This window comes from Schistocerca serialis, chromosome 1, assembly GCF_023864345.2.
Source record: "Schistocerca serialis cubense isolate TAMUIC-IGC-003099 chromosome 1, iqSchSeri2.2, whole genome shotgun sequence".
In the NCBI taxonomy this organism is placed as follows: Eukaryota; Metazoa; Arthropoda; class Insecta; order Orthoptera; family Acrididae; genus Schistocerca; species Schistocerca serialis.
The window spans coordinates 511,430,452-511,491,399 of record NC_064638.1 but is presented as its reverse complement, the minus strand read 5'-3'; the positions used below and the strand labels follow the sequence as shown (position 1 = coordinate 511,491,399).

Genomic DNA, 60,948 nt, shown 5'->3' with positions numbered 1-60,948 from the left:
CGTACCTGCGGTAAATATGGTAACGTGAACCATGGCGACGTTATTACCAAATGCGTCCAAACAGGACCAACGTGCTGTTATTCTTTTCTTGGTTGCCGAAGGTCACACGTCGGTAGACATCCATAGGAGAATGAAGAATTTGTATGGCGAACCAGGACTTTCGAAAATCACCGCCGAGGAATGGTGCACCAAGGGCCCCTACTGCTTCATGATAAAGCACGTCCACCTGCCGCAAAATTAACGTCGTAACGCCCAAATTACGACATCTCAAGTGGGAGACACTCGAGCATCCGCCCTAAAGACCTGGTCTCTCCCTGTGGGATTACACGCCTTTGGTCCCTTAAAAAAGCCTTGAAGGGTCGACGATTTCTGCCGGACGAGGACGTGCAGCAGTCAGATACGGCGTTTTACCAAACGGTTATCTTCAACCTGGTGCGTCGGTTGGATGATTGCCTCAGTGCTCACGACGATTTTGCCTGACTGGCATACCGATTCTGGACTGTTCGACTTTCGAACAGAAACGTTTTGATCGCACCTTACGTCTTTCTAACTTAATTTGAGCTCTGTCATTGTGAATTTTCACAACCTGGAATATAAAGACTTTTAAAACAGCGTGAAACAAGGTTTTTAACGTTTTTTCATACTTAAAAAAATGGTTCAAATGGCTCTAAGCACTATGGGACTTAACTTCTAAGGTCATCAGTCCCCTAGACTTAGAACTACTTAAACCTAACTAACCTAAGGACATCACACACACCCATGCCCAAGGCAGGATTCGAACCTGCGACCATAGCATCAGTGCGGTTCCGGACTGAAGCGCCTAGGACCGCTCGGCCACAGCGGCTGGCTTTTCATATTTAAACCATTAATTGGATTTCACTGATATGAAACAAGTTATGTATATCTACATTAGTTATCTACGTACGAAACATCGGTATAATAAACTAGATAGTTTCAAGATATACAAAAATAATTGATATATTTGGAAGGAGAGACAGTATTTGTCGTATATTTTTGTTTATTATCGCAAAATCGATTTTCTGTCACCTAGTGACCATCTTCAGTGCTGTAATATATAACTTAAATTAGTAAGCACTGGTGTCAATACTAATTTAAGTTATATATTACAGCACTGAAGATGGTCACTAAGTGACCGAAAATCGATTTTGCGATAATAAACAAAAATATACGACCAATGCTGTCTCTCCTTCCAAATATACCCATTATCTGGTCGTAGTGCACAGGACACTATGGAGTCGCCAATCAATAAAAATAATTGATTTTCTTAGAAGTAAGATTGGTGGACTTATGCTGTTCTGGGAGTCACGGCTTCTGATTGACGTTACATCTGACGAGTTGTGACCGGATTAGTTTATATACCGGTATGTCTAATAATGATGTTCAGTGAAAAGAAGAAAAATTTTTAATCTTTAATAAAGGTAAGACGCTTTTTCTTGATTTGCACAGAAATATCTTTATTTACGTACTACACATGTTGATCAGACAGTAGTCCAAATTATTATATTGTATTATATTGCCCGGAATACCTGTTATCATAAAATGCAAAGAATTATATCCATCGACGCCATTGCATTTGTTTCGCTCTGACTTAAGTTGTGTAATTCCAGTGGCGTCAGCCATCTCGTGGAGTCACTTTTTCGTCTGCACCTGGTACAGCATGTTGAACAGCGTATACGATCCATTCAGTATCTGTGGGATAGAATACACTTTGTAATATCCAAGTGAGGCTGTCATAATTAATAATCTAACCTTACACTTACAATTTGTTCTGGAAACTAAAGCCAGAAGCAAAACAGTGTTCCTTAGGCGCACGGAACTGCTTTCCTTCACTTGAGATTTCACGTTCCTCCATGCATCCTTTTAACGGCGGGAAGATGACTTTTACACGTCACCGCGGCCACCTTTATGCGCAACGCGTACACTGACATCATGGTTACTGCTATTCGCAAGCGCCCTTTACATCGCATAACCGCAGTCGTTATGTCTGTAGAGTCATTCTTTAACGGAAATAACAAAGGATCCCGCCTTCTTCTCAAGAGTTCTTGGAAGAGTCCTTGAAAGTGAGCACAAATGTGCCCCGTCGCCTTGAGACAGTCAACAGACTTCCAGAAATGTATTTTAGTGCTAAAGCGCGACTTATCAGTATCTTGCATGGGATTGTTTGTGTGTAGGGCTGCTGTAGTGCCCCCACCGATGGTCCAACAAGACGTTCCTGAATGTGGTTTGGACACGAAGTTGAAGCTTAACATCCCGTCGACAACGAAGTCATTAGCGACGGTTCGCTAGCTTTGTTGGACAGCGTGTGGAAGCCAACACATTGTTGCTTTCATGAAGTATAAAGATCACACTATTCACTGGTTGTTTAAGGAAACAATGAAAAATTAAATTTTGATTGCCGGAAATTGCGCCTCCAGATGCTGTAACCGACTAACAGCCTCGTCATAATATATGACTCGTCTCTAAGAAGAGCCTTGTGTTTTCAGCGCACCGAAACACGAATCATAGAGGTGTGGGCTCTTCACACTCGTAGGTTATGGGAGTGATTATGTGGACTATCGTTTAGAGACCTGCGCGGATACGGACATGCGCGGGTGTATCTGGGGGACATCTGCAATAATAAATAGTTTGTAGTTAAAGGTGCCAGTAATACGGTTTTCGTCTATTTATGCATTGTACGCGATAGATAATAATAATTATTGACATATGAAGTCACTCGGGATGGAAAGCCGCTATATTGGCTATTAATATGCCCTGTCATGAAGAGCCTAGATGCGTTGCTGACATCAGATGGCGATATGCTTATCTCACTGGTTTTCTGCAACGTTTGCTCGTTCATCTTGCTACCATCGCTGCTGCCTTACATCTGAGTCATTCCTGTTTCGTTTACATTAACAGAGCTCGCCTCTCGTATTTACCGCAAGCTAGTACAAAGCGAACTGAAGGCTATTTTAGGACACCCAATCCATTGGAATCTTCGCTTCATGGCCTGATACCTGTTTATTTAATAATTACAAGTTCAGTACACATAGTGTTTCACGATTCTTATTTCACGCTTCTGGGCATTGTAGAGGGGACAGTAGAAGATAAAGTTTTTATAAGGAACGTATGTCCAGGAAGGTACCGTAAAACATATTTGGAGATCGATCACTTTCGAATCTCCCGCTTAGCGGCACGTACACAAACTGAGAAGCGGGCGCCGTCGTAAGTTCCTATAGTAATTGCGATGTCACATAACATTCTCATTCTTGTACGATAACGGCTGCGGGAGGCTGTTACGTTGGCAAGTAGGAGGGGTTGACAGAGTTGCTCCACGCCTGCATCGCACTCTCGACTTTGAACAGGAATTTCTTCGTCACGTAGAAGAGAACCCAACGACGAGTACTCGAAACGTTGCCCAAGCTATGGAGTCCTGTAGAGCACACAGGACTCTGCTGTGTGCGTGTCATAAAGCGGCAGATTTGAAAGTGATCCAAACATATTTTACACCCAAGTGGTAGATTTCCGGGCATGGATGCCTTATCAAAATTTTATCTACCAAGTTCCCTCTACAACCCATAGAAACCTATAACAGGTATTGTGAAACGCCCACCATAATCAGCGGTGCTACCAAAGTTTCTCTTGGAAATACACTCGAAGAAAAAAAAAAAGACCCATCATGAAGGAAGTATCCGAATGGAACGGAAATCGGTAAAAGTGATGCACTTGTACAGACAAGCAAATGATTACAATTTCAGAAAGTGGATGAGTTATTCATGGGAAAGAGCTTCACAAATTGAGCAAGTCAGAAACGCGTCGGTCCACCTCTGATCCTTCTTGAGTTATTCGGGTTGGCATTGATTGATAGAGTTTTTAGATGTCTCCTGGATGATATCGTGCCAAATTATGTCCAAATGGCCTGTTAGATCGTCAAAACACGAGGTCGTTCGAGAGCTCTGCTCATAACGCTCCAAAAGTACTCACTCGGGGAGAGATCTGGCGACCTCGCTGGTAAAGATAGGGCTTGGCAAGTACTAAGATAAGCAGTAGGAACTCTCGCCGAAAGCGAATGGGCATTATCTTGCTGATATGTAAGCCCAGGATGCCTTGCCATGAAGAGCAACATAAATAGTCGTAGAAATTGTCGACGTACATTTGTGCAGCAAGGATGCAACAGATGACAATCAAAGAGTCCTGCTATGAAAGGAAATGGCAAGCCAGACTATCATTCATGGTTGTCGGGCCATATGGCGGGCGACAGTCAGGTTGGTATTCCACAGTTGTCCAGGGCGTCTCCAGACATGTCTTCGCTGGTCATCGAGGCTGAATTCGAAGTGTGGCTCATCACTGAAGACACTTCTACTCCACTCAATGAGATTCCAGGCCGAAGACCTGTGCTGGAGACGCCCTGGACAACGGTGGGATACCAAGAGCGATTGTCTGGGATGCTGCTTCTTTTCATATCAGTGCCACTTTGCTTGTCATCTGTGTCACCCTTACAGTACATTGTGTAAGTAGGCTGTTTATGTTTTCTTATTGGCAACGTTACGTAGCACTCTGTATGAAAATCACTGACTGTGCTGTGTGCAGTCTGTGGCTGGTTTGCATTGTTGGCTGCCATTGTAGTGTTGGGCAGCTGGATGTGAACAGCGCGTAGTGTTGTGCAGTTGGAGGTGAGCCGCCAGCAGTGGTGGATGCGGGGAGAGAAATGGCGGAGTTTTGAAATTTGTAAGACTGGATGTCATGAACTGCTATGTATATTATGATTTTTCAACACTATTAAGGTAAATACATTGTTTGTTCTCTATCAAAACCTTTCATTTGCTAACTATGCCTATCAGTAGTTAGTGCCTTCAGTAGTTTGAATCTTTTATTTAGCTGGTAGTAGTGGCACTCGCTGTATTGCAGTAGTTCGAGTAACGAAGATTTTTGGTGAGGTAAGTGATTTGTGAAAGGTATAGGTTAATGTTAGTCGGGGCCATTCTTTTGTAGGGATTTTTGAAAGTCAGATTGCATTGCGCTAAAAATATTGTGTGTCAGTTTAAGCACAGTTATGTATAATTGTTCAAAGGGGACATTCCATATGGCGACCCTGCCAGGATACCTCACTGGAATCTTCTGATTTTTTCTTGTAGTTTGTGTAATTAGTGTAGTGATAATTAAATAGACACCCTAGCTGCAAGCAGGTGTTGATACACTTCATTGGGGAGATGTTGAAAATGTGTGCCCCGTCCGGGACTCGAACCCGGGATCTCCTGCTTACATGGCAGACGCTCTATCCATCTGAGCCACCGCAGGCACAGAGGATAGTGCGTCTGCAGGGACTTATCCCTTGCACGCTCTCCGTGAGATCCACATTCCCAACATGTCCACAACACTACACTACATTCGTAGTGCGCCTAATAGATGTTTGCCCATCATACTCATTACTCGTGGCAGATTAATCTACCAAGTCCCGTACAAGTTCGGGCATAGCGTGTGCGTTCGCACAAGAAGGTCAAAGGCTGGGAACCCATATTTTTAACTATATATGACGGTAGTATCTGTTCCCGAAAGAACAGTTACTGTGGATGACCATGCAGCTTTGCTAGACATGAAATGATAATTAAACAGACACCCTAGCTGCAAGCAGGCGTTGATACACTTCATTGGGGACATGTTGAAAATGTGTGCCCTGACCGGGACTCGAACCCGGGATCTCCTGCTTACATGGCAGACGCTCTATCCATCTGAGCCACCGCAGCCAGTGCAGTGGCTCAGATGAATAACACCTGAGGGCATAATTACATTAATCCTCAGGGGGGTACACGCCTACTTTGTGTACCATGTGTTTGGCAAGCACTAGGAGCCCTAGCTAATACGGCATTTGCTTATACAAATTTACACATTGGTACCATATTTCTCTAACACATAAATTACACAGCTATCTGATCATTTAACTGAGAGATAAACTTTTTTTTACTACATCAGTGACACATGTTTACTCAATTACACAGTTGGATAACTTCACACTTATGAAACTGTATTTTGTCTGTACTGTGTGAACTGTTCATATTTTTTCGGAACCATTGTGATACTATGAGAGCTTTGAATGATGTATTTGGTATGAGATCATGATTTTTAAGGTACGTTTGAGGTAGATGACACTATTGAAATGAGCAGAGAATTTTGTTTAGGTTTAGAAATTATTGCAGAAAGCTACGACGCTTTTGAGATTTGACCGAGGTGTTATGATGTTATTATTACGACGACGATGTGTATTATGCTGCTGAGGTATGTTTATGATCAATAAACTGATGCTACATGAGGAATTTGATTATGCTACATATTTTTAATGATGAAATATTGAAGAATGTCTGCGAATATGCATATGCGTAAGAAGGTAAACAATAATGAGTAGTGGTTAGGGACGCTGATTTGTGAAAAAGCATGTTGGAAACCAAGAATCATACTTTAAGAGTTATGAAATGTGTGTAAATGCGTGAATGTATTACAATGCCGACGAAAATTTTTTGGACGCTGTTGTATTTATATTATTTTATTTCTACACATTTGTAACGCAAATTCTCGACCTGTGAAACTTTTTATATGAGACTGTCACTGCAGCGCAAACTGATGTCATAAATATTTCGGTAAGAAAGCTAAGTGACCTTGACGTAATGCGTTATGGGCGAGCAGCTGTGTGAGTTGCCTGGAGAAAAAGCCATTAGGTAAAAAAAAAGGGACCATTAACCTCGCTATTGACATTCCATTGAAGAAAGCGTCGCAAATACGACACGCTCATTACTTGGAAACATATCGTACTTTGTGATACTTACTGAAATGCTTATGAATTCATGGGAAATATTCTTACATCTGCAAACCTGATAATGACAAGTATCTTTCTACAGAGTTGAGAGCTACTGACTTACGAAATGCCACATAGCTATTGAATGATGTTTTTATGCTTTGGTTTGCGTAATTGCTTATTTCATTTGATAGCTGTTTTCCAGCTGTGTTGCAGCATTGGTTTTATAAAATAAACTTAAATGCATTTGCTAATGTGAAAACTTTCTGTCAACAGATCTATTAAATAATTATTTTATGATCCACATTCACCAAAAAAAGGAGCTCTTGGAATGGAAAGAACAATAAGAAGGGACTAATAACAGTAACTGTATATATAATTTTCTTTTCAAGTACTTGGTAATTTTTTGTAGAATTAGCTTTTGTGGTGCACCACTTTAATGACATAGATATTAAGATGTGAACAGAGATTTCCCTTATCTGCATTGTTGTCTTTAGTGTACTATTTTTTCTGCTTGAGCTTTGTCATGTTTAGGTATAAGTTATTGCATTTGCTGCTGCTGTTTGCCAGGGATAGTATTACTGAATTTGACTTTGTATTATTTTGTTAAGCCAGTTTTACTAATGATTTATTTTTATTGTTTGCTGCACATTGCCTTATATTAGTTGTAATATTGCAATTGCTCTGCTAATTTATTTTAGTGCTGCTTGCTTTACCAATCTGAATATTTTTGTCATTGCTGTTTGTGTTAATTTGTTATGTGCTGCTGCATTGCCTCGTTCCTTGGTGTATATATCTGAGCTCAGTAGATTTAAGTTAGCTTAAGAGGGGGTAGACCATATAAGAAACTAACTATAATGAATTGGAAGAAATGCATTGAGAAGCTATAAGAAAATGGTTTGGCAAAAAAGAAGTACTGTACAGTGGAGAAAAACTATTTTTGAAGGAGGATGTGAACAAAATACAGAAAGCATTTTTGGGTAGGACTTTTTGGAAATAATTAAGAACGAAGGGAGATCTCCAAGAAGTAAAGAAAGTTTTGTCTGCAAAATACTGCAGGAAAACAAACCCTGTCCTTTCCTTGTGTAAACCCACTATGTGTTTGTGTACTCTTGTATATTTGTCTTTTTCCTGTCTTTATGTGTTTAGCTAATAAGATTTATGTTGTAGAATTTTTCAAATACTAAGTTATTTTCTTTGTAAAGATGTTTGGACGTTATTTATTCTGTTCTGTTTTAATGCTCATGTGTGAAGTTGATGTTTCAAAAGCTATTCTGATCTTTTATGTATTTACTTATATCATAATTCCTGTACCACTGCTGTATATGTTATTTCGATTCTTTTGTAAAGCCTGTACTACAAATGTTATCTGTATTGTTATGTTTTAATGATGTATTTTGTACCTTTGTAATTGTATTCTTATGTTATAAAATTGTAATTGACACCAGTTCATTATATTATTAACTTGTAAGTTCCATTTCACTGCACACGTTTCTGTTGGTCATAGTATATGGACAATATGTGAGAAGTAGGGACTGTTAGTGTTTGCACATGTGTTAATAATTTAGCAAGGGGCTGGTTAACAGCATTGCTGGTTCTAAGGACAATTAGATAAAAACTTTGTGAGTGCACAAGTGGTGGTTTATGGACTTGCTGTATTCTCCGCAAGACTCTTTGATGATGATTGTGCGCCTGCACAGTCGCAACGGATGGCTTCTAGCCATCTCTACAAGGACTAGAGTGGGGCTGCACCTCTGGTGGCCCACCAATACCGTAATCTCTACCAGGACTACAGTGGGTCTGCTCTGTGACGACCTACCTACCAATATTCTTCAAAACTTCGACTGACTCTGTGGTGGGTTTGCTCTGTTGTGGACCATTACCTGTCTGCATGTCGAGAGTCAGCACTGTCTTTCCGTTGGAAGGACAACACTACTTCTTCAAGACTGCATGGAAATCCACTACTTCCGTGTGCATTTTCTTTTACTGCTCAGCCTTTGAGAAAAACACTGCAATTTTACTGTGATGAATGATCAGGACTGTCTTTATGGACTGTGAGAAAATTTTAGCTTTTGACCAACATTGTATCAATAAGTGTGTGCATTGGATATCTTTGTTATTGTAATTATGAAAAATTTTATCAAATCATTATTGGCCACTGCCCAAAACAGTTTGTAAAATTTTTTGTGGGGAGCATGGGGCTATGTAAGTAGACTGTTTATGTTTTCTTATTGGCAACGTTACGTAGCGCTCTGTATGAAAATCACTGGCTGTGCTGTGTGCAGTCTGTGGCTGCCATTGTAGTGTTGGGCAGCTGGATGTGAACAGCGCGTAGCGTTGTGCAGTTGGAGGTGAGCCGCCAGCAGTGGTGGATGTGGGGAGAGAAATGGCGGAGTTTTGAAATTTGTAAGACTGGATGTCATGAACTGCTATGTATATTATGATTTTTCAACACTATTAAGGTAAATACATTGTTTGTTCTCTATCAAAACCTTTCATTTCCTAATTATGCCTATCAGTAGTTAGTGCCTTCAGTAGTTTGAATCTTTTATTTAGCTGGCAGTAGTCGCGCTCGCTGTATTGCAGTAGTTCGAGTAACGAAGATTTTTGTGAGGTAAGTGATTTGTGAAAGGTATAGGTTAATGTTAGTCAGGGCCATTCTTTTGTAGGGATTTTTGAAAGTCAGATTGCGTTGCGCTAAAAATATTGTGTGTCAGTTTAAGCACAGTCATGTATAATTGTTCAAAGGGGACATTCCAATTGGTATGTCGACAATATTTGACGCCCCTATTTGTTGCCTTTCATGGCAAGGCATCCTGAATTTACATTTCGGGTAGATAACGCGCGCCCGCACACGGTGAGTATTCCTACTACTTGTCTTCGTGTTTGCCAAACACTACCTCGGCCAGCAGAATCGCCGGATTTCTCTCTGACCGTGAATGTTTGGAGTATTATGAGCACGCGTCTCTAACCAGCCAGGGATTTTGACGATCTAACGCACCACTTGAATAGAATTCCGCACTATATCCGTCAGGGAAACCTCCAAAATATCATACACTGCCAAGTCAAATATATGATTGAGTAAGGGCGAGAGGTGAACCTAAGCATTATTGAGTTACTCAATTTGTGAAGCTCTTTCTCTTGAATAAACATCTAATTTACCTGAAATTGTAATGCGGTTCTAGGCGCTACAGTCTGGAACCGCGCGACCGCTATGGTCGCAGGTTCGAATCCTGCCTCGAGCATGGATGTGTGTGTTGTCCTTAGGTTAGTTAGGTTTAAGTATTTCTAAGTTCTAGGGTACTGATGATCTCAGCAGTGAAGTCCCATAGTGCTCAGAGCCATTTTGAAATTGTAGTCATTTGTTTTTCTGTGCATGTGCATCACATCTATTGATTTCCGTCTCATTTGGATAATTCTTACGTGATGCCTGTTTTTTTTTTTTTTTTTTTTTGTCTTAGAGTTTATGCACAGTTCATAAGCTAATGCATTTTATTATTATAATTTGAGAAATTCTTCTCTTGAGCAGATGGAGTTGTCGAACAGACACGATTTCAGTTTTTGTTTGAATTCAAGGTTATCATGTCGTAGCTCTTGACATCACTGGGAAAACGACCAAAGATTTTTATGGATGAATACCTCATTCCTTCCTGTGCAGCTTTAAGACTAATTGAAGGATATTGTTAAGATATTCCTACTACTACTGTTTTTTTTTTTCGACCTGACCTGCTCGTACAGCTTGCTGGCAGCGCGATAACTTTCCAGGCAAGGGGCTGAGACAGACCCAAACAGGTGTGGGTACATTGGCCATTCCTATAGTAGTTTTTAGACGGTTTTCCACGATCATTTAGGCAAATCGGTGCCTCCTAAAATACACTGCTCTACAAAACTGAAGGAAGAGAAAGATAAATGAAGCTGTGGGGTGATGTCAGATGTCTCCCAGTCGTGCATAGAATGTTGGAGATCACGCGGTGTGAGGTCAACATCACTATAGTGGCAAATGGGGCTGGTGCTGCAACACGAGGTGGTTGAAGAAACGACAAAAGACTGGTGTGCCAGTCAGTAAGCTGTGATGGTGGTGTTCTTCATTACAACATGGCCTGGAGACAATACTTGGATGGCTTCACACGCGGAAGAATCATTTGGAAATTGGTATGAGGACGAAGTGTGGCGAGTGTTGTCAGGAGTATGGTATTGTTCACAGCATTGTTTCACGTGCATGGGGAGTGTTCCAAACCATAAGCATTGCTGCACCAGGGAGAAGAGGTGGTCGACCACAGTCAACTCTAGAAGCAGATGACCGCTACATTGTGCAGCAGGATGAAAGTACCACATCAAAAAGCAGGTACAATTGGAATCACATTTAACACAACTTCAAAGCACGCAATATCACACAGTAGCATGACAGCTACATGGGGTTGGTCTCTTTGTCAAGTCACCACTGTGTTGCGTGCCGTTGACACTTCGGCAGCACCGTTTGTGATGATGCCAAAAGCAAGGGTCTGGGCCAACGAGAAGTGGATTGCGTGTTCTTCTCGGATGAGTGCAGATCAGTCTGGGTTGTGATTCTGGACGTATTCTCACGGGCGAGAGGTGAGAACACGTAATACACCCAGGAACATTGTCAAACACCATCGTTTTGGTGGTCTAGATGTTATGGTGTGGAGAGGTATAATATTGCATGGGCATACTCATGTGCATTTCTTTGAACACCGCACATTCGCTGATCAGAGGTTTGTGATACTGTAGTCTTTCCCACGTGCGTCTTTCCAGAGATGCATTCGGCCCTGATTTCTCTTTTATGGGGGAGGGGGGAGGAGGGGGAGGGGGCAATACGCGACCGTATCGGAAAGAGCAGGTGCAGTGGCGGCAGATGAACTGGCCTGCCGGTTTTCCCAACTCGGATCAGATCCTATGGAGCACGTGTGGGATGCATTGAGGAGACGCAGCGCGTCCACATGCACCAGCGACCATCCACTAGTTCTGCACCACACTGGTGGAAGAGTGGAGCTCCCTACCATTTGAGGGAGCTGCACTCCGTAGCAAATTTTCGGCCAGCAGGGGAGCACGTTGCAGAGCATGCATTTCTCTCCGTATTGACCAAACACTGTATTAAAGCCATATTCCTTATTTTGTGATATCCAGGGGACCATTGTAAATCGCGGTGATTTCAATATCATTGGTGTATTTGAATAAGTGTCATTTCAGTTCATCTCATTGCGTACTTCTTTGTTACCTTCTGTACTAAACTGTGATATTCCTTTCTATGTGTGGTCCAAGTTTCATGAGCTATATTAGTTGGCAGTGACACATATTCCGAACATTACTTTCGTCCTTAAATCTGCACGTGACTGTACGATACACAAGCATTTAAAAAACGATATCATACACAGTACAAACCTGACATGATCCACAGAGAGATGGCGCACAGGAGTTCCCTCAGCTAGGATAACTGACAATTTTGGCGACGACATGGCCATGCGAGCAAAAGTTAAAGTAAATTATATTTGCCAAACCATGAAAACAGGGGACGCTGTACGACAGAGTAAATGCTGTGAAAGAGACAGGCTGCTGTTTTAGAACTGTGATTGCCTGTTGACAGCATACTAAGCACACCGAACAAAGCATGAACCTCCCCTCCCCGCCCCTCATCTTCCCCTCAGGAGACTTCATGCTAATGCCCAGTAACACCGCCTCCAGCGTTCATACTGGCCATAGTTCATGAGGAAGATAGTCCACAGGTTTCTTCAGGCAGGCCGTAAACAGCCGACGCTACTCACTGATGACTGGACCCTCTGTAGCTACCAAACTGCAGGAGTTTTGAATGCAACGTTTCAGCCGTTGTTCGAATCAAGCCCAGATATGTTCTGGTGTACTTGTTATGGTGTGACTTAGCGGGCTTGCGGGTTCTTCCAACCAGGAACGTATGTATGCAGCCCTGCGCAAACGACTCTTGTCACCTTGGATGACGGGAAGATAGGTAATGGACAGCATCTTTACAGTGAACCTAATACGAGAAAAAAGCACAAAGGTTGGACTGGAGGACGCATGACCTAGAGAAAGCATACGATAATGTACTCACCTTCGAACTATGGGAAACGTTGAATGAGGCAGAGTGAGATCAAAGATTGCTGAAGTATGTTGTGAAATTATATCAAAATAACACAGCGAGTGTAAGGATTGGGAATAGTTACGCACAAGAATTCGAGGTGAATAAGGGTCTGCTGCAGGAATGTGGGCTGTCACCGACCTTTTTAAGATGTATCTAGGGGCAGTTCTGCTGACTTGCAATAAAAAGTGCCACCTTGTGGGAATGAAAGTAGAGGAGAGCAAGATATTTAGCCTGCATTTTGTAGATAATGGAAATGTCGTGTGGCTAGGGCCTCCCGTCGGGTAGACCGTTCGCCTGGTGCAGGTCTTTCGATTTGACGCCACTTCGGCGACCTGCGTGTCGATGGGGATGAATTTGTAGATGATCAGATTGTATTAGCATATGATGAAGACGATCTGACCTACCTGATAAGAAAGCTTAAAGAGCGATAAAATAAGGCTGGCCTGAAAATTAACATGAAGACGTGTGAGTACTTAGCTCTTGGAACAAAAAGTAAATAATTTGGAGGTAGATGAAATGACAAAATATCTTGGCGTATTATTTACTAAAGAGGTCACAAGGAATCATGAAATCACTAATAGGATTGATAGAGGACGAGTGGTAACAAGGGCAATGAACTCTGTTCTGTGGAGCAAAAAGATTAGAAGAACAACGAAGGAGATAATGTATAAGACTACACTCCAGACTGTAGTTTTGTACGGAACAGATGTCTGGAACCTCATATATGGATTACTGAATACAAAGCTCAAGCTTACTAGAATGGACGGAATAAGAAATGATGTAATCCGAAAAACGATGAGAATAGCTAATTTGGTTTGGCCATGTGAACAGAATGAATGAAGACACGATACTCAAAAGAATACTATGACGTATGCCGCTCCAGTGGAAAAAAAAGTGTCGCCGATGACGCAACTGGAAAAATTATGTGCAGGAGGCAATGCTAGCCAGAAAAACGAATGTTGAGGGAAGTCAAGAAAGAAGAAGGTGGCGATGGCGACTGGGGGCGGAGAATCGGCGGCAGCAGTAGATAATCCACAAGCAGAAGAAGAAGAAGAAGAAGATGGAAGACGGAAGCGTCCGCAGCGAACTCATCATCAAGATGTATAAGATAGGGCTGCACTTGGTCACGGGAATATTGAAATAAGCCTCCCGATTCATGTTCATGGTAACCTGGAAGAGTGGGCCCAAGTCACGGTACGACAAACACTCCAAAATCACTGTGGGTTAAACGCCTTAGTGGCCATCAGTGCACTCGATGCATTGCATCATTTGAAAAGAGGCAAAACCGCAACTCGTCGGATCACTGAACACGTCCCCAATCAACTACTCTGCAGTTTCTCCGTTATTTGGCCCACTGAAGACTGCAGTGTCGCTGTGAGCAGTGGTACTTCTGGGTCCAAATGTCCATGGCATTCAGCTCTCATCGCAATGTTCACTCGAAAAAGGTTGAAAGGGGCCTGCATTCATCGACACACAATTTTAGTCGGGTCTGAATCCCACTCTCATTGAAAAGGCATACCACTCGTCTCCTTTCATTGTCGGTTAGAATATTTTTATGATCACCCTTCTTACTTCATGTTACATGGCTGGTAGTTGTACACCGTTCCTCGTAGACATGTTGGACGTGTTGATACACCAACAAATACGGTAACTTCATGGAAGGTGCGGTCATGAGCACGTCCGAACACGACAGCTCCTTTCATTCTTTTTATCACTTCTCCATGTCGATCCATTTTCCTGGGCTGACTGCAAAAAATTATAAAATTGTCTGCGACAAATACTCCACTTCACTGCCACAACTCACGTTAGCGGTGGAGAATCACACGATCGTCTGGTACCAGTTGTACAACAGTACAGATCTAGGGCGACTGCGATAGTTTGACACTTTTTTCTTCAGCATAAAATATACATTACTGAGCCACTGTCACTTACAGAACGAGAGATATGATAATATCCATTTCACCCACAGGGCCGGCCGGAGTGGCCGAACGGTTGTAGGCGCTACAGTCTGGAGCCGCGCGATCGCAACGGTCGCAGGTTCGAATTCTGCCTCGGGCATGGATGTGTGTGATGTCCTTAGGTTATTTAGGTTTAAGTAGCTCTAAGTTCTAGGGGACTGATGACTTCAGAAGTTAAGTCCCATAGTGCTCAGAGCCATTTGAACCATTTTGATCACCCACATCTGAAGAAAAGAGTCAATTAAAATTGAATATTTTTACTTGGGATAATGAATACAGAATTATAGTATTAAATGTTTCAGTCCAAAACAATATTATCAGTTTATTATAAATCTTGATTGAACATTGGTTTTTCTAATGAGCTATTGGTTTTTTTCAAGCGTTAGCCATATTTCTCTCACCACAAATAGTTCAAATGGCTCTAAGCACTACGGGATTTAACATCTGAGGTCATCAGTCCCCTAGACTTAGAACTACTTAAACCTAACTAACCTAAGGACATCACACACATCCATGCCTGAGGCAGAATTCGAACCTGCGACCGTAGCAGCAGCGCGGTTCCTGACTGAAGCGCACAGAACCACTTGGCCACAGCGGCCGGCTCTCTCACGACAGCAGTGACGCATTTGAACAACATTCATGTACTCATTGTGATTGACAAACACACTGAAACCTATCGTAATTTTTATTAGTTCCGTAATAGATTTCGAAATATCCAGCACAGTCATCTTCATTCCATTCATCAATGTTATTTTCGTAATCTTAGATAATGTCTGCGTCTGATAAACACGGTAACTTAGTTACAGTATTTTTTTAGCTTCTTCAGTCTCTGATATTTGACTTTCGTGATGTTTCTGTGCCTTGTTTCCGTTTCCGTTTTTTTGTTATTCCCCTTTTTGTTTCAGTTCCAATGTTTTCATCAGAGTTTAGCCATTTGGATACAGCTGCTTCCATCCTCTTAAAATTTATAGTTTAATCGATAGAATAAACAGATGACATTCCTCCAAAACGTTTTGTCTGTATTGGCTTAGGAGTAGTCAGCTCTGAAATGGTGATCTTGGATTTCTTAGATTTAGTAGCAGTGGCAGTAGGAGTAGGAGCTGGCAGAATTTAGCAACGGAATCGTAAGTCACATCAATATTATCGAAGATTAGAGGAGGGCCTAGAAGCATTTACGTATCCAGAGAAAAGCTGCCCTCCCCCTGCCCTCCCCCCTATCAAATGACAAAAAAAGAAATCTTCACGTACAAAACTTGCATTACCGCCCCACTACACAGACAGATGAATCAACTCAGTACCCATTTGAAGAAAACGAGAACATGTAATGGATACCGGTTAGTTGAAATTTTACACGGAGGCATCTGCCATGAAATCTCAGGGTTGTTTCGTTGTTCGTCTCTATTCTCTTTGGAACTGAAAGTGTCAGATAGTTCTGAATTCTTAATGTTCCATGTACAGTGACTTTTTTCCTTGTGACTAGTTAATGTGAAAAACTTCTACAATATGAAGAAAGAAAGTATTCGTACGTATGTAAACAGTACATGCCTGACAAAAAATAATATGTACAAATGTCACACGAACTATACCCTCCCACTTAAGTACATTGTAGGTAGTAGGTACCTACCTACAATGAAGTGGTAGTGTTAGCAAGTTTCATGGTTAAAGTTTCTTAATAGGAAACGTAAAAATAAACAACAGTGACGGGTTAGGGTTTTGACCTGTTCCGACTGGCCGACTTCTGCCTAAAAAGCAGTACGAGCAGCGATTTACGTCCTTGGGACACGTGTTCTGCATGTCACCAATTCCTCCAGACGCTGTTGCCAGTAAATGAATTATAATAATGCCGATGTTTCGTTATTCGAACACCTCCTCATTTGACCTCACGTGGCTGAGTGGCCAACTTACAGTCCTCTCTATGTCATAAAAGACTGAGGGTGTATCGATAATCGAATCCGAGACTTTCTGCATCGAAAGCACGGACGGTGACCATTTGGCTGCCGAGGCTTGTCTTAATAGTTGATGATAGTAGTTCTGAATTTTATTTTGTAAAACATTTTCCTTCGTTTCCTCCACCCCTCACACCCTTCGCAAAACTGGTTGGAGTCTCCCCCACACCATCCCTCCCTCCCTTCCATCTGCAGCTCAGATCATAGCAGTATCCAGATCTGATCGTCTATATCGTTCTCGTTCCAAAGCCATTACGTTGCTACGGGATGCTCTTGTGAGTCAATGCGTACTGTGTTTATGGCGGCTGTAACTCAGCCAGCATACCTGGAGAAACGTGTGCCTGGAGAGCACGTACAGCTTGCCCACGGTGAGCTTCAGTGGCCTGGACGAGCGAAGCATCAGCACGAGGAGTGCTTTGCGCATGCGCGCGTCGCCTGCAGGCCAGTCCCCACTGAAGGCCGACGCAGTCAGCTGCTCACCCTGCAACAATTTACATCCCAGGAAAATTAGTAAAACGAACAGCAAATGGGGAAATAATTTACAAAGTTCTGAAACGCGGGGAAAACACTAAAATGCGGTGTAGTAGTAACAAGCAGAAAAGTTCCGCCTCTTCACGAAAAGTAAGTTTCTTCCAAATTTTAAATTTCTGCACAAAATGCATCAAATTTAAAAGAGATCTGTAATTACATAAACCTTTCCTCGTAAAACTCTATACAAAGACGATCTTTTGCTTCGAGTCAGACGAATAGGTTAACAGATGTAAGAGTTAAATTAGGATCCTTTTAATGCATAATTCTTACAACTTTTGTTGCTTAGTCAGTTATCTATAAGAAAAGAGTAATTAAGTATAAGGAAATATTTCGTATGTTTTCAGGTTGATAAAATCTCATGTGTGTTCAGTATTGTTTAAATCGTGATTAGATGTCCAACAATGAAAACGTCACGTTGGTTAGTTTGCTGATTTGGAGGAAGGGTCATCGGTCCCATCGGATTCAAAATGGTTCAAATGGCTCTGAGCACTATGGGACTCAACATCTTAGGTCATAAGTCCCCTAGAACTTAGAACTACTTAAACCTAACTAACCTAAGGACATCACACACACCCATGCCCGAGGCAGGATTCGAACCTGCGACCGTAGCAGTCCCGCGGTACCGGACTGCAGCGCCAGAACCGCTAGACCACCGCGGCCGGCGGTCCCATCGGATTAGGGAAGGATGGCGTCGGCCGTGCCTTTTCAAAGGAACCGTCCCGGCGTTTGCCTGAAGCGATTTAGGGAAATTACGGAAAACATAAATCAGGATGGCCGGACGCGGGTTTGAACCGTCGTCCTCCCGAATGCGAGTCCAAAACGTCACGTTCCCCTTCCGATTCACTCATCATTCCCCTACCAATGTCGCTGTCGTTTTTCCCTACGCAAGTCCAGTTTAGTTGAGGTTACGTTGGGAGACCGTGCGCACGGTTCACTGATGTTTCTTGTTACTGAGGACTTAGAGAAGAATAATGCTGGGATCTAACACCTGTTATGTTGGCGGTAAATCTATTTCGGAAGGTGAGGTATCAATACTGGCGACATTGTTGACAACTTTAATATGTATCAGCATGGAACTGAGGGATGAGGTTCAAATGGCTTTGATCACTGTGGGACTTTATATCTGAGGTCACCAGTCCCCTAGACTTAGAACTACTTAAACCTAACTAACCTAAGGACATCACACACATCCATGCCAGGGGCAGGATTCGAACCTGCGACCGTAGCAGCAGCGCGGTTTCGAATTACAGCGCCTAGAACCGCTCGGAAACAGCGAGGGATGAGGCTCATGCTGTTCTACAAAACGTTGGAATGATTGAAGTGCGTAAGGTATGTCGACGTAAATATGTTAATCAGCGTAATGTAAAGAAACTAATTAACCAGAAAGCTTTCCAAATGATTTTATGGTAGAAGTTTAGCGTTGTATTCGTTATATCCATTCAGTTTCAAAAAAATCTGTTTCATATGTGCTGAAAAATTGACTTGCAAGCTGAAAGAAAAACCACTCCAAAATCGTGGTGAAACGTTTGAAGTTCGTTCTTTAACTATGTAACAATACTGCTTGAGAAAGCAGAGAAATGCGATGATGATTTTAGTAGAAAGGTTGCCTTAATCAACAGTGTTTTGAGTTCATTGGCTGCGGAAGTCCGTTATCATCAAGATTGCTATGCTCATCCCTCTATCGATTTCACATGAAACGACCACCAGCTCCAGACAAAATGTTAATACTGATTTTATTTGCTGCACTCAAGGTTCCGGAAGAAAATGCAAGTGTGTGAAGACTGGTTTGCCCTGCATACCCATGTATAAAAGCTGTCAACGACGACGCTGCACTAACGTGGCTCGCAGTGATTCGATAGGATTGCGGGGTGGTTTTCTGTATATAATTATACGCAATAGCTTATGTACTCAAAATATTTTGTAGTATTTTAGTTGTCTACGTGCTGTACATACGATGATTGTAAATGTATTATGAATATGATTAATTGAGTCTACAACAAATCTTAATTCTCATGGCAACTGATTTTGATTGCAATATAAATTTTAAGGGGGATAATACTGAACAAAAAGGGTATAGCAGAATTGTTATGACTCAATGTCAGTTTTGAAAGGAATTTCTCTCTCTCTCTTTTTACCTTGAGGCTTCAGTACTAACTTTTATATCCTGAATTTAAGTTTCTATATCTTCAAATGTAAGTACCTGTGGAGAAACAGACGAAAGATTTAATTGAATTAAAATCGATACTGAAAACTATGCCAGACTCATAGGCTAATGGATTTTTAATTTGTCACGTAGAAAGTCTCGAAAACCTGTCTTCTTCAAAACGTTCTTGTGACCTGCCTTGGACAGAATTTTACTAGGAATATTTTTGTCAGTACAGGTGTCTTCGAAAAATGAACGGTTTTCTGTAAAAACTAAAAAAAAGCACAGAAATCTAATTAAGCAGTAATCGAATTAAGAGGTGGCGAAGGGGGATGCTTAGTCGTTAGAACGGGGAACTTCTCCTTTCTTACTACTACTACGTGCCCTATGAATGTTCTCTCAAAGCTTCAAAACTTTATCGTTATTTCCACCATTTTCCCTAATTTGCCTGAGGTATTACGAATGTACAGTAAATTCCTCGACAAGCTTGTTATTACTGTTGTCATGTGCATCACAAATATAAATAATGGTTCACTATGAAAATTTCAGCGCCCTTCATTGGTAGCCTGCAACAAGATGCAGTTGCAACCCTGTATCGAGAAAGTTGTCTACGAATTGCAAGGCAGACTGAACAGGGCCACAATCATACATAGAGGGAACTGCCTCGGTTTTACTTACAAGGGAACCTCCCCATCGCACCCCCCTCAGATTTAGTTATAAGTTGGCACAGTGGATAGGCCTTGAAAAACTGAACACAGATCAATCGAGAAAACAGGAAGAAGTTGTGTGGAACTATGAAAAAATAAGCAAAATATACAAACTGAGTAGTCCATGCGCAAGATAGGCAACATCTAGGATAATGTAAGCTCAGGAGCGCCGTGGTCCCGTGGTTAGCGTAAGCAGCTTCGGAACGAGAAGTCCTTGCTTCAAGTCTTTCCTTGAGTGAAAAGTTTACTTTCTTTGTTTTCGCAAAGTTATGATCTGTCCGTTCGTTCATTGACGTCTCTGCTCACTGTAATAAGTTTAGTGTCTGTGTTTTGCGACCGCACCGAAAAACCGTGCGATTAGTAGACGAAATGACATGCCCCTCCAATGGGAACCGAAAACATTTGATCGCAAGGTCATAGGTCAACCGATTCCTCCACAGAAAACACGTCTGATATATTCTATACGACACTGGTGACGGCATGTGCGTCACATGACAGGAGTATGTTGTCGACCCACCTAACTTGTACACTTGGCGAATGGGTGAAAAGATTCTTCAACCTTGCCCGATTTAGGTTTTCTTGTGGATGTTTCGATGTTTGTTTAGGTGCAGCGTCCCCATACTACGGCGCAGTTACCTCGCATTGGACGGACGGATGGACGGATAATAATTGTCTGAAAATAAAAAAAAATTGAACTTTTCACACTAGGCAGGACTTGAACCAAGGACCTCTCGTTCCGCAGCTGCTCACGCTGACCACGGGATCACGGCGCTCCCGAGTTCAGCTTGTCCTTGATGTTGCCTATCGTGCACATGGACTACTCAGTTTGTGTATTTTGCTTATTTTTTCATAGTTCCACACAACTTCTTCCTGTTTTCTCTATTGATCTGTGTTCAGTTTTTCAAGGCCTATCTACTGTGCCAACTTATAACTAAATCTGAGGGGGGTGCGATGGGGAGGTTCCCTTGTTAGAGTCCGGAGCTAAAAGTCGCATACTTGCGAGTTGAGATGATGTTACGGCTGTGGAAACCAACGAGCTAGTGCAGCAGTTTGGGAGATACTGTCGCCACTGCTTATCAACATTCGTTCTGAACCACTTTTTCGGTCTGAATCAGCTGAGTGCGCTCCTACCATTTCAGGTGGACGTACAAAGTTAGTTTTACAGATTTTGTGTTGCTATATTATTTGACATATTGTCACAGGGCTTTGCAAACACTGAGAAAAGCTCAAAAAGTTTTTTTGACGTATTACAAGTGCTTCGTACAAGGCACCATACTGATTCTGCAGATATGAAGTCGATAATCAAGTTCTTCCCACGTTCAGCGCAGTGTGTCCGTGTCAATCTGTTCAAAAGCACTGTCGATGTGAGCCAGCAGTTGTAGTAGATTTGTTGGTAGAGGAGGTATAACACTTAATCTTACACATAACCACAGTGTGCCATTCACAAAAAATGTTGCTTCATGACTGAATATGACTTTCTCACAAAACCCATGATCCTCCACAAGCTGTTGCGACTGTGCCGAACGTTCGAAGCGTCTGACTTTGTCATTGGGAGTCAGGCTTGCAGCTATTGCAAGGGGTAAGGCTTCAGCTTCGGTCGTTTCCTTAAGATCTTCCAAACAGTCCGTTGTGGTACGCTGAGCTCTCTGCATGCTCTGTTAGTAGATTTCTGTGCGCTACGTCCGAATCTCGTCCTCACGCGGTCAACCGTTTTTCTTCGCCCACTGCAGGCCGACGCGTTGATTTCAACTGTGCGTATCATTGCTGAATGGAGTTGGCAGTTGGTGAACCTTTGCTGAACTTAGTTCTGAAGCGTCCATTCCAAGGAAGAGACAGGAGCGTACTCGATGATCACAGCCTGCCTCCCCGGTATTGGTTCCAGGGCAACACCAGATATAGCACTTGCGTTGTACGTAAAACAACCTGTACATTTCTAAAATGTTCTTACCAGTTGTACTTCTTGATACTGTGGTTACTTCCACGTGACAATTAAGTATTCTGCTGCTTTTCGTATCACACACTCTACGACAAAAATAAAAAAAAACTACAAACTACGAGGGGTTTATCCTAAATAGACGTAAATCGGAAATGAATACAATTTCAGAAAAATTGGACGATTTATTCAAGATAAAGGACTTCATAAACAGAGCAAGTCATTACGCGTGGCTGGCCGCTGTGACCGAGCGGTTCTAGGCGCTTCAGTCTGGAAGCGCGCGACCGCTACAGTCGCAGGTTCGAATCCTGCCTCGGGCATGGATGTGTGTGATGTCCTTAGGTTAGTTAGGTTTAAGTAGTTCTAAGTTCTAGGGGACTGATGACCTCAGAAGTTAAGTCCCATAGTGCTCAGAACCATTTGAACCATTTGAATAACGCGTTGGTGCACCTCTGGACCTTATCCGAGCAGCTATTCGGGGTGGCCTTGGTTCACAGAGTTGTTGGATGCTCTCACGAGGGATAACGTAGCAAATTCTAACTGGCGCCTTAGATTGTCAAAAGACCGAGCAGGTTGGAGGGCTCCCTCCTCCAGGGAGGGCTGGGGAGTGATCTGGTGATCTTGTAAACATGGAGTAAAAACTCTAACCGTGTGCGGGCGAGCTTTATCTTGCTGAAATGTAAATACAGGAAGGAATAAAACAGCGCGTAGAATCTTGGTACTCGTACCGCTGTGCTGTAAGGACGGCAACCAAAAGGGTTCTGCTATTGATAGCAACGGCACCCCACACTCTCACCATTGTCAGGGGCGTTTGCAGATCGGTCTTCGCTGGTCTTCGGGGCTCTGTTCCAAGCGGGACTCATCACTGAAGACAGTTCTACTCCAGACAGTTCTGCTCCAGACAGTTCTACTCCAGTCAATCAGAGTTAGGGGAGGACGTGTCTGGAGACGCCCTGGGCTCCAGTGGAATACCAACCTGATTGCCGCCTCCCATATGGCCCGACAACCGGAAGTGATGGTGTGGGGGACTGTTTCATTTCATAGTAAGACCCCTTTGGTTGTCATTCTCGGTAGTCTTACAACGCAACTGCACGTCGACGGTGTTTTACGAACCGTTTTGATGCTCTTCTTGGCAAGCCATCCTGGGCTTAAATTTCAGCAAGATAATGTCCGCCCGTCCACGACAAGAGTTTCTACAGCTTGCTTTCGTTCTTGTCAAACCCTACCTCAAGCAGTGCCAAGCCAAATAAGTGCTTGTATAAGGGCCACAGGTGTACCAACGCATTATTGACTCGCTCAATTTGTGCAGCTCTTTAGAATAAATCATTCAGTCTTACTGAAACTGTAAAGATTTGTTTTTCTGTGTATGTACATCGCATTTGCCTATTCCCGTGCTATTCAAAAAATTTCTTCGAAGTACGAGGGTTGTTTTTGGTCTTAAAGTGTAGATTCTCGACAAAATTTAGAAATAATCGGTCTACTGAGGTGCGAGTAAACATTGCCTTTGAGTATATTAAATTGAAATGACTACTTGTTTTTAATTTTTTTATCTTTCTAGACCAGAAGTTGGCAAATGTCGGCTGAAACCGATTATTTCATAAGAAACAGTGATTGGTCCTGTAAATTAATCTTTTAAAAAAAACGTTTCGAAGAAATAGGCCATTAGTAACACGACGTCGCATTACACGCTTCCTGACCCACCGTTAGTCTACTAAGTTTGTATTCCTCAAGATACGTTTTCAGTGAGAATGGAGTAGTTCAGCGGATGGCAACGCTAAACTCTGCGGACTAGTTTCTGCTTTCCGGCAGGACTGGTTTCTTTTCCCGGCATTTCCATACTCTCACGTTACAAAACAGGACGCTACAGTTAACTTGTCATGATTGCAGTAACCCAGACGGCGTAGGTTGCTACGTATCACGCCACGTTCATCACCTCAGAGGAAGGCAACGGCAGTTCGCATAGCGGACGGGATGCGAGAAAATATGATCAGAAGTGTAAGCGCCATGTAATTTATACAAATGTTGGTACAATATATAGTCTGTGTTTATGAATAAACGCCGAAAACTGTATTATGAAAGTTTGAACCAGTGGATGCAAAATGGCGTCTAAAGGGCACGTGACGGCTGAAAATATGCCCGAAAGTATAAAAAAAAAATGAAAAAGAAACATATGATGAATCTATAGAATACTAATTTCCGTATCAAGTACTGCCGGGTGGAAGAATGTGAGCAGTAATATGTCTAATTGGGATATTGCAGAATATACAGGTAAAATGCAAAACAGACAGTGTTCCGATGTATGTAGGGTGTTTATAAATGAATATCAGGGTTTTAACGCTTTATAATATTTATTATATTAAACTTACAGTTGTAAATGATATGTCAAATGAAAGAGCAACGCAAACAGTTTCACCAAGAAACTTATAAATGTTCAATGTGAGCACCATTTGTCACACGGCCTCCGACACCAGCAGACCTCCCTGAGTTAAGAAACCGGATTGAAGCAGCTGTTGCTACAATCACTGAAGACACACTTTTCAACGTTTGGGAAGAACTCGGCTATAGACTTGATGTGTGCCGTGTGACAAATGGTGCTCACATTGAATATTTATAAGGTTCTTGGTAAAACTGTTTGAGTTGCTCTTTCATTTGACATATCATTTATAACTGTAAGTTTAATGTAATAAATATTATAAAGCGTTAAAACCCCGATATTCATTTATAAACACCCTGTATTATGCTGCATCTAGCGATCCGAATATCGATACATGCGATCGGTTTTGCGCGGTCCCACTACCAGCAGCAAATCACAACAGTTCCACCGCGAGCGGCTCTACAAATCAGCAACACGCCTCCCAGCGCCATGTAGGATCACGTGCCGGCTAACAGCTTCTTCTGTGTTGGAATAAAGGGATCGACATGCCTTGCAGAGAACCGCTTGCATGTTGTCCTCGGTCAGTGCTCAGACCCTGTGATGCAGCTGTTGTTTATATGACGACTACTGCAACAGACATGGCGCGGTTTACTGTGCCGGCCCGATTCTCATCTACAGCTCATATACAGATACTCACATATACTGTCGACGACCCCTGGACTTGGTTTCGAGTATTATACTTGTGTTCTGTGCAACCAAAGTATTGTGCTTGAAAACGATCCGTGTACCAGCACTCAACATATTTTGCAAAATAATTTGTGGTTATTTGTTGTTACTAGATGTAGACACTGTACAAAAATAAGAAATGTGCATGTTGATTTAATCTAAACATCAATCTTTACTAGATGGGAAGTATGGATTCTCAGGTATTCTCACCTTCGTCGTTTGTCTGCACTAAACTATAAAGAATCCTTTTTTTTTTTTTTTTTTAATGTAACTGTGTATCTCTACGGATTTGCTTTCTGTGACATCAAATTCAAGAGAAGACTAAAACTGATAGATATAAACAAATGATATTTTTATAATAAATTTACCACAAATATAAATAAACATTAATAGCGTTGTTACTTAGTCTTAAAGAAACATTATTTTCTGAATTTATGTTTTTGTAATACAGAATCGGATAGAGACATTGTGTTTTACATGCGAAGAGAAGTATTTTTGATGCAGCAAAAAATAACATAAACCAAAAGCTGTTTACAAAAAACCTGGCATTTGTACAAGCAGAAATGGCCTACTCCAGAAACAAGTAAACCATTTCCAGAAATACACTCTAACGCAGAACAAAAGTGAAAAGCAGTTTCAAGGAAATTGAGAGATTTTTGAGAAAAATGAAACTTGGCTCTATAACAGTCAAACGTTTTTTATTATCATGTGCTGCGAAACGCTAAATCAAACTAAAATGAACATTGAACTTCTTTTCTCGTAATGAACGATCTAAACGTGCCAAAACAGAAGAAAGTAGGAAACATACATTGAAGGTATTAGCATGTGCATCTAAGTCACTAGATGGTTCGGATTTACAAAGTATTTTAACATGTGAAGTAAATCATATTGTAGCTGCTATTTTGAATTTTTATAAAATATTTTTATTTGTATACTCTAATTAGAAAACATACATTTGTACCAGTTCTTGTGTAAATTATATGCCTTTTGGACTTTTAACCAGGTTCAGGATATTTCGGTAGCTGAAATGTACGGGGTGTCCGGGCAAGAGCTATACAAAAACATTCGTTTAAATGTCAGTACCTATTAAGCTGTACCCTTATTTGTCCAACATTGGACACCGGAGCTCAGACATTCCGGGATAGAGATATACGAAAACATTTGTTTATATTTCATTACCTATTAAGGTTTATACCTTCATTTGTCCGACATTGTACACAGGAGCTCAAGCATTTTTATGCAGGTTGGTACAGTTTAATGTGGGGGCCCTTTGTATCTCGACAGATCGCGAACCTTTACTCTGTAAACAATATCCTTGATAAACCATCATGCACTGAAATCCATCACTCAAATCGAGAGAGACAGAGCGCCAGGCAATGTGATCTCCCCCCCCCCCGGTCCCCTCCCCCCTACCGATACAGTTCTCAGGAAACGTCTCATGGAGAAATGTGGTAACATCGTCATGATGTTGGGGCACAATCCTGCTGGAAAATGTTAATCGAGAAGCATCTGTAGAACTGCATAATTGACTTGGCCAACAAGTCGAGATAGATGTGCTCTGTCACTGCAGATACCAAGAGAAATGAACCAGTCACCCCATGTTTATACACCCCCAACCACGCATTAACTTTTGGCGTGTATCTTTTGCACTCAGATACTTTTTCTGGAGCCTCACTTCCTCATATTCGACAGTTATGTCGGTTGACTTGGTCACAATCGTGGAAGATAGATTCATCACTGAATAGCTTCGCATTTACGTAGGCGTCGTTTTCCTCTATTCGATGCAACATTTCAGCAACAAAATCACATGGTCCGCGGTGATCCTCAGGCTTAACGCAGTGCAAAAGTTGAAGCTGCAAGCAGCGACCAGAGACGCTTGTGCACAATGTCATGCACCGTCGACTGGAGGACGGTTAGTTTCCTACTAGCTTGTGTGATGGATATGCATGGTCTTCTAGCGGGTGCTTCGAGCACTTTTCATTCAAATGCGTTGTAGGATATTTTACAGCAATTAAATCAAACTTGCTGTTTGTCAAAGAGCTCTAACCAACTGATAAATGGATTTACGTGTGGAGGGTTCACGTTCCATTCTCTTCTTGCACGCCGCTAAACATGTGTTAGAGATTTTAACTCTGCTAACCATAGCACACACTGCACCTTTCGTTATGGCGCCCACATATTGAGTGTCAACACCCTGCTTCACAGTAAACATTTGTGTGTAAGCGCGAACATGCGTACCGGCCGGTGTGGCTGAGCGGTTCTAGGCGCTTCAGTCTGGAACCTCGCGACCGCTGCGGTCGCAGGTTCGAATCCTGCCTCGGGCATGGGTGCGTGTGATGTCCTTAGGTTAGTTAGGTTTAAGTAGTTCTAAGTTCTAGGGGACTGATGACCTCAGATGTTAAGTCCCATAGTGCTCACAGCCATTTGAACCATTTTGAACATGCACCATACAACTCAGTGCTGTTCACGAATTGATGAGGATCATATTTTGGAGAGTGTCTCTGTCGATTGCGTATTTAACCAACATGACATGTCAGGTTCTTTTGTTATAGTCATTTGTTTGTGTAGGACACCCTGTGCATGGCCGGCAGAATCACCTTGCGGCATGATTGTTCAGAATTTTTGCCTTCCTGTCTGCTTTCTAAAACTGGCACGAGTCTCCAGATCTAGTGACTTTGTATAAATAATTTACATGTCTGTGTTACTACTTTATGATGGTGTGATTTTATTCAAAGTGATGTTTTAAGTGAGTTGCAACTGTCTGAAAAGTGTTGCTTGTTGTTACCTGTACATGGAACAAGCGTTTTAGAGTCAGTTAATATGGTACTACATTACTTAAGTTGTCTCGTCCTGCTACTGTTGCAGCTAATGGTGGTACACGACTTCCGTGTAAGGAATTGTGCACTTACTTTGGCGTCAGGTACGTCGAACTCATAATTATGATGGCTGTGCATATGCTAATTGCAGGCAATTTAATTTGGTATCAACGCTGGTTGGATTTGGTAGCATCTGTTGTAAACAACACTAATGACAGTGCTACACTTATATTCTGTCTTCCACTATCATTAAAGTTTTCTCAAGTCGTCAATGCGGAACTTCCGCCCTCGATGTAATTCCTAGGTGGTGCTCTGCGATGGCTATAATAGAATGTCTCCCATCGTCGATGCTTAACAATTGTTATTAGTCTATTATCTGGCTTCCAATAAAACATTTGCTTTCTTATAAGTATATCGACAGTAACTAAAACATTCTAAACACATATAAAAGGACCCTCTTCGCAAGGTTTTTATTTTTCATATGTTTCCTGAACTGGAAAAGATGCTAATAATCATCTAATTTACACCGCATCTAACTTGTTCGAAGAAAGGTGTAATAAAATAAATTTAGTGGTTTGCTTTTATGTGCAAAGAAGAATGAGTTTCGTGGTGTCCAACAAGCGGACGTACTACGTAGACTTGTCCGTACGAGAAACACGATTCTTTCAACTTCACTCCTCAACTTGGAATGTTTGGTCTTCCGCTTTTGTGACAGTTTTTCTGCACGCTTATCTACCAGAAACTGAAGTTTTTAAAGCTGATTTGTAAGTTATAAGATGAGTGGAATTCGTGGAATGGATACTGACTTGCTTTTTCGTTTCCGACACATATTTCTGCTTCTATGATGTAGTCTATGAGATTTTATGCGAGGGTATAAGGGGAACATTGAGCGATTTTAGGAATTTTGCTGGGAAGTTTACGGTTTCGTCTTAGTTGATCATTGCATCAACGGATTTAAATATTTTTCTTCGCTCGATATCATATACGCTGATTTGTTTGTTGAACTATGTTTTTTTGTTAGAAGTATTCGCTCACAGAACCAGCCTCTGTTGATATCGTTGCTCTCTATAGACGGATACACTTTTTCGACGAATTATTCATCTGCACACCTCGTCGGTTATGACGATTTTGTCCGAGTGCGGCTCAATGCGATATGTGCCCTTTCGATTATAGAACATTCGAGAATATTCTAGAACTATCATTAACATTCGAGAACATTCTTAAAAGCTCGAGAACGCTATAGGCCGATCTGAAATTAATTCCCTTGAAAAATACATTCATGCAAATAGAATGGAGTGATGAGGCGACTGCAGTCATTTCTCCATAACCTCAACAGCTGTCACCACACAAATATTATAGTAGACAACGTAGGCCAAGGGTGGCAAGAGACGCAAAAACCAATGATTCACGGTGTGTGTTTTTCAAGATATCGTCAACGCAGCCCATATAGAAGGTGCGCCGAGAAAGTGAGTATCGTTCGGCAAATAAATACAAAACGAGTAGAAATGCAGAAGAACTATCTACGAAGTAAACTGCAAATCTTAAACATATCTTATACATAGTTCTCACCATTTCACAGATACCTGTCAAGTACGCGTTCCCCATAGAACGTTGCCCCCTTTGTTATCATCCACGTGATAACACGTTGTTTGAGTTCGTCGTCGTTGTTGAATTTTTGACCGCCATGGAACGCTTTTAGGTGCAAAAGTCGCTGCATGGAGAGTGGGCAAACAGACTCTAGACAAAGTCCTGTAACGGTTGTCGCATCTTGTTCGCAGTGTGGTGTCGGGCATTGTCACGAATTAATTGAGTTTTACGTGGCGCTTAATCTGTATTGCGCGACGCAGTTTCATAAGCGCTTCACGGTAAACAGTTGCACTGACTGTTTCACCTCGCGGAAAAACAGTACCAGTAGAATGTCGTATCTATCCCAAAAGACTACACAGATGGCTCTTCGAGATGTCAAGATCCTCTTGGCGTCAGCGTGTACTTGGGCGCAAGGTGTCTCTTTTCCATTGATTGTCGATAGGATGGAGGGGTTTCGAAGCGACAAAAGACACGTCCCCGATCACAACCTTGCTTAGAAAATCATCATCATCTTTGTTCTAATGTGCGAAAAAATCGAGTACAGTGCCCTGACTCTGTTTTTTGTGTAGCTATAATAAGAGTTATGGTAGTCAACTAGAACACATTTTTCTAAAATTCAGTTTTCAGAAATAGATTCATGAAGAAATTATCTTGAAATTTGCAGAAAGTTCATACGAAGATCATGTTTTACTTTACGAGTTCTTCAACTGAACGAACCAATTCTGTATTAACGAAACATGACGCCAACTTCGTTGGTTATAGTGCGTTTGACTACGCCCTTCATTGAGTTGTCGGAACCACTTCTCTATCACTGAACCACTGCATTTTCTCCCTAAATCTTGCAAATATGTCGCTGAATGTAGAATGCTGTATGTTCTTCGCGTTCAGAAAACGAATTACAGATCTAATCTCATAAGCGGCAGGTTTTCAACCAACTTCGCCATTCTAAACAAGCGCTGTACAGCATACACAACATATATCTCTGCAAGCCAAACTTACTTTCTAAAGGTATCTCGTATATACCGGGTGATCAAAAAGTCAGTATAAATTTGAAAACTTATTAAACCACGGAATAACGTAGATAGAGAGGTAAAAAATTGACACACATACTTGGAATAACATGGTGTTTTATTAGAACAAAAAAAAAAAAAAAAAAAACACCCCATATTGCTAGACGCGTGAAAGATCTCTTGCGCGCGACGTTTGGTGATGATCGTGTGCTTAGCCGCCACTTTCATCATGCTTGGCCTCCCAGGTCCCCAGACCTCAGTCCGTGCGATTATTGGCTTTGGAGTTACCTGAAGACGCAAGTGTATCGTGATCGACTGACATCTCTAGGGATGCTGAAAGACAACATCCGACGCCAATGCCTCACCATAACTCTGGTCATGTTTTACAGTGCTGTTCACAACATTATTCCTCGACTACAGCTATTGTTGAGGAATGATGGTGGACATATTGAGCATTTCCTGTAAAGAACATCATCTTTGCTTTGTCTTACTTTGTTATGCTAATTATTGCTATTCTTATCAGATGAAGCGCCATCTGTCGGACATTTCTTGAATGTTTGTATTTTTTTGGTTCTAATAAAACCATATGTCATTCCAAGCATGTGTGTCAATTTGTACCTCTCTATCTACATTATTCCGTGATTTATTCAATATTCAAATTTACACTGACTTTTTGATCACCCGGTCTATTCCCCACATTCTCTTAAACGAAATACTATGTTACTATCAATAAATGACGCACTGAGTTAGTCCCAGAAAATTAAAAATAACTCACTGCATCTTTGAGCCTAGGTTATATTAGAAACGCCTGGGGACGAGAGGAAACGACAGTCCACCACAGCTTCTAGACTAGTGTCGGCTACAGAGCTGATTTTCCGGAGGCGCAAGTTCCGGCCATTTGGCTCGGAAACTCTGACTTTCTCTGCGTGGACGGGACGTGTATTAAATTCAAATGGTTTGATAGACCTGACTGCGTCCTGTTTTCGTCACACATTTTTGATACATTTGGGTAAAGAAGTACGAAAAGTATCGTATTTGTGTGCGCTTTAGAGGGACTGGAAATGCATAAATGCGCGGAAGTAAAACGCCCAAATTCTTAATGGTGATTTATGTACAGAACTGGCTTTATGTTCAGTAGGATATAAACAGATTTAGTTTTCGACGACGATGAAGGTGTCAGAAGTATATGGACGAGTTTGAAGATCACAACTTAATTTAATGTAACAGAAAAATTGTTAGTTTTGGTGCGGAAAGCAGGTAAGTTAGGATTAAAGACAATGTTAAAATTAATTAAATAAAACAGTCTTCATCGCATGTATGTTGTATATTTAGTTTGGTAACCCGTTTCGGTCTTTTTAAAGATCATCATCGGATCATTTTTTACTCCTTGGTGACAGTAGCAGCCGGTGGCACGGAGCAATCTGCTCTGTAGGCATGTGGACCACCAATCGTTGTTTTTCCTAAGAACAATCTTCCAAAACTTTCTTAAGAACAATGTAGTACATGTTTTTCTATGTAATAAGAAAAAATAGTCGCTTTGGCCAATTCTGTTAAAAGAAAACCGATTTCTGACGGTAAACTTTGAGTGCCTCATACATGACAGACATTGTATGCAGGAAAAAAATGCTTCTCTACTGTTCTAAAATACTGCTAAGTATCTCATCTTAGTTTTTACGTAAATGACAAAACCACAGTGCTTTGCAAGACACAGTCCTATTGCCTCTTGTACGTCCTTATTTTCTTCCGACCTAGCAATTTACTTACCAAGTTGGAAGTGGATTCCGTACTGCGATGTAGCTCGGCATTTTTCACGCTAACAAATCATAGCCGGACACGAAAAATCTGTGTGTCAGAGCATGAACAGCATTTAGCAGATGCACTACAAACAGTTGTATGTTTCTGTTAGAAGTAGATGCATCTTGTAATTAAACCAAATGTTACCCAAATAGACAAACGTCAACAGAACACCACGTTGGTCAGCGTTTATTGTTAACGACATGAGGCATGTACCATGACACATGTACGTACTATTGTTCATAGTACACCTGTATGAGACTTTTCATGTGGCATAACGATACTCACAGAATGCCACTTAAGTTGGGCCCGTGGTACGATACCGGTATACTAAAAGTTTAAAAAAGAATACTATGCAACTCATGGTCGACTTTTAATCATTATGAAGTACGTGAGATGCGCGCGGGATACGGAGCAAAATGTGTATGAAATTTTTATACCGCAGAAATCTTACTTACGCAACTCCTACTATTCTACCATTCTAATGAACTAATTTCTTGGCAATATGTACTTCTCTCTAGAAATGTCCGATGTTTTTATAACTGTCAGCTTTTTGCTCCTCTTTTTTCATTTGGGAGTAATATCAAAATTTTCTTGAGCACTTACCTGGTCAATAATTGTCTGGCCGAATATGCAGTACAGCCCCGTTTCGTACATATATATTGGGAGTGTACACAACATCTTCGACATCGTCGTGCGTTCCACGTCTTTCTGTAACAGCTGTTGGATAACAATTAACGTGTTAGATTTACAGTAATAAATCGTTATAATATGAAGTACTTCACGCATGAAATTACGAGGCAATAGATACACAGAGGCGACAAAAGTCACGGGATACCGCCTAATTTCGTGTTAGACCCTCTTTTGTCGGGCGTACTGCAGCAACTGGACGTGGCATGGACTCAACAAGTCGTTGGAAGTCCCTGCAGAAATACTGACCCATGCTCCCTCTATGGCCGTCCATAATTGCGAATGTGTTGCTGGTGCAGCATTATGTCCCAAAAATGTTCAATGGGATTGATGTCGGGCGATCTGAGTGACCAAATCATTCACTCAAATTGTCCAAAATGTTCTTCAAACAAATCGCGAACAATTGTAGCCCGATGAATGGCGCATTGCCATCCACAAAAATTCCATCGTGTTTCCGGATCATGAAGTCTACGAATAGCTGAAAATGGTTTCCAAGTAGCTGAACATAACCGTTTCCAGTCAATGATCTGTTCAATTGGTCCAGAGGACCCAGTCCGTTCCACGTAAACACTGCCCACATCATTATGGAGCCACCACCACCTCGCACAGTGCCTTGTTGACAAAATGGGTCTATGGCTGCCTGATGTTTGCGGCACACCCGAACTCTCCCATCAGCTCTTGCCAACTGAAATCGGGCCACAGTATTCCTGTCATGATGACGAGCCCAGGGGAGGCGCTGCAGGCGAATGTCGTCATGTTAGCAAAGGCACTCGTATCGGTTGTCTGCTGCCGTAGCCAATTAACGCTAAATTTCGCCGCACTATCCGAAAAGATACGTTCGTCGTGCGTCCCACATTTCTGCGGTTATTTCACGCAGTGTTGCTTGTCTGTTAACATTAACAGCTCCATGCAAATGCCGCTGCTCTCGGTCGTTAGGTGAAGGCCGTCGGCCACTGTGTTGTCCGTGCTGAGAGGTAATACTCGAAATATGGCGTTCTCGTCACACTTTTGACATAGTTGATCTCGGAATATTGTATTTGCTAACGATTTCCGAAATCGAATGTCCCATGCGTCTAGCTCCAACTACCACTCCGCATTCAAAGTCTGTTAATTCCTGTCCTGCGGCCATAATCAAGTTGGACACCATTTCATATGAAGCACCTGAGAACAAATGACAGCTCTGCCGATGGACTGCCCTTTCATATCTTGTGTACGCGAAATTACTGCCATCTGTATTTGTGCATACAGCTGTCCCGTGACTTTTGTCATCTCATTGTATGTATAGCTACTGCACATTGCTTAAAACTGTAATTTCATCATTTCCATAACTTAGGTGCCTGAAAAAAGAGTTAGAAAATGATTCGAGGGGACCTCAAAAAGTAAGTTACACATGTCGTCCACACCAAGACCATTGTGCAATAATAGTGATACACTGACAGAGGGGTGTACATGTTCTGGGTTTCCTGCAGGCTCTATTCTTTTGCGTTTCGGATAATATGTGCATCGCAGTGTGGGGGTCTAATGGTGGGGCAAATCGAAACGTAATTCAAAGTTGAAGTACGCATGATACTACGATTCTTGCAGTGTCGCTTCCACCCGTAATGAAATGGTGCCAACAGTTTGACCAAGGCCGCGCAGACTCAGGTGGGGATGATTGTGAGAGAAGGCCATCTACATCTGCCACAGACGACGTTGCCCAGGCCATCGAGGAACTGATTCACAGCTGTCTCAGATTTTCCAAAGATGAAGACGTTCACACAGCGGTTCTAGAATGGCACCGTAACCAGAGAATTGAATGGCTGGCAGAAGATTCCAGCCGGTGTTTACAGAGAACTGATGAATATGCTGAAAAGTTTAAAGTTTAATGCAACATTCATAAAAGGTACTTGGGCCGCCATGATAACGTGCAACTTAGTTTTGAAGTCACCTCGCGTAACGTAGACAGTTTCACTTTCACAGCAACGTGTATTACGTTAGAAAGTTGTTTGCAAGAGCAGATGAGAAAAACATACGAAAGAATCTCTTTTCCTGTTTTTACCTAACAGATGTATACGTGACTTTCCGTTGCTTCCCACCTCAGAACTTCATATTTAAGCTGCTCACCAATTGTTTTTTGTTTAAAACGTATACAACTATTATAAATATTGAAAATTTATTTTATGCTTACCACTGATGTAACGAAAATGTGTACACAGATGTTCATCATATTCAGAAAAAGGAGGACGAAAACGGACTGTGACATTACTGACTCCAACTCCTCGACACATCTGAAATGGTATATCGGTTAGTGTGTATTAGATAGTGGAATAGGGCAATTAACTGCATTCCCAAAATTTCTGCGATAGATAAGATAGTTACAGTTCAAGCAAACATTTTCTCGTAAGTGTGACGGTTAAAAATGATGTTTTCCCTAGTGATTTTTGTTGCAGCTTCTATTTGAAAATGTGAATCAAGTTTAACAAACTTACAAAAGCGTAAATGTAAATAATAAAATTCAAATGGCAAAGAAGATTCAATTTTTAATAGTATTGTTTTAGAAACATCTGCTTCTACGTACATACTATTCAAACCACTATGAAGTGCATGGCAAAGTGTACATAGCATTGTACTACGCAAATTCTGCTGTGAGAGATAGCTAAACGGCATCTCAGCATTTAACTCTGCATTTGTAACGAATGGCGTTATGTAATTTCCGTGATGTAACTTCTGTTTAAATAACGTATGTTCACTGACGTTAAATCGCTTTATAATTGATACCATACATTTTCTGGTGCCGAAACCGCGAACGGGACCACGGACCGAAACTTTTGAAGTCTCTGTCTGCTGTAATTCAAGAGGCCTTTTACGTCTATTTCGAGCGCGGTCCCAGTTGTCATTTAAGCACTGTGGCCTTCAGATTACTTGCATTCATTATTAAAATTTATCAGGTTATTGCCTGTGTACAAGCTGCTGAAGTGATATTTGAGTAGAGCGTACAGAATAAATTGTCGAATTGCATAACAAATGCATATCTGAACTCTGGTGTGGAGATCTAATATTAAAGCTTGTCCAGTGCTGCAACCTTATAGCGACGCCACGCTTATGACTAAACGTAAGCAAACGTACTGAAACAACGGACAGTCTAAGTTGGAACGTATTCTGGTGCTGTTTTCTAATGGAATCTGAGTCCTCTCTTCAAGCCTGTTACAGTTGGTGGCTTGGGTCTTGGCAAAGAAATGGTTCAAATGGCTCTGAGCACTATGGGACTCAACTGCTGTGGTCATAAGTCCCCTAGAACTTAGAACTACTTAAACTCAACTAACCTAAGGACAGCACACAACACCCAGCCATCACGAGGCAGAGAAAATCCCTGACCCCGCTGGGAATCGAACCCGGGAACCCGGGCGTGTCTTGGCAAAGTTGTGAGTCTCTCCCCCACCAAAAAGTGTGTTGGGGAAAGCACTTTGTCTTACTTTTAAGCGATTGCCCTCGAGTTGAGGGCGGTTTCAATATTCAAGAGCACAATCTGTATGTAGCCTTTTCTCGTTGTGGAGCGTTCGAGTTCTTTTCTGACATCTTCCGACTGAAGCTACCCCCTGGCCAACACGTCCTACTAAGCCGCACGCGGAACTTTAAAATTTAGTGTTATGCCTTGTTTTGCGAGGTAGTGATAGGTCATACAAGCATGGACGGCCGTCCACAGTTCCATTATCTCTTTGTTCACTTCATCGAATGTCTGGATATTGCCATGGTAGATGGTGTGTCGAACCTCGCGTCTACCAATAAATCTTTGTAATGCCAGCAAATATCGATCCGTTGTTGCATTATGAACTGGTTGTGTGAGCGGTTCTAATCTCAGCATACGTGAAATCACTTTATAACTGGCCCCACATAGCAGGGCTTGTCTCCACTGCACTAATTGGCTTTAAATACTTTTTATAAACAGAATTTCGAAGTAACTGAGCTACCTCAGTCGAAGCAGGAGGTTGAGGCACCTATCTTCCTACACAATATTTTGATTGAAGTGAATTAATTAAAACATCGATACGAAAATATCAATAATTTTTCGAACGCACAACTACACAAAATTGCTACATCTAATATACAGCACAAAATGTTCCAATAACACCTTGCACTTCTAGCAGAAGGCAGCCCTCTGAAGAAAACTCGAAGGTGTTACTAGCGTACGTCAGTTGTCGCCACTGGAAATTCCGACATGTTACGCACTTTGAGGTAGATTTTATCCATGGGCTACGCGTTGAGGAAAGTTTACCCCCATGAACAGAATATAATAGCTGTATTTCATTAGGAACAACTAAATTTAGCATTCAAGAGCATCTTAGGATGCCGGATGTGTGGAAATTGAATATGTATTGTAATTTTTAAGAGAACTGCTTTCCGTATTTTCACTGTGGTGCGAACACCGTAGATGTGTGGTTGGAGGGGACTAGGTATATTCACGACTAGCCTTCCGAACCGATTTCTTGGGGGCTATGCGTGAAAAACTGTCACTCGTTCAACACGTTCTTCAGTCACTCTTGGCCGTTCCATACAGTCTGACTAGCTGTTTCATTTGATGTATTGTTTGCCGCGCGGGATTAGTCGAGCGGTCTAAGGCGCTGTAGTCATGGACTGTGCGGCTGGTCCTGGCGGAGGTTCGAGTTCTCCTTCGGGCATGGGTATGTGTGTTCGTCCTTCGGATAATTTAGGTTAAGTAGTGTGTAAGCTTAGGGACTGATGACCTTAGCAGTTAAGTCCCATAAGATTTCACACATTTTTGATGTATTGTTTATAATTATATTAGCAGTTACAGTGACGACTGTGTGGAGATTTTTAAGGAGACGCTTACAACTATGCCTTTATCGTTTGCAGTTGTTCTTTCATTTGAAGTATTATTTGTAATTATACGTTGGGTGTAATAAATGCTGCAAAGCTTTAAAACCCATATACTCATTTTCGGATGCCCTATATTTTCTCGGTTTTTGTACTCTGTAAATGCAGGAACGTATGTTTTCTAAATGGCCTTATCACCATGCAGACTCAGGTGTTAACGGTATCGCGAACCTTTCTCATAACACTTGTCACTCTTAGCTTTCTACCAGGAAAGCTACTATTATATCTAAATTTATGGAAATGTAGTGTCTGTCTGCAGGCACAAAAAAAGAGCTTTCGTCGCAGAGCCTGACGTTGATTCAACCGGATATCGACAAGGCCTAAGTATTTCCTTACGGAAGCACGCCCTTAGCAGTCCCCTGGCAACATCCCTGAGCCGTAAGCACGGCTTTGTACGAGGGCCGAATGAAAAGTAATGCTTCCACCTTCGTTAATTGGTTTTGGATGGGAATACTTTAATAAATCAAACAAGAAATAATCCTTAGAATGTGATCTTTAATTACCAATATTCACATTCCCACATAATCATCAGCCAACCGGATACATTTCTGCCAACGATTAACAAGTTTTCTGAAGCCGTCACCGAAGAAGTCGACACTCTATTTCCGCAACCACAGTCTCACAGTTCTCTCAACGTCTTCATCAGAAGCGTAATGATGTCCCCGCAGATCGCCTTTCATTATCGGGAACAGATGGAAGTCAGACGGTGCTAAATCTGGACGGTACGGAGGATGCCGTGTGGTGGTGAGACTTAGTCTTTGAAGTTCTGCTGTTGGGGCACGTGAAGTGTGTGGTTTGGCATTGTCATACTGCAGGAAAACATTTCCATTTTCCTTTAGGACCTTTGTAAGCCGTCGTTTCAGAGTTCGAAGCGTTGTGATGTAACGCTCTGATTTTTTTTTTTTTTTTGTTCCACGATCAAGGAAATCAACATGGATAGCACCATCTGCGTCCCAGAACACTGAGGCCATGATTTTTCCAGCTGAGGACTGCGTCTTGAATTTCTTTTTCCGGAGCGAGTCTTTGTGTCGATATTCCATAGACTGAAGTTTCGTCTCCGGTTCGTAATGGTGTACCCACGTTTCTTCTCCTCTCAGAATTGAATGGAGAAAGGCGTCACCTTCATTTTCGTAACGCGAGAGGAGTTCCTGACAAATGCTGTGCGCTTTCATTTGAGGACTCAGCATCCGGGGTACCCATCGTGCACAGATTTTCCGATAGCCAAGAAAGCAATAATGTGACCCACACGTTCTTGTGAAATGTCGGTTGTGCTTGCAGTTTCTCTCTGAGTGATTCGACGGTCGTCCTGAACCAATCTGTCAACATTTTGCTTGTGAAACTCGGTGGTTGCTGTCACAGGCCGTCCAACTCTTTGTTTGTCATGCAGGTCAGATGTTCCCGCCTCAACATCTTTAAACTTACTAGCCCAACGACGCACAGTACTCACATCAACACAGTCACCATAAACTGCTTTCATTCCCTGATAAATCTCCTTTGGGATGACACCTTCTGCTGTCAAGAATTCAATGACTGCATGTTGCTTAAATCGCATTGACCGACCGTCTGCGCGGGGTTGCATACTTTACACTGTAACAACACAGCCGTTCAATGCTAAGGCTTACCGCCAACTGCAGCTGTAGAATCGAGGCTACGGAACAAGCCAGAACCTGCTCACATACCAATGCTGCCAACTGTTGAAGAGTTACGAAGGTGGAGGCATTACTTTTCAGTCAACTCTCGTACATTCAACTCTTTCGGTGAGAAACTGGGGCAGCGTCCTTGAAGTTGGTGTCAAATACCAAGGTTGGGAAAACTTACCACACGACAGAACACAGATAAACGAAATACGCACAGTAGCGGTGACGATGCTGTTACTATGGTGATGATGTCGTTCTACACTGAAGAGCATGCGAAGTACTCACCGAATTATGGCTTGATGGTGTTTTATACTCTTCACCAGCACGCGGTACATCTCTGTACCTATCCTATTCGTATCGACAGAGATGATGGCAGTACTCTCGCTGCGTTCTTCGGTTGACTGATGACCGTTATAAGCAATCGCACCTCTTGGACTACTGAGTCCAGAGCGCAACCAACTTCCATTCATCACATTGGTCACTCTATACGAGGCACTATAAAGTGCTGATCTCTGAAACGTAGAAGAAATGAATGACAGGAAACTGACAAAATACACTTACATTTGCGAAAAACGCACACCAAGAAAAATGCATTTAAGTGAAATGAATTTCATACGCGGTCCAGACAGGTTAATGTGACCACCTGTACAAAGCCTGAATAACCGACTTTTGCAGCGCATGCACGGGGGAAGAGAGTCAGTAAAGTTTTGGAAGATACCAAAAGGGGTGTGGAGCCGATCTCCAGTGCCGTTACCAGCTGCGCCAAGTTTCTCGGTCGAGAATCCATGGCCTGAACGGCCCGATCGAGGTTGTACCACAGATTCTCGATTGGGTTTATGGTGACCAGGGAAGTATAGTAAACTCATCCTGAAGTTCTTCGAACCACGCACGTTCACTGCGAGCTGTGTGGCACATTCCAATGTCCTGCTGGTAGATGCCAGGGCGCAGAGGAAAAACAAACTGTATGTAGGAATGGAAATGGTCACGAAGGATAGATGTGTACTTGTGTTGATTCGTCATGCCTTCCAGATTGACGATGTCGCCCAGGGAATGCCACAAAAAGATTCCCAAACCCAGAATTCTCCCTCCTCCGGCCTGAATCCTCACGGCAATTGTTGCAGGGCCATACACTCCAACGGCCATCTGTCCAATGGAGCATAAAACGTGTTTCGCCTGAAGAGGCCACCTGTTGTGGCTCAGTGGAAGTCCAGTCGCGAAACTGGCGTGCATATAAACAGCAGTCAGCATGGGTGCCTGAACCAGGTGCCTGCTGAGGACGCCCATCGACAGCTCCGTTCGCTGAACAGTCTTTGAGGAGAAACTTTCGGTAGCCCCTTGGCTCATCTGGGTGGTCAGTTGCTCAACAGTTGCGCGACAGTCCGCCCCACACATCTCCATAGCGTCCTTCATCATTGTCGTTTATGACCCGTGGTGCGCTTCTTTTGGATAGCGCCATTTTGCCAGGCATGGTTTTTTTAGGCTAATCGGCACGTGAACTGTTTAGAAACTTCGCCGTTTCGCAAATGCCTTCATTCTTTGCCCGAAAGCGAATGATCACGCTCTTTTGGACGGAAGACAATCGCTTCGTTTCTGGATTACGACAACGACTCGCTTTTCCCTGCGTTTTTTTTTTTTTTTTTTTTTTTTTTTCTTTATTGTGATTTCATGCCCAAGCCCCATATGGGCAGGGGAGGGCTGTCAGCAGCACAATTCGCCGCTCTTCAGCCGAGTGACATGACAACTAAAACAAGAATAAAATAATACAGACATAAGGAGGTAAAAAAGGGGAACATAAAACAGAGTAAGGGGAGAAAATGGAGGTAAAAATACACTGACATGTAGACGTTCATTGGGGACAGTTAAAAAAGTCACCAGAAACTTAAAAAAAACACAGTTGGCGATTCTTAAAACACAGAGAAGACACTGGATGCGCATGCACAGGTTAAAAGTTGGCCACAGTATTAAAAACACTCCGAAACAACACACTTAAAACCCACTGGGAGCACACACGACGAAGAATAAAACTACCAGGCGGGACCTGCCGAGGGAAAGGTCAGAGAGGATGGAAAAGGAGGGGAGAGCATGGGGCAGCTGGGGAAGCGGCGGGATGAAGAGAGGAGGGGCAACCGTGGGTTCACGAAGAGGCAGGAGACACATGGGGCGGGAGAGGAAAAGGGAAGACAGGGCAGGAGGGAGCGCAGAGACACTGAAAGAAGGCACAAGAGATGGACGGGGAGTAGGAGGGGAAATCCGCTGAGAAGGAGGGAGGGGGAGGAGAGGGAGCCCTGAGGAGGAGGCAGGAAGAGGGGGTTAGAGTTGGTAGGAAGGGTAGATGTCAGGGCGAAGCTCATCATCCGGGAGTGGTAGACGGTGGAAGTTGTGTTGGGAAAGGAGATGGAGGGTGTGGAGATGGAGAGAGGGAGGGACACAACGGTAAAGGCGCGGTAACTGGTTGGGAGTGGAGAGGAAGGGAGACACCAGGGGGTGAGGGGGATCAAGGCGGCGGACAATATATAGTGTGCGGATGTGTTCAAGGAAAAGGAGAAGGTGGGGGAAGGGGATGAGGTCATAGAGGATGCGCGTGGGGGACGGAAGGCGGATGCGGAAGGCGAGGCGGAGTGCATGGCGTTCGAGGATTTGGAGGGCTTTATAGAACCGGGGAGGGGCGGAAATCCAAGCGATGCTGGCATAACAAAGGATGGGGTGGATCATGGATTTGTAGGCGTGAAGGATGGTGGAAGGATGCAGACCCCACGTCCGGCCGGACAGGAGTTTCAGGAGGCGGAGGCGGTTGTGAGCTTTGTTTTGGATGGTAAGGAGATGGGGAGTCCAGGTGAGGTGGCGGTCGAGTGTGAGGCCAAGGTATTTGAGGGTAGGAGTGAGGTGGATAGGACGGCCGTAAATGGTGAGGTAGAAATGATGGAGGCGGAAGCAGCGGGTCGTGTGGCCTATGATGGTCGCCTTGGTCTTGGAGGGATTAACACGGAGGAACCACTGGTTGCACCAAGGGGTGAATTGGTCAAGGTGGGTTTGGAGGGTACGTTGGGACCGTTGAAGGGTAGGGTAAAGGGCTAGTAAGGCGGTGTCATCAGCGAACTGGAGAAGATGAACAGGAGGGGGAGGTTTGGGCATATCAGCAGTGTACAGGAGATAGAGGAGAGGGGAAAGGACAGAACCTTGGGGCACGCCGGCAGAGGGGTAGAAAGTACGGGAGTTCGAATTGTGGATAGTCACATAGGAGGGACGATGGGAGAGGAAGGAAGCAACGAGACGGACGAAGTTGATGGGGAGAGCATAGGTCTGTAGTTTGAAAAGGAGCCTGGGATGCCAGACACGGTCATAGGCGTTCTGGAGATCAAGGGAAACAAAGATAGCAGAGCGACGGGAGTTAAGTTGGAGGGAAAGAAGATGGGTAAGGTTAAGGAGCTGGTCGTCAGCAGAGAAGGAAGGCCGGAAGCCACATTGGGTAAGAGGAAGGAGGCGGTGCTGGTTAAAGTGGCGGTGGATACGGCGAGAGAGGATGGCCTCAAAGACCTTACTGAACACGGAGGTGAGGCAGATGGGACGATAGGAAGAGGTAGCAGAGGGGGGTTTGTTAGGCTTAGGGAACAGCAGGATACGGGAAGTCTTCCACAGGTCAGGGTAAAATCCAGTGGAGAGGAGGACATTGTACAGCGTAGCAAGGACAGACAGGAAGGATGGAGGGGATTCCTTGAGGTGACGGTAGGTGACGCCATCATGACCAGGGGCGGTGTTTCGTTTGGAGCGGAGGACGAGTGTGATGTCTTGCATTTTCCCTGCGTCCCCCGACATGGCTTATATATCTTCCACTGCTAGTGCCGCCATCTGTCGTCTGTGAGTGGTTATTGCATGTTGACGGCGAATATAGACGGTAGTCACGTTAATGTGACTGGACTGTGTATCGTAAACTAGGCCTGTGACAATACACAAACATTTAGGAGTATCGAACTATTCATGACCTCCTACTTCAAGAGTAAAGTAAGGTGTGAAACTGAAGCGTAGTAACTCGACTCTTTTTATAATTTGAGATAACGTGAAATCTTCGAACCCACGCTGTATTTCGAAGCCCACAGAACACTATAATTTTTAATTTTAATTTATTTTCAAGGGATAAGTTTTTCATTATGCATAAATGGGAAGCGATATTTTTTGGAGGTAGAAAAATGTAATTACCTTGGTAATAAGCGAAACGAGTAGTCTGTACATTAATTAAAGGAGCACACTGCATAGTTTTCGCTCATAAGCGGGAACAGTATGTAGCATCGTGTCAGAGGATGTCGTGGGAGGCGTAGTCTTGGAGTTGAAGGGAGAGGCGAAGCCGGAACATGAATGGAAGGTGTCCAAGCGGAAGCGCTCTGCAGGACATAGGAATTTTTCTAGGACATGGCTTTTGGAGGACATCTGGTTTCCAGAATATGTAAGAAGCAACAAATGTTCGACGTCCCTCAGCCGAGAGGATGGACTCGTCCATCGGATGGAGGATGGAAGAAAAATAGCGTGGTACAAATTAATACAGCGTTAACGTAATAAAAATGGCCGGAAAGATATTTCGTGCGCTTTAATATAGGCAGCGTAACTTATGTCACCCTCTCAGGGAGCCTATCGCAAGATGCGTGAACTGTTTTCAGGCCAGTTTTATTTTGCCTAGCCTATACGAGCGATGGTGAGATAAAGTATGAATAAATCCGCCATAACATCGTGATGAAGTTAAAGATCCAACGTAGGTGTTACTTACGCCTAAATTTGCATCAGTGACAGTATGTTTAGCGAAGTCACAAGGGTTGACCACGATAGCAAGTAGCCGGCCGCTGTGGTCGAGCGGTTCTAGGCGCTTCAGTCCGGAATCACGCGGCTGCTACGGTCGCAGGTTCGAGTCCTGCCTCGGACATGAATGTGTGTGCTGTCCTTAGGTTAGTTAGGTTTAGGTAGTTCTATGTCTAGGGAACTGATGACCTCAGATGTTAAGTTCCATAGTGCTTAGAGCCATTTTTGATAACAAGTAGTGATAGTCGCTTACGCGGGGGACTGTGACCAGTTAGAGACTGATTTGCTGACAGAAGAGTTCGCTTCTCCTGAGACCAATTGCCTCGAGTGGTTGCGCAATGGTTAGAACATTGGACTCGTATCCGGAAGGACGGCGGTTCAAATCCGCCTCCGACCATCCAGATCCAGGTTTTCCTTGATGTCCCTAAATCGCTCCAGGCAATTTCCGGGATGGCTCCTTTGAAAGAGCACGGCCGATTTCCTTCCCCATCCTTAACAAAACAGTCCGAGCTTGAGCTCCGTCTCTAATGACCACGTTGTTGATGGGACGTCAAGCTCTAAGCTTCCTATGTTCCAGATCAAGTAAGTAAGCCTGTATTATGGTAGCTTGCGTTTCTTCCTTTTCTCAGTGTGACTGCTATAGAGCTGTGACCAAAGGGTTGCGGTACAGCGCGGCTTGTGAATGCGTAATATTAGTCTTGTGAAGCGAATTTTCTTCTGATAGGCACCATATCCTGAATCCCGTACACTTTTATCGAAAGACCCGCGTTGCAGCTCCGTATTTTTGTGAGCGTAAATGGACGTTCGCTTCTGTTTAGATTACATGCCCCATGGCTTCCGTAAAAATCGCGGGGAATGCGCGTCCTAGCTTTATGGTTCTCCGTGACAGCTCTTTGCAATGTGGTGCCTAGCACAGACTACGTATGACTTGTAGCCTATGAGAAGCAAGGGTATTAAACATCACACCTCAATAATGTACAGTAGTAGAAGTCAGTATGAAGAGAGGATTCCACGACAGTAATAGTACGATGACTGAAGCATACATGTACCGAATTTACTATGAAAGTAGTATATACATGTAAGACGGAATTACATAGTTTCTTTCGTAGAAAAAGTAACAAAATATGGCGTTTGCATTTCCTGGATGGAAATTGGTATAAAGGCACTCACTATCCTGTTGTGTTATAGCGCTGTCAGTACTTTTTCCACCCTCCGTTCGCCCCAGTTAGCTCGAAAATTCTCTACAGTGCTGATTTAGTTAGGGTTTGTAGTTCTTGCAGTAAAATTATCGCCCACTCTTCTCGTATCGCTCTTTTCAGTTCACACACGACCTCAGATTGCGTTCCATTGTTTGCAAGTACTCCCCAAAGGTTTTTCGTGGGTTTCAAATCCACGCTACGTGCAGGCCAGAGCAAGACATCGATATCTTTACCTTCGAGCCACTCTTTGGTTGCAGGAGAACCCTACACAGATGCATTATCTTGCTGAAACATTAGACTTTCGTACCCTTGGTTCTCATACATTCTTATCAATTCTGTCTCTAGAATTTCAGAATGCATTTGAGAATTCATTCTAGCGTTCAATCAAGCAGGGCATGGTTTACGTTTAGTATTGAAGGCAGCCCAAATCATAACACTTCCACCACCAACATTTCTGCTCGTTCTTAGCTACTGCTCCGTTCTCAGATCATGTCAATTATATTGAAATCCATCTGGCTCATCTAAATTACACTTCTTCTCGTCACTGGAGATCGCTTTATCTAATTCTGAAGTCAACAGTCTAGCCTGTTTATGTTTGCGTGTCGGAGCGGCTTTCTGCAGCTGTTCGTTGAATGCAAGATTTTTGTCATGTGATAAAATTTATCGTACACGTATGGCAGTTGCTGGCAGCTGTATATCAGCAACAAGTTGAGAAGAATAACTGCCATGCGTGTCATCTTCAGGCCCCTATGGACTCTATGTATAGAGCATCAGATACATCGATGCATGCATAACTGGAGCCATCAGTATCTAGATTCCCAGAATTTTTTGTGGAGTGTGTACTTCGAAGATTTGACGACAACGGGTTGCATCTATGTATCTGATCCCTGTACATAGAGAGCAAAGGGGCCTGAAAATGACATTAATGACATGCCGAAACCGGCCATATAATAAAGTAACTTGTGAAAACATACGGCTGTTGGCGATTTTTCTTTGATAAATATCTGACCGGTCGCTGTCCTGAATCCACAGTGGAACACCAATGTCCTGAAGATGGGGGACAGTTAGATCCTCGAAATATTGAATCACATTGATTTTAGGATCCGACAGCAAACACGATTAGACTTTCAAAAAAAAAAAATCACTGCAAAATTATTTGTGAAGAATTGCGAATTTATCACCAATTACAGACTGCGGACTGATACGAGTACATTCGTGTACGTGCTTTAACTATTATAGTACATGACAAATTATTTCTTTTATAAGGGACCATGTTTGTATTCAGTATATAGAAAGAAGTCATGAACTATTCCCTGTGAAGTAACTCAAAAACGTAATTTCAAAACGTGAACTTTTATGCAAATAACTGATAGAAGTGGCTAAACGGAAAATGTGGTTGTTGAGCAAAGTGCGACTGTTTAGGTCTCAAAGCATTGCTCTAACAAGCTGTAATAACTATACATAACTCTTTTATTTTTTTGTCCAGATGGATCAGTGTACACAACTGCAGTAATTACTTAGAAACAAATTACTGCACCAGTTGCAAATCTACAACTACCCACAGATATCCAGTTTGGGATGTAATTACCGTATGACAGCGAAACTTGGTAGAGATGCATTAATGTGGAGCCTATTTACACTGCAAAAAAATATTAGTTCCAATTGCGGCCGCCAAGCGCAAATCTGGCGCTGTGCACTGTTTGTACCACGGTATGGCATCCACGCTGTCGTTTGACAAGCCATAATGAGACTAAAGAGAAATTGAAAAGAGAGAGACCGCGTGCTATTAGTGAAACTGTTTTATGTGAACGGCGGCAATTACAGAGCTGCGTGAGAGACTATGCCGACTGACACATCTGAGGAGAGGCCCGATGTCATTAAATGGTTTAAAGAAGGTGATAATGAAATTCCAAAACGGGAGGTTGCTGAGGCATCTGGAAGAGGAAGGTATCCTGTCTCGACGGAAGTTATTGACGAGGCTGCTGTTACTTTAACTGACCATGAAGCACGAGCACACGAGTAGTGATAGTACTCGTGCAGTGTCATGAGCGTTGTCCATTCCATGGTCAACAGTACGGAAAGTATTGCAGTCTATTTTACACTGGTACCCGTACAAGATCCAGATGGTGCAGCAGCTGTAGCATCTGGATCCACGGCAACGTTCTGAATTTGCTCTTCGGTTTCTGGCACTGATCAAAGTTGATGATATGTGGCCAGGCAATATTCTGTGGAGTGACGAGACACATTTTACATTAGTGTGTAGTGAATACAAAGAACTGCCAAATTTGGGGTACTGTTAAATCAAGTGTTGTTCACGAAGAGCTATTGCACTTGCCGTATGTGACTGTGTGTTGTGGATTCTCAAGCACCTTTTTTTCTCCGTCCGTTCTTCTTTGAATAGGATACACCCAGAGGGTCTGTCAAGTGTACCGTGACGTATGCACTTACCGAGACCTCCTTGTACAGCATGTGATTCCTGCTTTGGAAGAGCCCAGCTGTGTGGGAACCACTGTTTTGATGCAAGATGGGGCAACGCCTCACGTCACTCGCACAGTGAAAGATCTTCTTAATGCAAACTTCCACGAACGCGTTACCTCCAGAGATTTTTCAGATGCTTGGCGTGCAAGATCGCCTGATCTAAATCCATGTGATTTTTGGCTCTTGGGATATCTAAAAGAAAGTGTTCACTGGGGACATGTTCGGTCTTTACCTGATGTGAAGGCCAATATTCAGGAAAACGTTGCTCAGATTCCATTGGAACTGCTGCGAGCAACTATTAGTCACCCCGTTTTACGGGCACAGCATTTCGTTGACATCTCCGGTGCTGATACTGAACAAATCGTGTAAACGGCGGTTAACAATAAAATGAACGTTATGCCTTTCCCATCTGTCTGAGCTTTTCTACCCACATTCCTTTCTTAACCTATTACATATGGAAATATTTCTATACATCTCCCTTGCACACAGCGCAAAATTTGCAACTTTTGGCAAAAACTCGAAGTAATTTTCTTACAATGTCAATTGGTTCCACATTAACGCATTAGAATGTCTACCAAGTTTCGTTGCCATAGGATAATTACAGCCCACACTGTACCTCTGTGAGCAGCTGCAGCTTAGTTGTATCCACCCAGTATTTTGTAACACCACACCGGTTTCACCCATCAAGGACATTTTCAATTAGTCATGAGCCCAGCGTTGTGGTGTTATAAAATAATTTATTTCCAAGCATATTATTCAATGACTTTGCATGTTGTCCGTCATCAGGCCATAAGTGACCCATCGGGGCCATCCGACCGCCGTGTCATCCTCAGATGAGGATGTGGATAGGAGGGGCATGTGGTCGGCACACCGCTCTCCCGGTCGTTATGATGGTTTTCTTTGATCGGAGCCGCTACTATTCGGTCGAGTAGCTCCTCAGTTGGTATCACGAGGCTGAATACACTCCGAAAAATGGCAACAGTGTATGGCGGCCCGGATGGTCACCCATCCAAGTGCCGGCCACGCCCCACAGCGCTTAACTTCGGTGATCAGACCGGAACCGGTGTATCCACAGCGGCAAGGCCGTTGCCCTTGCATGTTGAAGAAATACCAGTATTTTATTTCCCCTTAATAATAGCAATCAGAACAAACGTTGGTAGTTTAGATGATGGCGACCCGTTTTTCTGATGTAACAAACCCCTTTACTCGTTCGATTACCAATAAGTCAAAGTGAACAGTTTAAAAAGTAGTTATAATAACTACGCACCCATACTGCAGACGATTCGAAAATAAATTATAACACTGAAGTATCTATGTTACTGCGACTTATAATTCAAGACATATTATTTAAAATTTGTCCTGATTGTGAGTGAGATTATGTAGGAATGCTGTAGGCAGTTTCAGTCACCCATATGAGATTTAATTTGCATCAGGACAGAAACATTCAACATTTGATTAGGAAAAAGCGTTCTGAGGACAGTTACCAATGGCATAAAATATTGGTAATATTTATTAGCCACTTAGCAGAACTTAACAACTGGCTGGCTAAGTCTTCCCAAAGGGCAGTTCCACAAATCTGCCTACGAGAAAGGTCTTAACTTCATGCTCCTTCTACGCCGTTAAATCGTTAAACTCTGGGTCGGCCGTGCAACACGACTTTAACATTCAGAAACATCATAACTACCATATCACTATTGCTCCTGCTTATCGCACCATTGACACTCTCGAAATTTCATAACTTCACTCTATAGAAACTACTGCTTGTCAACCGCAATTACTTGCAGTGATACTGACAACTAAAGTAACATCTGCTACATCAGGGTGAACAAAGTGCAAAGCGCGTCTACCTAATAAGCTTTATGGGCATCTATGGGATCCAAAACGCTCTGAGTTATCATAGCAATGTATGTAGAAAACAATGAATGGTGATCCAGTGACTTATACAATTTCAGCAACTAAAACGAATCTTTGAGAAATAAATGAAAGTAGGTAATGTAGTCTTAATTATTCAACTTAAAAAAATTACAGAATATAGAATAATTTTCAAAGGAGGGAAATTTGTAGGATATTTTCATACGCATCAAACGAATCTTGGACGCATCAGTCGTCTGAGTGGTGCATTGCAATTGTGAAAAATGCGTTTACCTGCTTAGAACAGGACCTATCCTGTTAAGTGAAAATACTCAACCAAGACTATTTCATGGATCTGACAATTTGGCTTTCCTTTCAGTACGATCAAAGGTATGGTCGCTAAAGCCACCACATAATCTCACTACGCTTTGCAGGTGGAAGAATACAGTACGGGTTGTGCGCTTCCCTCGATGTTCTCCATTTGTTGGGGTGGGGATTACCTCATATATATCCGATTAAAAGTAATCTGAATGTAATGCAGAATTGGCCACTATATCAATGTTCCGCAACCTTTTATTAATCACGATACACCCAAAGGGACCTGGATTCAACACGTCGCACCAAAATGTCTGTCTCCTCAAAATCGTAATTATGTTTGTTATGTCGGAGATAACTGGCTGTTTTTGTTGACTGACAAGCAAAATACATCCAAGGGCGCTTCTAAAATTTTTCATTTCAATGTCTGCTTTCAATTCTGCCGGTTCCTTTTGTAAGCCTAAACCTAAATTATAATCCACGAATGGGTTGCGAACCCAGTCAAAATCTTCAACACTTCCTCCAAAATATTTTTTGAAATTCTGCTGCAAGAGTATCGAATGGTCTTTAGGCAAGTCCATCAAAATATAATTATAGTCAGTTACGAACAACTCACTCAATTCAGTTTCAATTTTCTGTGTCCACAAATTTATCTTATTAACCGATCCTTGAATATTATCCATACTAGTCAGAATGTTTTTGTTTCTGCCTTTTATTTTTCTGTTTCGTTCATGTAAATGAACGAAAATATCGGAAAGCTATGCCAGCTTAGATATCCATTCATCAACTGCATATAAGTCCTCATAGTCATGCCTCTCAGTAGTTAAAAACGCAAGTACCTCATCTCTTAAGTTCAGACATGCTTGTTAACACTTTATGTCGAGATACCCATCGTATTTTCGCATGTAGCAGAAGTGTAAAGTGCTGAGATCCAATTTATTGACATAAAACGTTAAAAAGTCGCATATTTATGGGCCGCTATTTAATGAAGTTCACGGTTGGACTGCTTCGCCCATCACAGTTTTTGGACAATAAAATTCTTGAAATGGACTGTCCTGCCCAGCGTTCTGACCTGAGCCCCATGGATCAGCTGCGGAATGAGCTAAGAGTGTCGAGTTCACTCCAGAACCCAGCTTCCAACATTAATACTCTTCCCGGCTTTGGCTCTTGAGGAAGAATCGGTTATCATTCCTCCACAGGCACCTCGTTGAAAGTGTCCCCAGCAGAATTGAAACCGTTACAAAAGCGAATGGTGGATCCCTCCCATATTAAAGTCTAGTAATATATTTCATCAAATGGATCCGATGGTGGATAGCCAATGTTTCGTGCTGAAGTCAACTCAGTAGTACCAACTTTTTCATTTGAGGAAAGAACGCTCTTTAATCTCCTGTGTCAGTAAGTTGATTCTTTCTCCCACTAGTGTTACCAGCAGACCAAGTTTACCCATGAAGCCTTGGTACATGATTCTAGAAACACGGGCTGTAGATACACCTAACAGATTTTAAGGTGTCTGTAGTCATTTGAAGTTTGTAGCGTTCGGTATGAGAGATGAGTGACATAATAATCTCAGACGCCTTGGGTCATAGAATGGTACTAGAGATGTCAGGCAAGAGTTGTTTAGAAGAGAGAGATGCTGTCATATTTATGTCCAATTAGAGCAGCTACTGACCAGAACTGCTGGAGCCTTGATGGAGGCAACGGCGTCGTTGAGCACGTGCAGCTCTGCGGAGACGCTGAGCATGAGAACGACAAAGCAGACGTCGAGGTAGAGCGACGCTTCGACCACGGTGATCATGGCGAGAGCCTGGAAGGCGTAGAGGATCTGGTGACCCGGTGAGGAGCGCAGGCCCGGCGGTACCCACATCGGCATCGGGAGGCGCCGCGCAGAAGAGCCGGCGCCCACCAGCGGGTCCAGAAGCCACAGCGTCGTCGGTACAACCACCATCACCTGCAAGCCATCCGTGGTTCATCAGTGTTCCTTTCCTTTACTTCTGCTCGACCACTTTGCAATTCACACTTACGTGTTAGCCAGAGGACTCACAGAACAGCTTTAAGCCTACTTCTCCACCGTTCCACTCACGAATAGCATGTGGGGAAAAAGAACTTGCAATTTGCGATTTCTGATTTATTTTATTACGATTGTCTCCCCCGCCTCCCCCCCCCCCTCCCCGACCCTATGTAGGTGGGAGTCAAGAAAATATTTTCGCATTCTGAGAGAAAATTGGTTATTGAAATTTGGTGACAACATTTCGCTGCGACGATAAACGTCTTGGTTTTAATAACTGCCAATCCAGCTCGAGTATCGTACCTGTGACACTATATTTCATATTTCGAGGTAACAAAAACAAGCTACATTTCTTTGATCATTTTCGATGTCCTTGGTCAATCCTCTCAGGTAACAATCCCAAACGGTGCAACAATACTCCAGAAGAGGATGAACAAGAGTAGTGAAGGCAATTTCTTAATAGATACCTTGCCAATAAAACGCTGTTTCTAGCTCTCCTGCCCCACAACATGTACTGCATGATAACTTAAGTAGTACGTAATTGTAATCCCTGGATATTTATTTGAATAGACAATCTTTAAATTTTTGTGATGTGTCGTGTAACTGAAATTTAAGGGATTTTTTCAGCACTTACGTGACGACCTCTTCTTTATGGTCAATTGCCAATTCTCTCACCACATAGATATTTTATCTAAGTCATTCTGCAATTTGTTTTGATCTTCTGGTGACGCAACTGCGACGATACTCCAAAGAAACACAATTTGAGTAGTAGCCGCTTGCAAGGTACGGCGTCAAAACAGGAACTCTAAAACTATGGAATCAACTTGAGATTCCCTGTCGATAGCACTCATTACTCTGCATGAATAAAGTGCCAACTGACTTTCACAAGAACTGTATGTTTTGAATCCGTGATGGTTATGTGTGAACACATCGTTTTCTTTGAGGTATTTTATAAAGTTCCAAAACATTACTACAAACGGATATTAACGATACGGGCCTTTAATTCAGCGTATTACATCTATTTCCTCTCTTGTGCATTGGTGTCATCTGTGCAACTTTCCAGTCCTTAGGTGTGTATCTTCCGTCCAACGAACGATTATATACGACTTTTAGCAAGTGAGCTACTTCTTCAAAACACCCCGAAAGAAATGTAATTGGTACAGTCTGTACCGGAAGACTTGTCATAATTAAGTGGCTCAAATTGCTTCGCTACTTCTAAATTACTCACATTTGCAGCTATTCTTGATTCGAATCCTGCAATATTTTACTACTTATTCTTTGGAGAAGGAATAAACCGTGATTAATAGCCCTGCTTTAGTGGTGCTGTGCTCGGAAGCATTATTGTTGATAATGTGCATTGACAGTCTCTTGCCGCTGATGTACTTTACATACAATGAGAATCTTTTTCGGTTTTATGTAAGATTTCGAGAGGTATTACCTTGTGGAAACGAACGAAAGCATCTTGCATTGAGGTCTATGCGAAGTTTCGAGGTTTTGTAAACCCTCACCAATGTTTGAAATATTATGTTCTTTTAAATCTGGCATGTAGCTACACTTTCCGTCAATAATTAAGAATAAAGTTGATTATAATTTGATGAACAAGCAGCATTTATTTATTTATTCATAAGCTCGTATATCCTCCCCAGATTTGGGTCATCATACGCTTTTATCATACCTTACAGTTGTAGTATATGCAAATACTCGTATACTCATACATTCATACGAGATAAGTGAAAACAATACATGATAAAATCTAAACGACTTATGCTATAATAACTATCTTATCTATTCATGAGACCTATCACACAAAACCGGAATTTACTTAATAGAATAGCGGATCCTCCCTGGTAGCCGAACGTACTAGCATGTCGCTTCTGGGATGCGGGGAGACGAATCGGTCGCGAATCGAACTGGTGGACTAACGACGAGGACTGGTGCACAGTCCAGCCTATATGTGGCTTTTAGGAGGTTTTCCGCATCCGAATGGGCCTCTGTTAGACTATTTGCACTTGCTGTCTGTGGAGGGACTGAAGTTAAATCACGCATTAAGAAATTTCTAATATAGACTTCATCATGGTTTTTCTTAACTCAGCCGGTAAATGTCTATCGTGAAAGCAAGTTTGGGGGAACCATAAGGAAGCGCAATGCGACAAATAAGTTTTTTAATGTCGTTCCCCAGAGCCACAAATTTATCAAAAGATAATTCAATTTTCCACCTTGGCTGTATTACGATCACAGTCATTTATCTCATACGATCAACTGATTTTTGCGTTGTACTATTTTCAGGTGTTTACTCACAGTCTTATGATTTTACATCATTACCTGTGTGTGAGTGTATATATTATACTCTGAGGTGATAAAGTCATGGGATATCGATATGCACAAATACAAATGGTGGTAGTATCACGCACACAAGGTTTAAAACGGCAGCGCATTGGCGGAGCTGCCATTTGAGCTCAAGTGATTCGTGTGAAAAGGTTTCCGATCCACTTTGTCAAGAGTGCTCCGAGGACACCAAATTTCGGGCGTAACTTCTCACCACATACAACGCAGTGACTGACGGCCTTCACTTAAGGACCGAGAGCAACGGCGTTTACGTAAATTTGTCAGTGCTAATAGACAAGCAAAATGCGAGAAAAAACTGCAGAAATCAATGTAGAAGGTACGACGGGCGTATCAGTTAGGACAGTGTGACAAAATGTGGCATTCATGGGCTGTGGCAGCAGATGACCGACGCGAGTGCCTTTGCTAGCAGCACGACATCGCCTGCAGCGTCTCTCCTGGGTTCGTGACCATCTCGGTTGGACCCTAGACAACTGGAAAGCCGCGGTCTGGTCAGATGAGTCCCGATTTCAGTTGGTAAGAGCTGACGGTGGGGTTCTAGTGTAATGCAGACCCTACGAAGCCATAAATCCAAGGTACAGATATCCTTGAAACTGCACCGTAACAATACAATACACCAGTGGGGGGCAATACAGAATAATGAAGCAACCGTTGAAATATAAGCACGTAGCTATTCACACAGAAATTTAATTATATTCCCTTTATTTTATGTTGCGTTTGTTTGATTATATTTTCAATATTCTGCTTTGTCTCTATACCAGTGTTAACAATAGTTGTTGTTAACATGCTATATTTCATTGCATTGTATGTTAACCAGGGGCCTAGAAACGACGGAGAGGGTCCGTCCCCGCCGCAGCCGCAGTGGTCCACAACCCCACGATGACTACCGCAGTCCACTTCACCCCCTCCGCCGCCAACACCGAACCACTCTTTCAGGGCTATTGTGCGGTTCGGCCCCCGATGTACCTCCCCCCCTTCCCCACTCCCCCCCCCCCCCCGGGAATGTCTCACACAAGGCGAGTGTAATCCCTATGTTTTCGTGGTAGAGTAATGGTGGTGTACGCGTACTTGGAGAACTTGTTTGCACAGCAATCGCCGACATAATGTAGCTGAGGCGGAATAAGGGGAACCAGCCCGCATTCGCCGAGGCAGATGGAAAACCGCCTAAAAACCATCCACAGACTGGCCGGCTTACCGGACCTCGACACAAGTCCGCCGGGCGGATTCGTGCTGGGGACCAGGCGCTCCTTCCCAATCCGGAAAGCCGTGCGTTACACCGCAACTGTTGTTAATACTGACACTGAAACCAAGCAGAATGTTGAAGATATAATCAAGCAAAAGCAACATAAAATAAAAGGAGTGCAATTAAAGATATGTGTGAATAACATCCAGCTTATGTAGCAATTGTTGTTACATTATTCTGTATTGCTCCCACTGGTGTGGGGGGCCATGACAACAATCGACTATATAGCTTCTATTAATTACATTTTATTTGTAGCTATCACTCTCTGGTATGAAGAAAACGCTATTTGTTGGTCTTCTATCTTGTTCTTCTGTTATATTGACGTTGTTTTGATGTTCAGAGCATTCACTTAATCTTACAGAGTGAAAATTAAGCAACTGATTTTTAGGATTACAATGTGCAATCATCTGTTTTGGTAGTTTACAATTGTTTGCAGATCGCAGTCTAGTTGTCTGCATTCCTCTCTACATGGAAACGGAGACAACTGAAAACGACATGATCAACTTAACCTTGCTCTCCACATTCACAGATTGAAGTATTACTGCATCCCAGTCGATATAAACCGTTTGGGTCGTGGACTATGACCTGTTGATAGGTGCACCATACGTCGACTAGGGTCAAAGACGCACTTACTGAGCCTGTTCTTAATGCTTGGAAATATGCTGCACAGCCGCCTTACAGTGCGTCTAATATTCCAATCAGACTGTATTCGTCTAACCTCCAGGCACTTACGTGTCTATTATTAAAAATATAACCTCCTGTGATATTAATCGTATTGTTCTCGCCCTAATCACTATCATGCTGCTTTGCAACCTACTACGATAGTTATCAGACATATCCCGAGAGTTATCAGTAAACCAGAGATAGGTGTAGAAACAATATCCACCCCATCTAACAGATGTAAAAGGGGATAAGTACTAAAACCCCAGAACAATGGACCAATTATCGAGTCCTTGGATCAGCCCCTGATACCGTTTCTAACTACTTTACACTGTCGTACAAGCTAGTGAACGCCGTGTGAACGTAAGGTGGTACGGTACTTAGCTTTAAATTGTACCTCTGCGTCAGGTCTGCTTACTAGGGGACGGAACCTTTGATTGTAGGTCACCACTGACTGCAGGCGTGTGCCTGAAGACGGTGCCCACAGCGATCCAGGAGGAGGTGCTGTCATCTTGGCCAACTCATACTGCATCATGCATAGATGTAACGCGGCGTCGGTACCTGTGTGATGAACACCTTGTCAGACTGTGGCCCCTGCATAACGTGGCTGGTGAGACCTACCCAATGTCGAGCCCAGGCTCCCTTCGAACTGTGTTCCTGAGTGTCCCTGATGGCGGGGAGTTGGTATATTGACATTGTATGTTTACAACTGTACCAATAGTCTACACTTCAGTGTTTACATCGCTGTACTTATGCTTCGCCGAGTGCCGTCCGTCCGTTAATCTCCGTGTTCGTTCCTGTTCCTTGTGATCTGATCGCTCTTTCTGGTCTTGCTGCTGCTACTTGGAATTTCGGTTGTTTAACCGAAATTGTTTCGCTGGATTAACCATGGCTACAAACCTCAGGAAGAATACTCTGGTATTTGCTTTTGACAAAGAATCCCGTCCTGTTCAGCCGACATCCCTGGAAATTGATGACTGGATTACACAGGTAATTGGTCTAAATTCTGAAACCGTTCATACCTGGCAACTGGATCAGGAAAAATACTGTGTTTTTGTCAAGTTAATCAGTGCTTCGACTGTTGATAAAGTGTTACGAAAGTGGGGCTATGAAGTAGATTTTGTGCATAGAAATGGTTATAAAAGTAAGGTTTCCATCTATAGAGCGGACATTCATTACAAAACCGTTCGTGTCTTGAATCTCCCCATTGAAATTGAAAATGATAAGATTAAGGAAGCTCTTTTAAACTACGGAGACGTTAAATCAATTGCAAATGAAAGATGGTCGCCTCGCTTTAAACTGCAGTGTTTTAACGGGGTCCGCTGTGTAGAGATGGACGTTAAGACGAATATTCCGTCTCACATAACTGTTTGTGGGTATAAGGCACAAATTGTTTATACAGGTCAGGAAGCTACATGTCATATATGTAACGAAACCGGCCACTTCAGACAGGAATGTCCGCGGCGAACTGTTGTGCTTAAAAGTAATTTGATACAGCGTCAGAAGCTTACCTTAAATGATCTGTTACCAAAGAATAGCCCGGAACAACTGGTTGAGGATGTTTACGCAGCGGGACAAGCTGATGTCTCCCTTCACGATAACAGTCAATTTCCCCCGTTAACAACAAAAGGAAACCCCGTTGCCACTACTCGTGAAACTGAAATGCAACCGAAAAAACGACCTCTGGAGATAACTGATAGTTGCTCAGAGGACGAGCTGTCTTGTCCCACTCCCTCACTTCGCAAGCAAAAACAGTGCGATGAGAAGGCAGAGGAACCTGAAGGAAAAATGCGAATGGAAACTAATGAACAGAAAGATAATACACATACGGTACCAGAAAATGAAAGGGGTGTAAGTAGCATTAATTTGCAAGAAACAACAGGTGCAGTAGCCGATTGCAAAGATCAGAATCTATCTGTTAATAAACAAATTCAGGGAGAGGATGCAAAACTGCAGTCTCCATTTGTTTCCCTCGATCAGAAAGTGAGTGAAATTAATAAAGAACGAGGAAGTGGTGGCCAAACTGAAATCACGGTCAACACCTCAGGGCAGGCGCCGGCAACCGAAATTGCTAAAGCGTCTGCTGCTGCTCCAGATAAGCCGCGAAGTAAAATACCGACGCAACCAAATGAGAATGTAGCTCGTAACCAAGGGAAGGGAAAATCCAGTAGGGGCGACCCAAGCCCAAAGAATGTTCAGTCCGAAACGGTCGTACACGAATCACTGGAGGAAAAATCAGAAAGTTTACCAGGAAATCAGTCTGCTTGCGGCACAAGAGAAAACATCAGAAGTAGAAAAAAACGGGACAGTAACTAATAAACTGATTGAAGTGTTGTTCCATGTTCAGCCTTCCGAGAAAACTGATACAGCTTAACTGAACCCTGAACCACAGTAAACTAAATTAATTCAACAAAACAACTACATAGTGACAGCACAATGACGCAATCTTATTCTGTCACCACTATAAACATAAATAAAATCACGACCGGTTTGAAATTATCGGCCCTTAAGGAATTTTTGTACGAATCCGCGACTGATATTGCCCTGTTACAAGAAGTTCTAATTTCGGATTTGGTAATTCCCGGTTTTGTCAGTTACATAAATGTGTCTCCCGAAACAAGTGTTGGAACAGCTATTTTGGTAAGGGAAGGGATTACAGTAAGCGAGGTGGAACGACTGGAATCCGGAAGGGGAATAGGACTAAATATCTATGATGTGACTATCATCAACTTGTACGCCCCTTCAGGAAGTTCTCATCGAGCTGACAGGGCACGTTTCTTCAAAGATGACTTGATATACTTGTTAAGGAAATCACCAAGACAGTTATTACTTGGAGGTGATTTTAATTGTGTTTTAAATCGAAAAGATCAGTTACCTAATTTTAATTTCTCAAGTGAACTAAAACAATTAGTTACTGGTTTAGAAATAAAGGATATATGGGAAATCAAATACCTCTCCACTGTTGAGTTCACTTATGTCACGGCAACATCACGTAGCAGGATTGATAGACTATATATTTCTAAAAATCTTGTAACTTCCGTGACAAAAGTAGAAACCATTCCTACGTACTTTTCAGACCATTCAAGTGTCTTAGCTTGCATAAATCTAACAAGACAGCCGGTTCGACGATTCAAGAATCAGTGGAATTTGAACACTTCCTTGTTAGTTAATCATGATTTAGAAGATCTGATTAAAGAAACATGGGCAATATGCCTGCGAGCCCGTAGTAGATATGCCACTGCTATTGACTGGTGGGTTAAAATGGCAAAGCCAAAGTTGAGGAAAGTTCTTATTCAATACAGTGCCCAGAGCGCAAGGGAAATGAAATGCACTATAGAGTATTACTATTCCGTTTTGAGAGATCTATATGATCAAGTCTCAGCAGGTTCCTCACTTCGGATAGCAGACATAAAAAAAGTCAAAGCCAAGTTACTTAATATCAAGAGAAGTCAAATGGAAGGGTTGAAAATAAAATCGAAGGCAAATTCGGTGTCAGCAGATGAAACTACTTCCCTATATCATTTAGTGAAGCATACGAAAAACGGGAGAAGGGCTTTTATTGAAGAAATTCGAACAAAACACGGCACGATTCTCAGAACCCAGCAGGATATCATGGACGAGATTTATCGCTATTATTGCGAGCTATATTCTGTACATCAAAGTAGTGATGCTTCCTTGGAAGAATTCCTTGACATCCTAGCCCCACAGCTGACAGAAGATGACAACGAAAATTTTCTCGAGGTTGTCAGTGAAGAAGACGTGTATGAGACTCTGTGCGCCTCGCCACCAAAAAAATCCCCAGGACCGGATGGTCTGCCAGCAGAGTTTTACATCCGTTACTGGCCAATAGTAGGTGCGAAAATTACGGACATTGTAAATGAGGTTATTCAGGGTAAAATGATTCCGGCTGAGTTTAAGGAGAGTAAAATTGTTCTGGTGCCAAAAAATAATGGAAACAAAGACTTAAACAATTTTCGTCCAATTTCACTGCTGAATTCTGATTATAAATTAATAGCTAGAATAATAAACAAGAGAATTTCATGCCTTACAGATAAAATTATTAGTCAACATCAGAATTGTGCGCAAGGCAGAACCATTTTTCAAAATCTAGCGGAATTCAGGGATATCATTGCAATAACTTCTGTAACAAACATAAAGTGTGCTTTATTGTTTTTAGATTTTTATAAGGCGTTCGATGTAGTAAACCATGAATATCTTCTACACACATTGAAGAAAATAGGTTTCAACGATAGGGTTATACAGTTGATTAAGAACATAGCAACTGGAATAAATGCTAAAATAGCGGTGAATTGTCAACAATCCAGGCCGATGCAAATACAACGAGGTGTTCCTCAAGGAAGTCCTCTGTCCATGTCGCTTTTCGCAATTTCGCTGGAACCTTCCTCCGACATGTCCATGTTACATTAAAAGGCTTAACATTATCAGGAA

At 42.6% G+C, this 60,948-nt stretch overlaps 1 protein-coding gene and 1 non-coding gene across 2 annotated transcripts; both read right to left on the bottom strand.

The window, feature by feature from the left end:
• Window positions 1–1,595: 1,595 nt before the first annotated feature.
• Window positions 1,596–40,025, bottom strand: LOC126457768 (odorant receptor Or2-like). Its single transcript, XM_050094338.1, has 5 exons — window positions 39,906–40,025; window positions 35,279–35,378; window positions 33,028–33,141; window positions 17,126–17,281; window positions 1,596–1,710 (listed from the first exon to the last, which is right to left on the bottom strand). The coding sequence occupies exons 1-5, from the start codon at window positions 39,953–39,955 to the stop codon at window positions 1,651–1,653; spliced, it is 480 nt and encodes a 159-aa protein (XP_049950295.1). The 5' UTR covers window positions 39,956–40,025; the 3' UTR covers window positions 1,596–1,650.
• Window positions 5,222–5,296, bottom strand: Trnat-ugu (transfer RNA threonine (anticodon UGU)). The gene has a single exon. It is a non-coding gene; the product is annotated as a tRNA-Thr (tRNA).
• Window positions 40,026–60,948: the final 20,923 nt, after the last annotated feature.

Bases quoted from the DNA above. Each gene is read 5' to 3' on its own strand.
- LOC126457768 (XM_050094338.1), bottom strand. From the start codon at position 39,955: ATGTACCGCGTGCTGGTGAAGAGTATAAAACACCATCAAGCCATAATT. The intron at 33,142-35,278 runs GTAAGCATAAAA...GTTATCCAACAG, and splicing joins ACATTTTCGTTACATCAGTG to CTGTTACAGAAAGACGTGGA. The intron at 17,282-33,027 runs GTAAGTGCTCAA...AAATTGTTGCAG, and splicing joins GCCAGACAATTATTGACCAG to GGTGAGCAGCTGACTGCGTC.